The sequence below is a fragment of the Peromyscus californicus genome, unplaced genomic scaffold (genome assembly GCF_007827085.1).
Source record: "Peromyscus californicus insignis strain IS unplaced genomic scaffold, ASM782708v3 Scaffold_7__1_contigs__length_154581171, whole genome shotgun sequence".
NCBI lineage: Eukaryota > Metazoa > Chordata > Mammalia > Rodentia > Cricetidae > Peromyscus > Peromyscus californicus.
In genome coordinates, this window is record NW_026294595.1 from 50,192,555 (window position 1) to 50,264,643 (window position 72,089).

At 40.8% G+C, this 72,089-nt stretch overlaps 1 protein-coding gene across 3 annotated transcripts; it reads right to left on the reverse strand.

Moving 5' to 3' along the window:
- Positions 1-6,258: 6,258 nt before the first annotated feature.
- Sp3 (Sp3 transcription factor) lies at positions 6,259-53,602 on the reverse strand. Of its 3 annotated transcripts, none has more exons than XM_052722707.1 (7): positions 53,475-53,602; positions 52,673-52,848; positions 52,026-52,166; positions 43,179-44,538; positions 15,317-15,509; positions 9,897-10,093; positions 6,259-8,014 (listed from the first exon to the last, which is right to left on the reverse strand). In XM_052722707.1, the coding sequence occupies exons 1-7, from the start codon at positions 53,479-53,481 to the stop codon at positions 7,698-7,700; spliced, it is 2,391 nt and encodes a 796-aa protein (XP_052578667.1). In that variant the 5' UTR covers positions 53,482-53,602; the 3' UTR covers positions 6,259-7,697. The 3 variants fall into 3 exon arrangements, with proteins under 3 accessions (XP_052578667.1, XP_052578668.1, XP_052578669.1); XM_052722708.1 differs by lacking the exon at positions 53,475-53,602 and adding an exon at positions 53,169-53,266; XM_052722709.1 differs by lacking the exon at positions 52,026-52,166 and having other exon boundaries at positions 53,475-53,601.
- Positions 53,603-72,089: the final 18,487 nt, after the last annotated feature.

Here is a 72,089-nt window from a genome sequence, read left to right on the forward strand (position 1 = left end):
ACAACCATCTGTAATGAGATCTGGTGCCCTCTTCTGTATACATAATAAATAAATCTTTAAAAAAAAAAAAAGTTAGCAACCTGCTGCTGCTGCTCTTTAAGAGTTCAGTGACAAGTATGCCTCCAGCTCTTCTGCAGCCTGACTGGAAACCTTAGGGAAGTGACGATCCTGTTCATTTCTGCCTGCTCTTCGCAACAAATTGAGGAACTTTAACTTGCAGACTGCTTTGCTAGTAGCTCTCAGGGTTGTGGGGAAAGCTTCCAGAACAAAAGAGTGATCACAGTGGATCAGAAACCGCAAAGCCAGCTTTGAGTCACGGTGCATGTGAAGACTTCCTGACGGCAGCAGCAGGGTGCCTCCTGTGGTATTTCTTCACATCGGGGTTGTCAAGAGATCTAGCAGTGGCAGGACGAGGGTCAAGCTCAGCACCAGTCCCCAGCACATTCTATGCCACTGGCCTCCTCCATGCTGGCGTGGTTGACTCTTCCCACCCAGCCCCTGCCTACCCCAACCCTAAGCTTTAATTCTAGAACACACAGCATGTCTCAATAACCCTTCCCTTGGTCGTCTATCAGAAAAGGAGCCGCCCCACAGAGCCCAAGTGACACACAAGTCTTTGGTTTGGGTGGTATTTACACCTACCGACCTTTCTACTTTGCATCTGCAGTATCTTGAACGGTAGAGTCTCTTTTCCTCTTTACCAGCTGATTAAAAAGCAGGTTTGGGACTATGTTGCCGCTTCCTAGTTTCCATTTCAGGGCTGACTCAGACTTCATTCAGCGTAGTTTAGATTTTGGCCAGTAACATAAACCCCAGAAGCCATTTTTTGGCATTGTTTCTTCCTGAATTTGGCCTATCAAGTAACCCTCAAGTTCAACACCAGAGTGTAAACAAGGAAGGCCCTCTGTTCTTTCTGTGTGAATGTCATAAAAGGTTTACTAGGTGTCCCCATGAACTGTGCCAAGCAAACAGCCCCAGGGCTACACTTAGGCTCTCCCGTGCTTGGGGGTAGACATTCCAGATGCCACATCTGTGGACACTTAGCAGGGTTATGCTATAACTCTTAAAGGATCATGTTCAAGGAGAGAGGGAAACAAAAACTAGCCTTTTCCTAACTTTTTAAATAAAGGGACTGTACTGTTATAATGAAGCAAGCACATTGAAACAAGAGACACCACACAGAATTTTGTTAAAACAGAAAGGTAATTATAGCCATGTCGTTAGTCTCTACCCAGAACATTTAGAAATCATTATCATTTTATCCTAAGTGCTGAGTATATAATATGCTCTCACATGTCAGCGGAAGGGATGTCATAAGCCCTAAAAATTCTATGAAGGGGACTATGATACTGGGGCTACTTTCTAGGACTAAGTCGTAATTCCCTACCTATTCCCTGAGCCAAGTCCACTCATCCCAGTGGATCAGATAAAGTTACACATGGATGAACTAAGTAGATAGTAGCCAATGAATCTCTGCTTTAGGCCTGTATGTTACATGCTTACTTTTTAATGATGTAACAGTCCTGACTGTTACTCTTTCTATGGATGAGAATGTTTCAAGAAGGTAAAATGTCCATAGAGTAGTATGGACTTAGGAGACAGAAAGTGAAAGTTGACATACTTTTCCTTCAGCACCCATTTTTTTTTAAAAAGGTGTGTATGTGTGTGTGTGTGTGTGTGTGTGTGTGTGTGTGTGTGTGTGTAGTGTTTTGCCTATATTTACATAGGTGCACCACATTGTCAATGCAGCAAGGCCTTAACAGGGTGCCGAAATCCCTGAAACGGCAATTACAGATTCTTGTGTGTATATATGTGGATGTTGGGAATCAAACCAGGGTCCTCTGCAAGAACAGCCAGTGCTCTTAACATCTCTTTTCCCTACAACTTTAAAAAACAAACAAAAAACCCCACCAGAATTGCTACATAAAATATACAGTTAAAACATGTTATTTGAAAGCGGATGACCCAGCTTTAATGTTTTTAAGGGCTGGAGATGTAGCTCAGTGGTAAAATACTTATGCAGTACACTCAAGGTTCTAAATTTGATAAATTAAGTGCCATTGGAAAATCTTGTTTTAGACAGGGTCTCACTGTTCAGTCCTGGTTGTCCTTGAACTCAGGTCTGTCTGCCTCTGCCTCCTGGGTACTAGGTTTGATAAAAGGCATGTCACAATCAGCCTGAAATATAGCTTAAAAAATACATATACTGTGGAGATTTGCTTTATACTCAAAAATGTCCTTAAAACTCTCATGAATGTTAAGAGGAAATTACTTAGTGGGTGATAGCATAATTTCACTTTCATTTTTATACTATTTGCCCAGTACAAGTGTTTCCCCAATAGTAAAATTCACCAATCAGCTCCTAACCGTTAAGACTATTCTGTCCTTGTCTCCACTCTTCCCACACTCTTTCTCCCACTCAACTACTCAGTGAGTAGGCAGCTTTACTGCCTAAGAGCAGCATCCTTTCTTTTCCTCATGTTCATCACCATCTCGACACCTTCTACAGTGCCTCAGAATCTCCTTGGCCTCTTCTGCCCACCCACCCCACCCCACCGCCAGCTCCTAGACTGGCTTATTCCAGTCTCAGAGTCTCCTTGGCCTCTTCTGCCCACCCCCAACCCCATCTCCTAGACTGGCTTATTCCAGTGTCTCAGAGTCTCCTTGGCCTCTTCTGCTAAACCCCCCCCCACCCCCCCCCCCCCCCCCGCCCCCAGCTGCTGGAGTGGCTTATTTCCCAAGTTTTAGTCCTCAGTTTAAGATTATGTGTTCAAAAATTCTAGACTTGGATCAATTTATTTTTTTCTGGGGAGCAGGAATAATGGATTTTTCCCCACAGCACTTTATAAATGCAACAAACACATATATAAATGATTTTATATGTAAATAAGGGCAAGGCAAGGGGCCAATCAATCACTTTAAACTTAACAATAAAGGTGAGCCACTAACATCAAATTCTATTCCTAGGGTATCAACGTTTTCCCGCTGTCACACCAGACTTACTATTCATTCACAGCAGTAAGTTTTAAGCACACTAGTCTATTTACACTGAAAGTATTTACCAACCTCATAAAATTTAAACTGTAGTAGTATATAATGTCAGCTTTTAAAACCAAAATTTCAAAATTCTAATCCAAATCAAATATAATGAAACAAAAACTTAAGAAATTTGAGGCAACTCTAGGATCTAAAATACAATTAGAATCTGAAGGGAATTCCTATTGCTCTTATCTCCCCCACAAAATACCATTTATTATAATTAGTTTTTATAATATTTTTGCTTTTTTTAATTGGGTTTTTTGGGGGGAGGGAGGCTTATAAAATTATACAATTGTCAGGTGGTGGTGGTGCACGCCTTTAATCCAAGCACTCAGGAGGAAGAGCCAGGAGGATCTCTGTGAATTCTAGGCCAGCCTGGTCCACAGAGCAAGATCCAGGACAGGCACCCAAACTACAGAGAAACCCTGTCTCAAAAAACCAAAAAGCATACAATCTTTCCAGGCAAGTTTTAAATATGTAAAATACAAGGAAAAGCTGCTACTATTTTCTTCCTATATAAAAACCTCTATGTTTTTCCTGCTGAATTTTAAATGAGTATAACAAAGGTTATATAACAATCTAAGGAGCTGCCAAAAAAAGAAAAACAAAACAAACAAAAACCCACATCTAGTCAAGGATGAAGCTAGTCAAATGGACTTTTAAAAATAGTTTCCAGGTGGCTAGATAGCTCAGCAGTTAAGAGCACTGGCTGTTTTTCCAGAGGACCCAGGTTTGATCCCCAGCACCCACACGTTGGCGTCCCAGGGGATCCAACAACCTCTTCTGGCCTCTTTGAGCACCAGGCATACAGGTGGTACAGACATACATGCAGACAAAACACCCAGACATATAAAACAAAAACAGTATTAAAACCTATGAAGTGGCCCAGAGGGTAGAGTGCTTTCCACAAAAGTCTGCCAACCCGAGCTTGAACTCTGGTGCCCACGTAAAAATGGACAAGAACCAACTCCACAATACTGTCCCCTGACCACTACTGTAGCCATGTGTCTGCACTCAGATTTTCCTTAAAAGTTTTGTAGCACAAACCAAGTATGGTGGAACTGATGTGTGATCCCAGTATAGGGGAGGCAGAGGCAAGAAGAGCAGCTCATCTCCAGGTACAACTTCAAGGGCAGTCTGGGCTAAATGAGGCTGTCTCAAAAACTAAAAATGCTTTCTAGGATTTCCTGATGGACAACACTGGTTAAGAACAATTTTTTTTTCTTTTTACTTAGGACTGCATGCACACAATTGTGACAGCATGTATGTGAAGTCGGGGACAGCTGTGCATCTCCCTCAACCTCTACATGGCTTCCAGGCCTAGACCTGACTCCGGTTGCCCGGTTTGTGTAGCAAGCACCTTTATGCACCGAGTCATCTTACTGGTCCCAAGGATTTAAAATATATTAAAACATTTTTACTATTTTGAAGGCCAAAGTTCTTTGTAGTATGTATACCTCCTTTTAAAGCATTGAGTGGTGTCTTCTTAGAGGCACAGTAGACATCTAGCTCAGTAGATGTACAATAGTAATTACTTGTATATAAATACAATGTGCACTAACTCTAGCTATTAAAAAAACTGGACAAGCTGGGTAGTGGAGGTGCATGCCTTTAATCCCAGCACTTGGCAGGCAGAGGTCAAAGTGAGTTCAAGGCTAGTCTCCAAAGCTACACAGAGAAACTCTGTCTCGAAAAACCAAAAAACTGGCCAAAACTATTACAGGGTGTACAGTGAGAAATATTCCTGTCCACTAATACAAATTTTATAACTACAGAACTTGACTTCAGAGCAATTCCTCAAATCCTGTTTCTAAAACATCCAACATTCAAAAATATAAAAACAGAAATACTTAACAATACTACACTAGAGTCAAATATTTTCACCTGTTAAGCAAAGGATCTGAAGTCCACAAACCCCTTTCAAGGTCATTAGCACATTTTTTCAGTGCATTTAGTTTCTACAATATGCTTGGGAATTCTTGGATCAACATGTTTTGAAACTCACTGTGAATCTTCAATTATGTAAAAACATCTTGGTGCTGGGAATAATTCAGTCAGCAAAGTGCTTACCACGTAAAACACCAGGTGTGGTAGTCCTCACACAACGGAGGTAGAACGCCCCCACCACCACCACCACCACCACCACCACCACCACATGAGGTTAGCTGGCCAGTCAGCCTAAACTAATTGGGAAGCTCTGAGGTTAACCTCCCCATACCCTCACCCCCGCCACACACACACACACACACACACACACACACACACACACACACACACACACACACACAAAACCTACCTTCTGATTCAGTAGATGTTTGGTTCAAGCAAGCAACCTCAACTTACCATCTTAATAGAAAATTATTCTAAAAATTATTTCAAATTCTGATCCTTGCCAGGCAGTGGTGGCACACACCTTTAATCCCAGCACTCAGGAGGCAGAGGCAGGCGATCTGAATTTTGAGGCCAGCCTGGTCTACAGAGTTCTAGAGTGAGTTCCAGGATAGCCAGGGCTGTTACACAGAGAAACCCTGTCTCAAAAAAACAAAAACACTGATCCTCAACCTCAAAGTATTAATTTCCATTAAATCAGTAGCAGTTCCTTTTTCACATCCTAAGTTTGAACCTCACTTAGAAAAACTGCCCACGATTACAGTGTGTGCCTAGAGTTGTGACCTACATACTGAAAATGACAATTAGCAGCATCAAGTTGGGCTTGGATAACAGGTGATGGAAACCACTAACCATTGTACACACGGAAGAAATATTCCACTGTCTCCTCCCATCCCTACCACCCTTCCTCTAGAGCCATCTGAGGCCCACACATATTCAAAACCGTTTGAATAGCTCCTGCCTGCCATGATTACCTCAGCTTGTCTATGTTATCATTTTCAGGTGTACGCATGTAAATTCAGAACTCTCATGAATCAAAATAGTTTGCAGTGCTTTGAAAAGGAAAATAAAAAGTAGTTTACAAAATGGTGTTGACAAAACTGATACAAATCAATGTGAGCTAAGAAGTTACTTTTTTTTCAAATTATATTTAATAAATTCATTTTTAAGAAAAATTAAATTGCCAGCACCTCTATACACCTCTTTTTAAGTAAATATATTTGTTTACAATCCCAGCCTCTGAAATCAAGAATCTTAGGCTAAAGAAAAATAAGAGACTTTCTTGTCCATACCACTGCAGTATTTTAAATCCACTGGACTACAACAAACTCAAAAGAAACAAAAATAGTGTTTTATTAACTACCACACTGTATAATACACTTTAAACGTACAATAAGGTAGCCTTTCAATCTGAGGTGGTCTCAAAGGTAACAAAGGAACAGAGCCCAACTTCTGGCAAGAGGTCAACTGCTGCAGTTAATAGGTCCATTGAGGAAAACTGTAGAGCTCTTACAAGACCAGCAATGTCATTTGATTTTGTACATTTTTAATTGAAAATATAAACAATAATTAAAAAATAAAAAGAAAATACAGCATAATAAAAAACATACATTTCTCAATTAAATGTATTGGATACATATAAATTTTAAGAAGCAAAAAAAGGAAAATGGTTGATATTTAAGTGCAGACTGACTATCTAGACAAAAAAATTTTAAAAATATCATAAAGCTTCTAGTTTCTATGACTAATATCCGTACGGTTGGAGTATCGTCACTGTGGAAGTGATTCTGTTACGTTTGCATATGTTATACTTTATTGGTAATTTACACAATGGCTTTTAAGGCCCTGGCAGACATGTTTTTTTGGAAACAAGATTGGATTTAAAAAAAAAAAAAAAAGAAAAGAAAAAAGAAAAAAAAAATCACTGCTAAGACGCAATATACCTTATTATTATTATTTTTTTGGTCCTCCAAACTTCAGGAAAAGGGGTAATTCACTAGAACATTTTCTTACCACCCAAATGCCTCAACCTACACATTTTAAACTTTTTAAAAACATCGGTTATATTGCCCAACTTCATTATTGAAAGAATATTAACAAGACATTATTTTGGCAAATTAAATCTTAAACATGGCTTTTCAACAGGATTTAAAAGGTGACTATCCCTAAAGGTCCATGTTAAAATGTAGTTTTCAAAATCTTACAAGAGTAATGCTTAAAATATTGTACAGTTAACCTAATTAAAATAATTAGCTTCAAAATGACAAATTGATAAGCTAAGTAAAGCCTACACTATGTAACATTTGCTTGGAAACTTGATTTGTCAGTTATGCATAATAAAAATTCCAGTCATCAAGAAAATTACAAAAATTTATCATAACATGATTTCTTTCACCCACCAACTTTTTTTTTATCTTACAATAGATAAATACCAACAGCTTCTCATTTTTACACTAAACCACACAGGATTGATGCATTTGGTTAGACTACCATTCGCATTGTTAAATTCAATTTTCTCTTTATATAACTTGGTAAAATTTCATTTCTTCTAGATTCCAAAAGTACCTACAAAACCCATGCAATTTTACCATTTTTAATATACTATGGAATATCATACAAAGTAAGGCATTTCAGTGTCATGTATAACCAAGTTACTGTCAATCCAAAAATTTTTGCACATCAATAAAAAGATATCTAAGAACTTAGGAACAATATTCTTCTCACTACTGTATAAAAATAACCACAATGAATAAGTATTTGTGTAATATTTACTCCATTGTCTCATTTCCAGAAACGGTGACAAGCTGTAAAGGTATTTCAGTGTTGGTAAGGATGTCTTGATTGCTGGTGGCAGAGGTATTGACAGTTCCTATCCCTGAAACAGACCCCTGTTGAATATTTGCAAGGATAAGTGTTGTTCCTCCTGCAGTAATCAAGGTATCATCTCTCCCAGCTTCCACAGATGCCAGCACTGTACTGCTAGAGTGAATAACTTTTTTATTTTGATGTGTTTTAATATGTTTGGCAAGGTGGTCACTTCTCATAAAACGTTTTGAACATTCTGGACAAACAAACTTCTTCTCACCTGTGAAGAAAAATTAAACTGCTTAGTTTTAAAATTCCACTTTTACAGATTAATTGATGGTCTCTCCTGAAACAGAAGGTCTAATAGACCTGTAGTAGTCTCATGAGCTGCCCCTCTAAGATTTCCCTTATGGAAATAATTCTACCCAAATATTTGGCGTTCTTCCCCCCAACCCAGCCCCCCCAAGACAGGGTCTCTCTGTGTCCTGGAACTCACTATGTAGATCAGGCTGGTCTTGAACTCAGAGACCTGCCTACCTGTCTCCCGAATGCTGGAATTAAATGTGTGTGCCAAGAATGCCCAACTCTATATCAAAGCTAAAGACATTATCTTAAGAGTTCGAGTTCCCTCTTTAATCTATACCCATTGGGGTGATCAAATAACCTACACATATTTGATCAGATATTTTCTTCTCCACCTACATTATTCATTTTCATGATCTACTGAGGACATTCCACTGGGAAAAATCTATTGGGGGCCATTTTAGGGTCTACACTCAAATCGCTTAATGTTATTATGTCTAGAACTTTCTCTCTTAAGCGTATTCAACACAAATTGTAATAGAAAGTCCTGCTACTCATACACTCTGCTAGTCTCACAGAGGTTCATCTCATCTATCTTTATACTCACAAGAAACAGAACTAAAGCAAGCAGAGCATCAATGTGCACACACTGTCTCACACGCCAATGTCATCTTCTATGACATTCTAAGCCAAATTAAGAGTTGTGAAGCAGAGACAACTTTATTTGCTTAACCTAATAGAAAACTGCAAGGAGCCAGACGGCAGCGGCACAGCGGCGCACGCCTTTAATCCCAGCACTAGGGAGGAAGAGCCAGGCGGATCTCTGTGAGTTCGAGGCCAGCTCTACAGAGCGAGATCCAGAACAGGCACCAAAACTACATAGAGAAACCTTGTCTTGAACATCCCCACCCCCCAAAAAAAGAAAACAAAACTGCAAGTAGTCCTAATGTATCAGACTTCAAAATTCATGTTGTTCATCTGACCATGCTTCTTCCTTCTAGACACTTCCTATAATGTCAACTTTCAATTCTTCAACACTGCACACAGAATGGTGAACACTTTGATCATTTAATTTTAGCAGAAGAAAATTACATTATATTATGTTAGACTTCTGTTTGAGTCTGCCCTACACCCGTCTCATACAATCACCACACCACATTATGTAAAAAGGAAAAAAGCCGACAATACCTCAATGAAATGCCTTTCCCTCACCTCAGATACTCAAACAGAAAAGATATCAGAATTTACCAGAAGAAAAAGATTCTGTTTATTTGCTAGTATAATAAGAAACAGCAACTAATTTTAAATATGTGAACAGAACAAACAGTAAAAATGTGCTTTAAGACATTCAACGGTCAATGAAAGCTAGCCCAAGAAAACATAAAATAAAAACTATTTCTCAGCCGGGCGGCGGTGGTGGCGCACGCCTTTAATCCCAGCACTCGGGAGGCAGAGGCAGGCGGATCTCTGTGAGTTCGAGGCCAGCCTGGGCTACCAAGTGAGTTCCAGGAGAGGCGCAAAGCTACACAGAGAAACCCTGTCTCGAAAAACCAAAAAAAAAAAAAAAAACTATTTCTCAAGAAAATCTATACTGGCTTGTTCTTTGGACTTTCAATTAGTATTACTGAGGGTGGATTTTTTTGATCTAATTAATCCATTTTAAAGATGTGATCAAGTAAGGTATGCTGAAAAAATGTCTAGTATGGTAGATAGCCTACGATTCATTTTGTCTGTTAAAAGCAACTATAGAATAGGGTTGCAGCTCAATGTATTTTGGGTATACACGTGGGTTCAATCCCTAACAAAGAGAAGAAGGGAGGGAGGGAGGGAAGAGGGGAAACCATAAAAATATTAATAACCTGTATGTGTTCTTCTGTGCCTTTGTAATTCATCACTTCGTGTAAATCTTTTGCCACAGAACATCCAGTTACAAATAAAAGGGCGCTCCCCAGAATGCCAACGTAGATGCGCTCTCAAATGTGAGGTTTTTCCATAGACTTTACCACATCCTGGTATATGACAAATGTGTTGCTTCTTCTTCCCAAGATTGGTACCTCTACAAAACACAGAATAATATACACTTATATCACAGCATTCAAAACCATTTATATCATATAGTCTCTTGAGTTTCAAAGAGAAGATACTATCACCAAGAGAACAATTAGAAGCCAAAACCATTTAGTCTACTTAAGTGAAAATTTATGTACTTTAAACATACAAATTTAATGCATTAATTTTATTCAAGAACTGACTGTTGTCCAATATAACTATGTTCAATAATGATGTAACTAAAAGGACACTTCATACACAAAGAATGTACAACAAAGCTATTAACTATCCCATCAGAATCGCTCGCAAATAGTATGCACAGGACCAATTCAATTAACAGTACAGGAAACTAGTTTTATTCAGTCATGATGTCAGATAATTTCATAATTTATTGTCCAAAGAATACTGTACAGAAACTCATCACAGGTACAATTAGAAGGCAGGTAGACAGCTTAAGTAGGTTTTAAATGAACATGACTTAAGAACATTTAAGTACTCGAATGGTCACACCCTGACATACACTGACTTAACTGAGATTCACATTTTTTTAAAAATCTAGCTAAAGCTACGTTCTTTACCCTCCTGGTATCGTAACAAATACAAATCTAAATTATCTTTACTGTTAAAATTCTCCCCCCATAAACCATGCAGACACCCAAAATTATTTACAAGCGATATAACAAAATACCATTCTCCACAGTGCAAACTCTTACATTACACTTAAGTATTTGATACAAAGGCCAGTTTGGGAGACGTGCTTAGATGAGTGAACAGAGGCATCTTAGTCTAAGCAAGGAGAAACCTTTTTGAATCCAGAAACAGTATTTCAATAGCATTAAGCACTACAAAAACATTTCTTGAGGACAAAAATTAGGACTGTCACTGAATATTTTTTTAAAGCATGACTTTTTTGGACATAATTATCAAAACCACACTGTATAAACTTTCAATGTTTCTCTAAGATTTAAAAACAAGGCACCTTTAACCCCTCCCCAACTCCCCTCCTCCCTCAATCTCAATCTCAGAGTGGCCTGTAAACCTTCCACAACTATAAATCCTCCTGTAGACAATATCCTAGCGTTTCTCCAATTTCCCCCACATTTATATTGTAATGTACTCACACTCAGTAGCATGTGAAATTGCCATAGGACAAACAGTGCTAAACGGTGCAGTGCTGGCTGTTAGATGCCATAGGTGTTCTGAACAGGGAGACATCAATGTGGGCTCCAGTAGTTAGAGAAGGCTTCGTGGAGGAGGTGGGTAGGATTTAGATAGAAAGGAGGGAAGGCATTCCAGGCAGAGGAATAGCATAAGTAAAGACAAGGAGGAATCATGCTGTTGTCTCAAGGGCAAGGATGTCATAATCTAAACATTCTAGTTCCTGCTCCAGTCCACCCCCAATCTCTAAGTCTCTTTAAAGAGCTGAGTCGAGAAAAACAGGTTTTTCCTGGCTTATTCTCAATGCCCAAGTCTTGTTTCCATTTAATTTAGCTTTTTAAAATTTGCTTTATTCTTAAACAGATCTAAGAGAAAGAACAATGTCTTTATTGGTATCAATATTGCGTTCACCATAGCAATTTCACAGGAAACCCAACTCAGTCCACTCATGACTTCACATTCCTTTGTTAAGGCTACCGCTTCGGTGAACTAATGTGATTTTATGAACTCAACAGTGTCATTTGACAAACTTAAAAACTTTAGCTTGTGAGTCCCAACAAAATACAGGACTAACAAATGAATAGTGACAAACAGGTTCTCAGAGGACTGAGAAAAATGGTAGGGAAACATCTTTTTTTTTTCTGTTGAATTATAAGGCAAATGAGGAAATAGTCGTTAAAACTGGGATATGCATCTAATCAAGTTGCATCAACTGTATTATAATTTAAGGTAAATGTTTAGCTTGCTGAGGTTCAAGTTAGTACTTAAGTTAATCAGACCCAAGGTAAGATCTAGATAGACAACATGTACTCATGGTCTATCCTATGAAGGAAGAGAAAGAGCTCTTAGAGTGTTTCCAACTTGAATACACTAATGTCCACTATATAACCCCATGTTAACTACCAATTTTAAATTTCTGCTCCCTAGTGCCTAAACTTGTGCCCAATAATTCAATGACAAGACAGCAACACAGAATAAATCCAAATTCTGGACAAAGTTAAGGAAAAGTTAAATAACCACAGCCTCTTTTGCTTATGGTGGCAGAAACACAAGCTGAAATGCTGACAAAACAGACTTTGTAAAATAATGAATTGATGCTTAATTCATGCAAAACCCATGTAACAATAATGCCTTCAGATCATTTTGTATTATTACAATTGTTTCTCCAACTATTCTCTAAAGACTGGTTCTGTTATATAAAGACTGGCTAACTGAAGCGTTTTAATTTTTTTAATTTAAATCTATTATTTTATATGTGAGTGCTTTTCCAGTGTGTATGTGTATGTCTGTGCAAACATGCAGTGCTCATGGAGGCCAGAAGGCGCTGGATCCCATGGGACTCCAGTTTGTAAGCTGGGAACCAAACCTCCATCCTCTGAAGAACAGCCAATGCTCTTAACTACTGAGACATCTCTCCAGCCCCTGAAATATTTTCTTTTATAGGTTGTTCAAAAAGTAAACAAAACAATTTTCTAAGGATGAATGAAATTAGTTTCCTAAAAATGCTTTCTTGCCCATTTAGAAAATGGTTAAGAAAAAAAAAAAGACCAACATTCTACTCTTTAAAAAAGAAGAGATTAAGTTGCAGAATGTTCTTAGATTTACTATTTATGCTAATGCTTCTAATAACTAGTTATTTCTATGAGTAAGCCTACTGCATAGAAACCTGTTGAATTCTGTTCAAATCAAGTCTAAAAAACTACTACTATCCTAAGAACCTTGATTTGTATTGCTTAGAATAAGTAAGCTACTAAAAAGAATGAAATTTTAAAAATGTCTGAGAACACATTACTTGCTATAATTTCTGGACTAGGTAAAACTTTCAGCATCTAGAAGACTGACTTCACTTTTGTGTTTGTTAGTTGTAAGTGAACTCCTTTACTCATAGTGCAGTGTGCAGACAAGCAACAGTAAGGGTAATGGAGAGAGAAAGTTCACAGAAATTAACAGTTCCATGAGACAGACAATTCACAAAATGAATTTTATAAAACTAACTACTGAATATGTTCAACCTCATCAAGCAATAAAACAAACTAAAATCAATGAACTATTTCTTGCCTATCAAACTTTTAAAAAAAAAAGTAAAAAGTAAGAGGTGGTCAGCACATGAGAACACAGCCATCCTGAGACAGTGCTGGTTTAAGTAGAAACGATACAGCTTTTTAGCAGACAATTCCATTGACCCAGCAATTCTATTTCTGCCAACATACACTAATGAGACAATCAGACAGATGTGCAAGGACGTATGTGTGAGGATTATGACAAATCCCAAACAAAGAAGAAAGTTAAATCATATACCCACATACAATGCTATACATAGATCAAAAGACGACACAGATCAGACTTGGAAATACAGCTACAAAAACTTACAAAACAAGACATAAACAAGAATAAGATGCTTCTACTTTAAAATATATGTAGTAGTGCACAAAAAAACTTACAGTGGTTAGATCTTGAGGTAGAATATGATTTTGTAGGGCTTTTTTGTGTTCTGAAATATTCCTCTACTTCCTCTTAGTTTTTGGGACATGTTAGTTTAGTAAATTAATTAAAAAATGGTTTTTAACTTTAAAGAGTAAGTGAAAGCTAAACACTGACCCCCATATAGATTTGATGAGTAACTTATCTTGAAAGTGCCTCTAAAATAGAGTAAATTTCAGAAAAGTTACTGACTATCCAGAATTCCACATTTATTATAAGCATCTATAGGTCAAGTTCAGAAGCAGATCCACTGAGTTAGCAATACAATATAAGGGTTAAGACTCGTTAATATATAAATGGGTTTGAAACCCAGTTGGACAGTTTTGGTTTCTGTTTTTTGTTTGTTTTCCTGGGAGACACAGTCTCACATTATAGCTCAGATTGGCCTCAAACTCTCAGAGTACTGGCAATTCTATCTCACTGAGAGTATGTGTGCATTTAAGCAATTCACTTATGTGTGCCATGTATGTGCCACTCATAAGAACATAGTAAGTTTTTGCATGTTAGAAGTTATCAGTCCCCTCCCCTTTTGGTGGTTTTGGAGCCTCACTAAAAGATATCTTTGTTCTAGTCATTATTGTTGTAAATGAACTGATCAAAGTAGAAATCAATTAATAGGACCAATCAGAGAGCTGACAGATAATCAAGTTTATAACCATGTGCATTTACATATACGGTTATACTGTTCAGCACATTTTGCATACTTAAAAGTAGTACATAGGAGAAAGGTATTACAGCCTTTCACAATAATGACTGGAGATTTGGTTAGCACAACATTATCATTCTGTCTTTGCTTTATATATTTCAAAGCTGGGCAAATAGATACTGTGACTACTGAATCTGGACAGAAATGTCATTATGAAATATAATCCTGCCCATCTAGTATTTTCCAACTGAATTGCATCTTGCTTGATACCAACATTGCTATCCAAGTTTTCTTTTTTGCTAACATTGGATCTTTGTCATCCCATCTTCAATAATACTGTACCAATCATTTGAAATATTTCTTATAATAACATCAGGATGGATTTTGTTGGTTTATTTTATAATCTAAATCTCTCTTAATAAGCTTGCTCTAGCTACATTTAAAGTAATTACCAACCATTTTTGCCTTAGTTTATCTTAAAAAAAAAAAAGAATGAGGTAAAATACTAACCATGTCACTTTCAAAAAAATAAGTCCCTATCATTAAGACGTTTCTTCCTCATTTCTGTTGAAAATGGAAGTATTTACACTTACCAACTATTTCTGAACTTCTTACTTTTATATACAGCATTCTCAAGCTACATTTTCTCTGTACTAGGCCAAACTCATCACTGGTTTGCAAACAGGCTAATAAACTGGGACCTATAAAAATTCAATCTGTTATATTCTTTTAAAGACTAAGCAATTTTAGTTGAAAAGGCCTTTAGATATGAAAATTTGTATATATTTTGTTGTCTAACTTCTGCCACTCATACAGTCACACACCCCCAAATGATCATGTGATGGATAACTGACCGTAATTGAGTGATATGGCATGCAGTATTCTAAAACTTAGGGTGATAGTAGTACTCCTTCAAACGACAACACATGGCTGATGTATGCGTACCTCCCACCACCTTCTTTACAGTTGGGACAGGTGCATGCTACCCTCCGAAGTCTTTTTCCTTCTTGATGTTGTTGGTCCCCTTCTTCATCTACCACTTGGACTCTTAAGTGTGTTAGGTCATTGGTATTCAATGTAGAATCACCACTGAGCTGCCACTCTTCAGGATCAGGCTCTTCTTCCTTGATCCTAATATCTAAAGATAAAAGGGGAGCAGCACACATATACATGAGATGCAGCCTACTGGCTTAAAAAGACAAACGTTAGTTTCAAACTTTTCTAAGTTAAAGTGAGTATATATGAGGAAAAAATGCAACTGTTTATAAGCATATTCATTTCCTTTGTAGTTTTTTTACCTGCAAAACAATCTATTTTAACAGACTTCGCAGAAGAGGGAATAAGGCAAGCAGCAGACCTTACATTTTTAAGGATCCAGTAAGAAAGGTAAAACTTCAAATACGTTGTTCAATTAGTTAACTAGGTACTGCAGGGCCAAATCTAGGGCCTCACAGCCCCCTCCCCCTCTTTCTCTTATAATGTTTTATTTTGAGATAAGTTATGATTAAGTTTCCCAGGCTGGTCCTACTCTTGGAACTTCCTGTCTCAGTATGCCAAACAGTTGAAATTTGAGGCCTGCAACAGCAGGTCCAATCACTCAATAAATTTAATAATGATCAATTTAGTCTGGAACATATTGTCTTTAATATCTTACAACTTGTAGCCATTCTATTTATAGGTACCATATGAATGTAAAGGAGTAATTCATATTCACAAGGCCAGGGATACACACACCTTAGTATGGTCAGTATAGTGTCCTGCTCAAGAGCTCGAGGATCTAAGTTCAGATCACCAATACCCTCATAAACGTTGGGCACTGCAGTACACTGAGGGGAACACGACGATGATAGAGAGCATACACCTGCATTAATCTGTACAGTAACATGCAAACTCAAGCTTTAAAGTCAACAATTACTGAAGTACTTATAATGGCTATGCTATGCAAGGGATGCACAGAAGTATGAGGCAGTTTATAGTTTATTATAAACCAGACTGGGCAGGCAAAATGAGTGTGGCATGATAAAAAGTGAATATAGCAAGAAGTCGTGCTATTTTCTTGGCCAAGACAAAGATCTCTATACATCAATAACGCATCATTTTCTAAATGAACCTATGACAACTACAGTTTTCTCAATCTAGAAAACTCATTTTAAAAGATAATGATGATGAGCCGGGCGGTGGTGACGTATGCCTTTAATCCCAGCACTCGGGAGGCAGAGGCAGGCGGATCTCTGTGAGTTCGAGGCCAGCCTGGGCTACCAAGTGAGTTCCAGGAAAGCCGCAAAGCTACACAGAGAAACCCTGTCTCAAAAAACCAAAAAAAAAAAAAAGATAATGATGATGAAAGTATCATATACATAAAATCTTTTATGGCAACAAAACAAAAAACAAACAAAAAACCCCCAAATTCCTGACAAATATATATGTAAACCTAAAAACCCTATTTTAGATCTCTGTTAATCACTAATACTTTGGGCAGAAATAACCTTGAAAATGAAGTATGTAGGGCTTGGATGTAGCTTGGTGGTAGAGTGCCCAAAATTTGGTTCCCAGAATCAGGAAACATAAAAACAAAATGTATATAATTTTACAGTAATGCAAACTTAATACATAAAAAATCTAGGGGAAAAATAAGAGAAAAGAATTCAGGCCTGAGCAGTAGGGTGGATATTAGTGCCAATAAATGACATGAGAACGACTGCAGGGGCTGGAGAGCCGGCTCAGTGGCTAACAGATTGTGGTTGCTTCTCCAGAGGAACCAGGTTTGGTTCCCTGTACCCACATGGTGGCTCCAACAGCCTAGACTCCCAATTACAGAGGATCCAATAGCCCCTTCTAGCCTCCAAGGGTACCTGCACTCACATGCACATACCCATATACAAATAAATAAAGATTTATTTTTAAGTACGTGTGTCTGTGTATGTACATGTGAATGCAGGTGCCCGTGTATGTCAACAACATTAGAACCCTGTGGAGCAGGCAGTTATTGTAACCACCTGACATGGGGACTGAGAATCTTTGAGTCCTTTGCAGCACTGAGCCATCATCAACACATGCACATAATTAAAAATAAAACAGTGAGCAAGAAAGCACTACTAACAACAAGCATAACTGGGTACATATTGTTATACACTTATGTAGTCTCCGATCTCTGGGGTGACTAAGGCAGGAGGTTCATAATCTAAAGGCAACTTGTTCTACAGAGCAAGACTGTCAAAACAAAACAAAAGGCTGAGGGATGGCTAAGACCTCTTAGCACCCACACCAGGCAGCTTACAACTGCTTGTGGTTGGAAGCCTCTGGCCGTTGTGGGTACCTGCAGCCATGTCCCCATGCACACACAAATAAAATAATCTTGGTAAAATTTTTTTTTTTTTTTTTTTTTGGTTTTTCGAGGCAGGGTTTTTCTGTGTAGCTTTGCGCCTCTCCTGGAACTCACTTGGTAGTCCAGGCTGGCCTTGAACTCACAGAGATCCGCCTGCCTCTGCCTCCCGAGTGCTGGGATTAAAGGCGTGCGCCACCACCGCCCGGCTGGTAAAAAATATTTTTAAAAGAAAGCAACTTTTTAAATATGTTTGAGAGACATGGAGAAACATAGCAGAAGCTTGAAAATTAAAAAACAACAAGAAATGGCCAGGCAGCGGTGGCACACACCTTTAATCCCAGCACTTAGGAGGCAGAGCCAGGCAGGTCTCTGTGAGTTCGAGGCCAGCCTGGGCTACCAAGTGAGTTCCAGGAAAGGCGCATAGCTACACACAGAAACCTTGTCTCAAAAAACCAAAACCAAAACAAAACAAAACTCCACCAACAAGAAATGTTTTGTTCTGAGAAACAGAAAAGATGACTGTTTAGCTGCTTATAAGAAAGATTCACTATGTGTGTATCTGGAGGAGGTGATCAAATAAATGCCAGGAAGAGACGATGATCCAGAGAGTACTTAAAGATTTAGCTGACAGAGCCATCAACTCGTCTCGTCTGACAGAGGAAAAGAACACATTCACCCATCCAGGTATTTCCACAACTATGAGCCGATGTGCAGTGTGAGTTTCATCTGGTGGCTGAAAATTTTAAAGGGATGGATATTCAATCTGTTGTTTCTGTATTTTTAATAGAGAATCAGATATTATAGACTTCTCCATGTATTAAAGGTCACAGCCTCTCTGCCCTTTCACACTAGGTGTCCAACTGTACCATGACAGACACCACACAAATATTGCACAGTTGTACAGTATTAACTCTAACAACTGAATAAGGCTAGTTTATAGAGAGCATATACACAAAAATAAAACAGAGAATTTTATCAGGTGTTTTAAAAACTGATCGTGTCATTTACGTTCAATCTTCTATGTGTTTACTCAACATCATTTGTGATACCTGGATAGAGGAAAAAGCAGGGGCAAGGCATTATAAGAATATATCTTAAAAATACAGGCTCAGACAGGAGAATTGCTTTGGTTCGAGACCAGTATGGGCTACACAATGAATTCCAGACCAGCTTGAGCTTCACTGTGAGAATCTACCTTAAAAAGAAAAAAATTTTAAAAAGAAAGAAATAATAAACCAAGTGCTGTATTCTCAATACCCAGGAAGCAGAGGGAGAAGGACTGCTTCAAGTCTGAGGTCAGCCTGGCCTACATAGAAACTTCTAGGCAGCCAGGACTACATAAGACATCTTTCAAGAAGCAAAGAAACAAACAGAAGAATATCTATCTATCTGAATAGGAACTACTAAGACTTAAAGACCATCAAAAGAACAAGCACACAAAAACAACCAACAAGGGGCTGGAGAGAAGGCTCAGCAGTTAAAAACACTGGACCCAGATTCAATTCCCAACGCCCAAATGGCAGCTCACAACTGTAATCCAGTTCCAGGGGTTCTACCACCCTCAGACAGACATACACACAGGCAAAACACCAATACGCATAAATTGAGAGAGAGACAGAGAGAGACAGAGACAGAGACAGACAGAGAGAACGAACCAATAAACATGGGAAAGAATGAAAAACCACCTGAGGGTATGGAGATATTTTAAAACAGTGGTTCTCAACCTTTCTAATACTGTGACCCTTTAATACAGTTCCAGTTCCTCATGTTGTGACCTCCAACTATAAATTATTTTCATTGCTACTTCATAACTGTAATTTTGCTACTGTTATGAATCATAATGTAAATATCTGATATACAGGATACCTATCTGATATGCAACCCCTGTAAAAGTATCTGTCGTTCAACCCCCAGTTGAGAACCACTGTTTTAGAACATTCCTACACTCTCTATTGCTAATTCTCTTCCAGAACCTTCAAAATATGCTTAAAGAATGTGTCAGAAAAAGAGCTGCTAACAATTTAGTTTTCTTTCTTACTGTACAGACATAAACAACTTAGCCCGGTCCAAACTGAACACATCTTGTCCATCAAAACCACACCTTCTCCTTGTCTCCCCTGGCATCAGTGACCTAACTACTCAAGCTATCAACTTCAGCCAAGCCCTGCCAGTGCTGCTAGGCTCTCTCTTTCATCTCTTTCTCCAAGTCATCTTGTACTGAACCTGCCAAAATCTTGTTCCTAAATAAAAATATAACGACATCTCTTTATTGAGTCAATGTAATACACTAATTTTCTATTTCCTGGATTAAGTTTCAAAAAATCAGGAAAGAATAATTTTAGAGGAGTGAAAACACTCTATCATTATAAATTCATAGAATGTACACCACCAAAAGAGAAACCTAATGTAGGGTATGTGCAATGTTATAATGATTCCTCAGCGTGGGGTCACCAAATATAACCAATGTGCCACTCAAATGGGATACTTCTGATATGGATAATAACTAGATATGGAAAGATTTCTGTGTTGCTGGAAGAGCCAATTCCTTGATCTGTGTTTATCTTCTAAAATATATAGTTAATGTGCATGATTTATATATTTCCTGAAAATTACGCTTCAATTTCTCTTATTATGGTTTTATCTTTAGTTTCTAGTTCTTTCCCCCACGTACCCCAGAAACTTAGGGTATCTTCTAAAAATTAAGTTCATAATTTGAAGTTCAGATAGAATAGTTACTCTTCTAGTTTCCAAGGAGAAAATTGTTACCAAGAGTTAAATTCACGCCTTTATCAGGTTTACCTTTTTATCAGAGAGGACAAGCAGGCAGGCAACACTTGGTGGCAATGATGTATATGAAAGAAGGGACAGGCTAAGGAGGACAGGAAGTGACGAGAGGGGGTCATTACTGTTTAAACAGCGGGAACAGACCGTCTCTGCCAGTGTGGTGACACCTGGCCTGAAGGAGGCAACACAGCAGGCAGAGTCAACGCAGAAAGACAGACAAGCTGGATGGACAGCTGAGGAGTTCAAAGAAAGGAAGGCAGCCTGTATGGAAGGAGCATAACAAACGTGGAGAGCAGTATGAAGACCAGAGAGGCAAAATTGGGGTAGCCAAGGGGAGAGAACCTTACGACATACATTATTATGCAGGCTATTATAATAACTTCACGTGTTATTCTAAGGGAAGGATGGAAAGGAGTGGTAACATCTGAATTGGATTTTATTAAAGTAAACTCAGGATTACCCTGAATGCTGTATCTATAAAGTCTGCTAGAAGACAAGGCTAAACATATAGACACTAATTATTTTAAGAAACTATTATAAATTACTACAGTCAATTATCAAATGTGGCGACATAGACCTTTAATCCCAGTACTATGAAGCAGAAACAGGCAGATCTCTGTGAGTTCAAGGCCAGCCTGGTCTACACAGTGAGTTCTTGGCACCCAGAGCTACACACTGAGTCTTTAAAAACAAACTACAGCAAAAAGATGGTGTCTGCTAGCCTTAGTGCATACCTGTAATCCTAGCACTAGGGAGGCTGCCACAGACGGATCCAAGATCAAAGGCTGCCTGGGCTACACAGTGAGTTTCAAGCCAATCTGATCTGCACAATGAGAGAGTGGTGGTGCTTTACCCAAGACAGTCAAGGCTCTGGGCTCAATCTCCAGCACTGCTGGACAAGCAAAACAAAGCAAGAGTAGCCAATGAAGGAAGAAACAAGTCAAAAGAAGTCAATTATTTCAGAAATATAATCAACCATGTTAAATACGTAGTAAGTAAGCGAGGTGAGGAGGTAGGGTGGAGGGGAGGGGAGGGCAAGCCTTTAATCCTAGCACTGGGAGGCAGAGGTAGGCAGATCTTGAGTCTGAGGTCAGCCTGGTCTACAGAATTCCAGGACAGCCAGGGCTACCCAGAGAAATCCTATCTCGAAAACCATAAATAGATAGATAGATGATAGGTAAGTGTCAAATAAAATGACCCTTCAATATAAAGATGTAGTAAGCACTAGCTATCTTGACAAGAGCTGTTTCCATGAAATAAGAACAAAACTCAGCTTAGAACCAATTCAAAACAACAGACAACCCTTTCCAGAGTTCTGCTGTGAAAGTAATCACTATAGTTTAGATCTAAAATGTGCCTCAAAGGTCCATGTGATAAAATCGAGTGCTCCCTAAGGTGGAACTATTGGGAGATGGAGGTACCTTTAAGTAGCAGAAGGTCTACTTCTGCTAGGCATGGTCATCATAAACTCCTGTAATCCCAGCACTTGTGTAATAAAAGCAAGAGAAATGGGAGTTCAAGGCTAGCCTGGGCTCAAAAAAAAAAAAATACACAGCAACAACCACAAAATCTTTAGATCACCATGAGCATGCCCCTTGAAGACAACAGCAGAAGTGGAAGGATAAGGTGACCTACCAGACACTCTTTACAAGGATGCGCTCTCACCCAAGAAAACAAAGCCAACTGTTCACAGGACTGAAGCCACCCCAACTATAAGCCAAACAAACCTTTTCAAACTTGACCATGCTAGGTATTGTTACATGGGACTAATTGACTAACACAATGAGTTAGAAAATATCACGCTGGAGAAATGGCTCAGTGGTTAAGAATATATATTGTTTCTTGCAAAGGACCAGAGTTCAATTCCCAGCACCCACATCAGGCAGCTCACAACTACCTGGAGCTCCAGCTTCAAGCAGCCAACACCTCTTGCACGTCCTTGGGCACATACACAGACACGTATAAATTAAGTAATACAAAAAATTTAAAAAAGAAAAGGTCAGGACATTCCCTAGGATAACCTACAAGTAGATTTAACATGTTAAGACTATCTGAAATAAGCCAGGTGGTAGTGGCGCAGCCTTTAATCCCAGCACTTAGGAGGCAAAGGCAGGTGAATCTCTGTGAGTTTGAGGCTAGTCTGGTCTACAAATTGAGTTCCAAGACAGCCAGGAAGAAATCCTGGCTCAAACAAACAAACACAAAAAAGACTATCTGAAATACCACAAATTAGCTTTTACATCAAGTAGTACACTTGTACAATACATATCAGCAATATAAAAAGCAAATGTCCTTATTTAAATGACTTAGTATTTGAAGAACAAAGTTATATTTTAAAAAATGTGACAGAAATAGAAATTTGAGGTTATTTGCATAATGTATTTAAGAACTTTACAAAGTAACAGCACTGTTTTTAATTTTGTCTATTATCTTCCTCAAAATATTGAAGTTTCCCTCTGGCCTACTACTTGTTTGTTCTGTGACTTGGGTTGTTTTGTTTTGGTTTTGACTGCAGTTGTTTTTAAGACCTAACTGTAAAACATGAATGGTAGGAGAAAATATTGTTTGAAAACATTCCTGCACATGTAAAAGCTCAAATTTCAAAAGGGGAAATAGAAACTTAAATGATGAGACATACAAAAGACACACAGAGGCATGTAATATGATGACAAAGATAAAAGTCATTTTCAACATCAATTAAGCACTAACTTAGGACACAGATTTCTGTCCAAAGTATTACCAGAAAAAAGAAAAAAAAAACTTAACCAACTCTTCCTAAAATTGGTGTAACTATTTATCAATAGAGCAAACAATATTTAGTCAGTTCTTAACTGCTTTATCAAGTCTGGAATGTACATATTCAATATAAAGATAACACTGCATAAATATGAACTGTGGTAGTGCTGGTAAAATGAGACATCCTCCTTTACCAAAAGTGTATGGTTTTTATCCACGTCTTTCATTCTCTGCCTTTAGTTTTCAAGCACTAATGAAAAGACTTCATTGGATTTTTCAAGTTTTATGTCCATCTTTCCTTTAACCACTCTCACCTGCTATAAAAACCACAAACAGAATTACAGGATACAGCCTACAAAATTTCATACACTGTTTATTTAGGGTTTCCTAGACAGATTTTATGGATATTTCCTAGAACTATCAAAAAACTTTCCCCTAATTTTCCTTTTAAGGGAATAGTTTTATAGACATGGGTTCCTAGAAACTTAACTTCCTTAGTCTAATCAAAACAATACAAGATAGACTTCTTTATTTTTTGTTTTTAAGACAGGGTCTCACTCAGTAGCCCAGGCTAACCTGAAACTCACCATGTAGTCCATGCTGGCCTTGAACTTGTGGAACCCTCCTGTCTCAGCCTCCCAAGTGCTGGCTAAAGGCATGAGCCACCATGCCTGCCTCTAAGGAACAGACTTCAAAACTAAATTTTATTTTAATACTTCCAAATATTACAAAAGATATATATGTTGCAATTTTTAAGCAATCTTCCCCTAAACCCTCACTCCTTAAATTTGGATCACTACTCTTCCATAACTACTTCCTTTGTCCCAACTAAAATCAATCCCTTATTAAATATTGATTTTTTTTAAACTGCAGTTTTTCAGATTACTGTCAAAGCTTTTCTACCCACTTAAGAGACTATTCTGGACTAGATATTCTTCCTATTAAATTTAGACAATACAACCTATTTAAACACACACAAACAAGGCATATTACCTGTAAATAACAGGCTTCCTAAATACCTTACAAAAGATTCCACTTTGTTGCCTTACCACAAATGAGAAAAAGATCATGTGACCTACTATTAATACAGTATGAACAATAAAATACTAGCTTTACTTTTTTTAACCTGGTAAAGAATAGTGTTTTAATCTTTCAGACAATGCTAGCCAATACATTTTTTTAATACTCATTATGCACCATGGTAAACAATATAACCTCAACACTTGCCTCCAACTACCCTTAATATTTTTTTCTAGATGACACCATAAAGATGTTGCCTAGTTTACCTTAAGTTACAGTTAAGGTGGACAAAGGTGGTACACAGAACAAAAAATTAGGTATATTTATAAAACCTATTAGAGTTCTTACTGAGGATTAACTTTCTGGGGCTGAGATAGCTTAGTGGGTAAAGCGTTTGCCATGCAAGCAGGAAACACTGAATTCAGGTCCTCAGCCTCTGTGTAAAGAGCCAAGTTTAATGGTATATGCCTGTAACCCCAGTCCTGGGGATCCAAGTGGGGAGCTCTCTGGCCATGTATCTGATCAGTGAACTCCAGATAAAGAAATACTACCTTGTGGATAAGCCAGCCCCGAAGTTGTGAACATGGGAGAGCTATCCTCAATACTCATCTGTCACATGGAGGCATGGGCAGGGGAGAGCTGGCCTTGAGACCATAAGAGCAGGAGAGTTGCCCCTGTCCACCACCAGCTGCAACACTCAGGAAAGCAAGTCCTGCACCTCACATGGGCAGCACAACAGAGCCAACCCCACTGGTGGAGGTGTGTGTGAGCCAGACCCTAAATTTTGAGCACAGGAGAGCAGTCCCTATTACCCATCTGCTATGTGGCAGCATGTGTGGGGGAGACAGGCCCTCTCCGACTATCTATCAAGGCCCGAGGCAGGTGGGAGAGCTGGTCCCTACACCACTGTGTTGCCTGGGCAACAAAAGGTGTAAGTGTAGGAAATGAGACCATGGAGACATGAAAGCAGAACTGGCCCTACCCCTTGCTCATTGCTGTAAGGGGTGAACTTGCCAGGACAATGCAGGTGCTCAACCTAGTGGTCAGGACAAGGGAGAGCTGGTGGGCTGACCAACCATGCAACTATCCAGGCCCAGAATTAGCATTATGTGTTGGCCCACCTCAATGTCCATCCCATCTGTGACCTGCTGGAGTACATGAAGAGTCCTGCAGACCCAAAGCTGCAGGATCTCCACAACACAAGGCAACAGCAGGATAACCAAGAGGAGTTCCAGTGAGGGCCCCCCATCGTAGTACAGCAGAAATCAGAGGCCTCAAACCAGACCAATAACTCTTTGCAATGAACACTTGCAAGTAAAGTCACACACAGTGTGACTCACTGTGAAATACCACGGTTTCCATGACAAGACTGATTTTTTTCCTTCTCTCTGTTTCTTTTTCCTCTTAAATTTTATTTTACTTTGGGTGGGGAGGTTGCAAGGGCAGAAGATGGATCCAAAGGGACGGTGAAATGAATGGGATGGAGGTACATGATGTGAAAGACACAAAGAAAATAATAAAAAGAAAAAAATGTTTGAACTTAAAAAAAAGAAAAGAAAAAAAAAAGAGAAGAGAAAAGAAACACTACCTCAAAAATAAGGCAGAGGCCAGGTTTGGTGATCCACATCTTTAATCCCAGCACTTCAAAGGCAGAGACAGGCAGAGCTCTGTAAGTTTAAGGCCAGCCTATTCTACATAGCCAAGTAGGTCCAGGACAGCCAGCGTTACATAGTTAGACCCTATCTCCAAAAAAGGGGGGTGGGTAGGGTGGGCAACTGAGGAAGACAGTCAACACTGAACTCTGGCCTCAGTGACCTCCACAAGCACACAAGTATGTGTGAGTGCATATGTATAAATACACATTAGTTCTTTGCATCAGAGCCAGTTCACAGGAACAAGAGCATTATTAGCTTCCCATTTGTATACCATATATTAACTGCAGTTTGGTAAAATTAATGACTTGAAAACATGAGATGAATTTTAGTATATATCTACATACTCCAAACTACAAGGTAGTAGTAGTATGTACTCTTATGGAAATCTTACTATAAACTACAAAGTAGAAATAACTCAAGGACATTATGCTAATTGAAATAAGCAAATAACAAAACACAAATCCATAAACATCAAGTATCTAAAGAGTAGCCAGAATCACTGAAACAGAAAGTAGACAGAAAGCTGCACAGTCTAGAGACAAGAGTAAAGGGGAATCAGCACTGAACATATATAGAACTGTAGTTTGTAGTATCAGAAAGTTTAGGAGCTATGTTGAACATATTTAAAAAATTAAAAACAAATTGGTAAGGACTGAAGTGATGGTTCAATGGGTAAAGTACTTGCTGCCAAATCTTACAACCTGAATTCAATCTCTAAACACAATAGTAAAGATACAGTATAAACTCATTTTCTGAAACTAAAGTAACTTAGAATTCTTTTCAGTAAGTTCAATTATAAATTTTTAAAGTTGAACACGGGAAGAGCATTACTTACTTCTTCAAGATTAACTGTTATCTCAAGTACTTTTAAAATTCAAAACCCTCAGGGCATGAGTTACTTGGGAAAGTATGAGTAATACTTAACTTGAACAGAAATGTTTCCAAAAATCAATTAAACATTATCTATCTTCTATCAGAAAGCTCAGGATATTAAATTTGTGTAATAACTCTACTTTATTAATAAAAGTAACTTCCAGTTATTACACAGGGCTTAGATTCTAGGTTTTGCTATTGCTGGCCTTTTTTTTCCTTAGATTTATTTATTTTTAGTATATATTTTGTATATATTATGTGTGTATTTTGTCTACATATATGTTTGTGCACCCCAGAGGGCCAGAAGATGGTGTTACAGTTGTGAGTCACCATGTGGGTGGGTGCTGAGAACCCAAAGTTGGCCCTCTCCTCAAGAACAAAAGCTCCTCAAATTTACATTCTATCAAAATTACATTCTATCACATCAAGTCAGGACTAGTAAGGCTGTGCTATAATAAACAACCTTAACATCTTGATGGTTTTGACACAACAAAAGGTTATTTATCTCTCACTACTTTTATACACAATCAATTCAGGCTAACGAAGATCTGATCCTAATGGTCCTTAGGAACCAAGGCTCCTCATGAGAATTTTCCCAAGACTACCTTACCAAGAGAGGAGCATATGGCAAATTACACCCTAGTCTTCAACTTTCACTCACATTTTACTGTCATAAAAAGGAATGCTGCCACATCTAATGTCAATGACTACAGGGAAGGGCAATCCTATCATGTGCCTAGAAAAAAAAGAAGTAGACTATGAAGACTTTGTCTCTCAAGTCCCTCTGATGGCCAAACTCAATTTAATTTACTTCCTATATACAAACACACCTTCTCTCTCAATACAGAAGGGAACCAAAATATACTATATTTAGAGTTATCAAACTCAACGATGAGGTTCAGTGGGTGGCATGGAAATAACCTATTAGGCCCATATACAGTCTCTTTAGAGACCTACTCATTAAACAAGCTATCTACTTACTTAGACACATGGGGTAAGGTGTTAAAAATACATTCATGAAAATACCTTTATTCAAAAAAATGGGAAACAAAATAGTCCCTAACTCTTAAGTAATTTGTAAACCCAGTTAACAGTACAAGAGCTCTGGGGGGATGGAGAAATGCTGTAACTCTTGGAAGAAGTTTCTCACTCCACTGCTTTTCCAGCCTCTTCTGTAGGGTTTTTCTTTATTTGTAATCCTCACTCAATACAAATAAAATCAACATCAGAGTTTGTTCCCTGAGAGGAATCCTCAATACACAAGCAAGTAAGAGAGTGATACAAGCCAGGCTAGATCATCAAATCTTGAAGTTAAATCTTTTTCAGACTTTTGTTCAGGTCTGTGGTTTCTTTGGCTAGACAACTGAAAAAGTTAACCAGGTCTCATCTACTTGAGAGTTCCAAATGCCAGTGTCTAAACAACACCTTTCCCCAAAACATGGCTTTGCCTTAGGTCTACCAGTTTCTTCGCTCTCTCTACTTTAACTGTGGGTGCTTGAGCTTCCCCAAACTTAGCCATCAATCAACACCTTTAGTTTCCCTTTCCTCCTAACCCAAGGGAAAGGCACTAACCCCTTTAGCAAACCACTTAGTCACCTGAATCTTTTCCTAAGTTTTAACAACGGGAGTGAATGACAACCATAACCTGAGTGGATTCCTCTCCAAAGGACTGACATCCCTTTCTAGTTCATCTCTTTTTCCTAAGAGCTTGCTGGAGCCAATAACGGCAGCTAAAACTGTTTGCTTTCCAAGGTCATCCCCCAAACAAATACAAGTCCTTGCTGTCTAAGTTTTACCAGCTGTTTCTCCTTTGCACATTACCATCCTCTGACAGTGTTTGGCACTGCCTGATTGAGCCAATGCTACAGTTAAGGTTTTCTGTTAAGAACATACATTCTTTCTATCAATTTTTAATTAAAATAGGTTATTAACTGTATGATCCAACAGACGCAAAATGAAAGTCACACATATAATTTCCAGTTGTCAAATAGGTTAAAAAGCAGTAAATTTTAATACTACTTCACTTAACCCATGAGCAATATAAAAATTGCTATTTTGAGCCAGACAAGGTAGTTCATGCCTGTATCTCAGAAGGCAGAAACAAGAGGACCAGGATTTCAAGGTACCATTACCTAGAGCTGAAGGCTAGCCTAGACTACATAAGACTATCTAAAAACAAAAACAAACAAACAAACAAACAAAAACCCTGAGATTTGTATATTCTAATACTAAATCTTCAAATTTCAATTTTTATTTTGTGGTTTCATACCTCAATCAGTCTAGACATATTTCAAGCACTTAAAAGCAACAAAGAAATTATATAATCCCTAGAATTACAGTAGCTTTATTAAGGTGTATTTTGTATTCATATCCATCATATGACAGCTAATGCTGCACTTCCAGCTTTTCTCACAGGTCAATCAGATGGAACAGACAGTGGCACACTTCAATAACCAAAGCACATGACACAATCATACACAATTTGGGTACACTGTGGGAAGGGTGTGCAAAGTAGACGACAGTACTGACTACCAGAATTTTGTTGTTGTTGGTGGTGGTGGTTTGCTTTGGTTTGTTTTGAGACAGTGTTACTCTGTGGTGTAGCCCTGGCTGTCCTAGAACTCCTGTAGACCAGGCTGGCCTGGAACTCAGAGATCCACCTGTCTCTGCCTCCCAAGTGCTGGGGTAAAGGTGTGCACCACCACTCGGCTAGACTCATTTTTTTAAAATCACAATTTGAAACTTTCAAACTATGTTTTCAATAAATTGTATCCCAACTTTTCCTTCTTCCCCCTCAACACATACACGTGCATTCCAGTTAGAAGGTTTGCTTAGCAAGAGTTAACCCCAAGACAAGAGAGAAGGGAGGGAGGGAGAAAGGGAGGTACAGAAAGGGGTAAGAAAAAAAAGAAAAGAGTAGGACAGGAGGAAAAAAAAATAAAAGGTGAGATTATAATCTATACTGTATTAGATAGATTCTACAATCAAGTAAATAACACAGTAAAGTAACTCTGACAAGCAAAATTCTTTACCAAGCAACATATTTCTCATCTAACAAAGTTTCTGAAGATTTGGAAAAGTAACAAGCAAAGTGTCAACACTGCTCAAACACTATTCAACAAGACTTCAAATTCTCTTCACAACTTCTCTTACCAAGACTCTGAAAATTAGATGGAAAAGATACATTCATCCTCAAAAATGGGATAAAAGGAAAACAGAAAAAAAGAAAACATTGTGGCACACACCCGAGCATAGCACTTAAGAAAGAAAGCCGAAAATTCAAGGCCAGCCTGAACTACACAGCAAAACCTTGTCTCACAGGTAAGGGGATGGGGTAGTATTAACATACACTAAGGACAATTTTTGCCAATTTTTACAAAGGATCTTCTATTTCCTTTATAAATTAATTTCCTGACATTTAACACTAAAAATCAGTTGTCTACTCACTCACCCAAATATAAAGATCAGTATCAGATTTTCAAGGTTAAAAAGCTGACACTGTGGTCTCACAGGTGAGGGTGAACTAACTCCCCGCTTCCTTGGAGTAAATGCTTACTCTGTTCCATTTACAGTCGAGCATTCGCAAAAGCATTTTGGGATATTTGAAGATCCATGGTAATGGTTGAATTATAAGAAATATTTGGAATTAAAAACTTGTAGTAAGTGATAAGCAATAAAAAGCATCCTAAGGGAGAGAACATACATATATAGGGCAAACTGCACTGGTTCAGATGTGTTCGCTTCAAACAGCCATTAATTTTTCCTTATAAGCTTAAAGTTGAAAGATTTACTTTTATGAGTGTTTTGCTTACACGTATGTGTGTGGCTGGTACCTGCATAGGCCAGAAGACGGTGTTCCTGGATTCCCTGGTACTAGAGCTTCAGACAGTTGTTTAAGCTGCCATGTGGGTGCTAGGAACCATATCCAGGTCCTCTGGAAAAGTAGTAAATGTTCTTCACTGCTAAGCCATTTATCTTTCCAGATTTTGAGTGCTCTAACTTACTATTCTAAGAAAATAAGTTCTTAAAAAAGCAAAGATTATAGTATCTAAGCAGCCATGCAGTTTCTTTTCTGAGGAAAAAAAAATATTAAAAACCAAAACTCAATTGTGATGGTTTGAATAAGATGACCCCCATGATCTTGGGCATTTGAGTACTTGGTCCCCAATTGGTGACCCTGTTTGGAGACTTAGAGGTGTGGCCTTGCAAGTCACTGAGGGCGTTTTGAGGTTTTTAAAGAATGTCACCATTCCCAGTCCTCTGCTTTCTAGTTGAGCTCTCTCTGAGCTGTTCCAGTGGTCATGTCTGCCTGCCATCATCCTTCCCCCACCAGGATGGACCCTAATCCCTCTGGAACTCTAAGTTGAAAGAAACCCTTCCTTCTATAAGTTGCCTTGGTCATGGTGTTTTATCACAGCAACAGAAAATACACCAATCCAAGCCAAAATTATCCATCTATTCCAAACTAAACTTCCCAATGTCAGATATCAGGGAAAGAGAAATCTTATTACTCAACAAAATGTTACCCAGTAAAGCATCCTGAAAGAGCATCGGAGAAGTTACAGAAAATGTACATACTTACCTGCATATTTTACTGCTGGCAGCAGTAAACTTAAGATCCCCAATGTACTCTCCAAACTTTCCTTAAGAAGCCAGGCACGGTGGCACATGCCTTTAACCCCTGCATTTGAGAAGCAGAGGCAGGCGGATCTCTGTGAGTTTGAGGCCAGTCTGCTCTACAGAGTGAGTTCCAGGCAGACAGGACTATACGAGAGACAATGTCTCAAACAGAAACTTTCTTAAACACCTTTAATTCTTTTTAAATTTTTTAAAAACTGTGTGTATACATCTATGTCGAGTTTATGTATACTACATGTGTGCAGGTATATGCAGAGACCAGGGGGTGTTGGATCCACAGCAACTGGAGTTATAGGCAATTATAAGCCACATGATGTGAGTGCTGAGAACACTCTACAAAAGCAGTAAGCACTCTTAACCACTGGGTCATCTTACCAGCACACCTCCATTAGCTCCACTGTCAATTCTCTTCTCTTCTGACTTCAAATACTTGTAACTTCTACTTCATTTGGTTACATTCTGAGCTCAGACTCTACATTTCTACTGCAATAGTGTGTGTGTGGGGGGGGGGGTGTCAGCTCCCACCTTTTTAAGGGTTCTTATGAGGCGGAGAGAGGGATAAGAAAATATGAGAAGCATAGCAAGAGGAAAAAGACAGAAACACAAGATAGCATAGGGAGGACCTGGGTCAATTTTTCCTTTATTCAAAGGGGCTTTTGATAACAATGCCAAGGGGCGGGGCAAAAGACCCCCCCTTTGCTAGATCAAAGCACACTGCAGCTCATCTGGTGTTCACGCCCTGGTCAAATCATTCCCTTATACAGCCCTGCTGGGTAAAGCAAGCTCAGATTCTCTGACCCTAAGTAAGGTCTCACTAGGAAACCCCTGTGGGTCTCTACAACACAGTCATTTCAAGTCATCCAATACTTGTCACACCCAAATTAAGATTCTCCTTAAACTGTCAATGATCTAACCTTTCTTACACAATGGATCCATCCATCCTCTAAACAGTTTCAATAACTAACACTCTCACCTCCTGTCATCGCTTTATCCTGCCTAACTAAAATAGCCTTCTACCTTCTTTAGTATTAATTTATTCTAGTTCCAATTTATTCCTCAAGCGTTTTCCAGCATTCCTTTACTCATATTATTCTTCTTCAAAATATTGCAATCCTAAATTAAAAAATAATACATTTCTAGCTGGGCATGGTGGTGCACACCTTTAATCCCAGCAATGGAGAGGCAGAAGCAGAGAAGTAGGCAATCTGTGAGTTTGTGACCAGCCTAGTCTAAGGAGCAAGTTTCAGAACAGCCAAGGGTGTTATACAGAGAAACCTTATCTTGAAAGAAAAAAAAATTCATTTCATTACATTAATTGCATTAATTATTTTAAGTCAAGTGTAGTGGCGCACACCTCTAAGCCTAGCACTACAGAATGAGTTCTAGGACAGGGCTATTTAAAAAAAATCCAAAAGATAAATATGAAGTTTCCTACCACTAAAATTCACTGTTCCACTCCTATCCAATTTTACTGTGAGCTGACTCAGTGGATCTATGTTCATGCTGCCTTGCTTAACCACCTGAGTTCCATCCCTGTAACCCACATGATTCCCACATGAAGTCCATGCACACACAGAAAATATTTTTTTTAAAAAAAGTGCTCTATAAGCTACTAGTCAAACAGCACATACTCATTTCTACAGATATATAATCTGAAAGGAAAAATATGTTGCTTTCTTTCTTTGAACAGATGTTTTGCACCAGAAACCTTAATATAAATAAGTGGAGAACAGGGAGAAATTGAGTTATTAAAGTGTCTCCTGGGCTGGGCATACTTGTTCTATCAGCATTCAGAAGGCAGAGACAAGATTCGTCATAGTTCAAGGCCAACCTGGGCTACACAACGAGGCCACCTCTTTGCACTCACTAGTAAGCATCTTGTCCTCATGCCTTTACCTAAGCCAATCTAGATTTCCTCACTGAAGTTCTCCCTTCTCTGAAGGAGTTTTCCAACAACTAGAAACCTTCTTATTTATATCATCTAATTTAGTAACTTACACAGCTTTATACAGTCTAACTTTATACTATGTAACTGGCTCAACCAATCAGCAAACTAGACAATATGAAGGTGTACTTAGTCCCCTTACAGATCATCCAATATAAAAAAAAGGGACTATTTATTTGACCAAACAACACTCTTTAAAAACAAACCTATTGCAGGGTGGTGGTGGTGGCGGCGGCGCACGCCGCCTTTAACCCCAGCACTCAGTAGGCAAAGGGAGATGGATCTCTCTTAAGTTTGAGGTTAGCCTGGTCTACAGCCAGGGAAACCTTGTCTTGAGAAACCAAAAAACAAAACTAAAACATAAAAATAAGAACAAACCTATCTATCGTCCTCTCATGTTTTTGAGCCCTTTCTCTGTATTTATTCAAATAAAACAACCAAAAAATATTTTTAAAAGTGAGTTTTCTCATTGAGATGTAAGAACCTGTCACACACTATTTTACTATGAATGTCTACCTCTACCCAGAACTTATCAACCGTTTTCTTCATAATACAGGAAACAACCAGTAAGAGACTCTGGAAGCACAATCCATCTTCAACATTTTCACAGATCCTGAAACCCTTTCCCACTTTTAAGCCCAGTTCATACTCACACTGCCCAAGGTACTACTAGGAATAGGAGTCAGAAACCCAAGCATTATTCTACCAACGGAAGTCTCATCTTTTAACAACTTTTGAGTAGCCCAAAATTTCCACTTCTAATCAGGTGAGCAAATGAGGCTGAAGAAACAGGTCAGTAGTTGAGATCATTCTGCTTTTCTTAGAGGACTGAGGTTTAGTTCCCAGCACCCACATGGTGGCTCACAACCATCTGTCACTCCAGTTCCAGGGGACCTGAGGCCCCCTTTTGACCTCCGCAGGCACCAAGCATGCACATGGTGCCCATACACACATACATGAAAGTAAAACACTCATACATATAAAAATATCTTTAAAAAACAGCCGGGCGGTGGTGGCGCACGCCTTTAATCCCAGCACTCGGGAGGCAGAGGCAGGCGGATCTCTGTGAGTTCGAGGCCAGTCTGGGCTACCAAGTGAGTTCCAGGAAAGGCGCAAAGCTACACAGAGAAACCCTGTCTCAAAAAACCTAAAAAAAAAAAAAAAACAAAAAAGAATGGAACAGCCATAGCCAGGAATATCAAGAGACATGGCATAAAAATGTTTAATTCAGAAGAAAGGTATAGATGCCCAGAAATGCCAAGAGAACATACAGGCATGGTAGGTAATGTCTGTAGTTACCCTTCTACTAGGGGATCTATGGACATAAGACTGGTTACAATGTCAAACACCAGGAAGGAAGAGACTTTGCTTTATAAAGAAGACACTTTTCAAAGTTTTTGATCTTTTTATTGTTGCTGTTTTTTATTTTATAAGCTTTATTATTTAGAAAGTGCAAATAAAAACATCGCATACCAAAATTAACTAGACTCAAAGTCTATACAACTCAATGAATTTATATACAATTAGAACTGGCATTAGAAATGGAAGCTGTGAAGCTTCACATTAAATTTTACGCTTTCAATATGGAATATTTTTTATCCACTTATCCATCACCACCAAGAACAACAACAAAAATCCACAAGAGCATTAGAATCTGACATTTAGCTCCAGCACCTCTTTCATAACTTATGTTGATATCTGTATTCACTTGTTCCTCATCCTGATGATCTAGCTGCTCTTGACTTTTTGCATGTGATACTATACCCACAGGTACACTTGTTTACATATACATGTACAACACTGGTAGGTTCCACATGTGAGAGAACATGCAGTTTATTGCCGAGATTATATAACCTCACTTAAATATCCACCAACAAATGAATGAATAATGAAAATCTGGTGGATATATAAACAGAATACTACCCAATTCTAAAGAAAAATTATAGAAAGGTATTTTTAAACTATCCTTTTGTAGCTTGTAAACTTGTGTTTTATGTGAGCATTGTCTATTTAAAATTTGAAATGTCAGCCAGATGTAATGGCACATGCCTTTATTTAATCAGAAGGCAGAAGCAGGAGGATCTCTGTTAAGTTCAAGGTCAGCATAGTCTACATAGTGAATTCCAGGACATCCAGGCCGGCATAGTGAGATCCTGCCTCAAAAAACCAAAAAAAAAAAAAAACCCACCCACAAAAAACAACCCAAACAATGAATATGAGGTGTCGGAGACAGACTGTTTTTACCTTACTAACTGCACAGCTGCGGTGATATTTTATTTATGCTCTAATAAATAAAGCTTACTTGGAGATAAGAGGAAAAAGCCAGCCACTATATTTAATATAGAGGTCAGGCAATGAATGGTAGCACACACCTTTAATCCTAGCATTCTGGGAGGCAGAGATTCATCTGGATCTCTGTGAGTTCAAGGCCACACTGGGAACAGAGCCAGGCGTGGTGGCACATACCTTTAATCCCAGTGCTAGTTAACCATAGAGGTCTGGAGGTCTATACAGACAGACAGGAAGTGATAGAGTGAGGCAGAAAGAAGTGATGTAGCTGGGCAGAGAGCAGAAGTGAGATGGCAGGGCACGGAAAGAATACAGAAGTGAGTATACAGGAAGTGGCGCTCTCTCTCTCTCTCTCTCTCTCTTGGGCTGAGGATTTCCTAGGGTAAGAACATGTGGCTGTGACTTGTTCTGTTCCTCTGATCTCTTGGCTTTCACCCCAATATCTGGCTCAAGGTTTTTTATTAATAAGACCGTTTAGCAATTCATCTTACACACAGCAGACTCTAAGAGCCAGACTAACAAAGTGAGAACAGAGAGGAAGCATAAACTACTTGTTTCACATTCTAATTTCTAATTTTTTCAAGTGACCATTTCACATCGTCCTTCTCAAACTTGTGACATCTGCCTGCCTTCCTACCCAACTAGTTTCTATTATAAAACAAGAACACATTGTTTGTCATATTGCTTCTAGTCAACTTATCTGTAAGAGATCTCTCTCTATCCATACTCTTCCCAGTCACAACATGGCTATCTCACTACAACATCCAACCCCTATACCTGTATCCCACATTCCATCCTGCTTGTCTACTTAAACATCATTGCTCCACTATACCTTCTTTCTGCCATCTTTCTGTTTCAACTACGATCTTGTTTCAGTGATATTCCTAAGAGAAACTCCTAGGTCTGTAATTACTACCACTACTTCCTTAGTATGTAGTTAGTATTTAGGCTGCGCTAGGTTAGAATCCTTCATTTCTAAAACTGTTGTTGGAGTTATATTTTAAAAAAAGATTCAGGGCTGGAGAGATGGCTCAACAGTTAGCCCTTGCTGACGACCCAGGGTCAATTCCCAGCACCCACATGGTGCCTCACAACTGACTGTAAACACAGTTCTTCTGGCCTCCACAGGAACCTGGCCCACACCTGGTGCACAGGCAAACACGCAGACAAAACACTCATATACATGCAACTTAGTAAACTTTTTAAAATCATGATCTTTGTATTGAAATTACAACAGAATTTCCAACTAGACCTAAAATGTTTCATCTCATCATATCTATATTTATTAAAGACACTCAACATTTCTAGTCCAGCCTGAACAGCAGATTCTGATATTCAACTAACAGTTTACTGAAGTCATTCACTTGAACATCGAAATAAAATTCCAAATTAACCAAAGTTCCAACAGTTATGGATTTCCTCTCACCCCACTCTTCCTCAGTTTCCTTCTCTCAGTCCCTCTCCTCTTTCCTTATGCTTACTCTACAACAAAAGTCAGTTCCTAAAAGAGGAGAGGCAATGAAAGGATCTTAGAAACAGGAAGTTTAGTCAAATTCACTGCTTTAAAAAGCCTGGAATAGGGGCTGGAGGGATGGCTCAGCAGTTAAGAGCACTGGCTGCTCTTCTAGAGGACAACCTGGGTTCAATTCCCAGCACCCACGTGGCAGCTCACAACTGTCTGTAACTCCAGTTCCAGATTATCTGGCACCTTCACACAGACATACATGCAGGCAAAACATCAATGTACACCAAATAAATCATAAGGAAAAAAAAGGCGCCGGGTAGTGGTGGTGCACACCTTTAATCCCAGCACGCAGGGGGCAGAGGCAGATGGATCTCTGTGAGTTCGAGGCCAGTCTGGGCTACGGAGTGAGTTCCAGAAAAGGAGCCAAAGCTACACAGAGAAACCTTGTCTTGAAAAACAAAAAAGGCTGGAATAAAGGCCTTTTTTTGTTGTTAAAAGAATGCTTTTTTTAAAAGGACACATTATAGAGTACTGGTTTGGGGGTTTTCTCCAATAGTTTGGAAAACTGATATCTAGCAAAACTAAAATATGTCAAACAAGGACATACTTTCAAGCATTTTCATCTAGGCATCTATGCCTATGTACAGATAAAAAACGTTTTGTTCTGAAGATATCTTTTTCTCCCTCCCCCTTTTGAATGCTGTGGATCAGGCTAGATTTATATACCACTAAGTCCTGCTTTCATTTCCCCATCTTGTCAATTAAAAAGACTACACAAAGTTTCATAATAACCGAATATTCACTGGGGCTTGGGAAATGGCTCAGCCAGTAAAAGGTCTGCAGCACAAGCGTTGAGCCCCGAGTTCAGTTCCCCCCTGAAAAAAGAGAAAAAAGGGGGGTAACAACAGGAAGGTCGCTGGGGCTTGCTGACCAGCCATTCTAACCAATCAATGGGCACCAGACCCACAGAAAGACAGACTGTCTCCAAAGGAAAATGGGTAAGTGAGTTTTGTCATAACATCAACCTCCACACGCACACCTACAACACAATCAACTATACACACAAAGAAAAGACTTACATTCCCAAAATGAAAGTGTCCTTATTACTAGTGCTGGAGTACCCATCAAAAAACAAATCACTGCCCTAAAAACCCTAACTTGAATTTAAGCCAGCATTTCTATTTGGTAACATCTGAAGGCAACCTCCTGGAAGTACTTAATGTATCCCAACCTAGTTTCATAATCAACACGAATCCAAAGTATGTGTCCTGCATGGTGGATGTCTGCAGCCCAGCACCTGAGAGGCTGAGGAAGAAAGATTGATGCAAGTCTGGAGCCTGTCTACCTGTAGAGTGAGATCTGTCTCAAAACAAAATCATAAAATTTCCAGTAATGCTTTCCTAACATTTTTAGCACTGTACAACACTAACCTTATAAAATCTTCAAAAACAAGTTTCTAAAAAAAATTTCTAAATGTTTTTAGAACATTTCAGAATTTTCAAATGTTTCAGCTTGCATCTTCAAATGTCAAGTAATTCTCACACATAATGGGATTAAATCCAAAACCTGTTGTGTGCTAAGCGCTGAGCCACGCCCCTAGCCCAAGACTCTCTATGTAACATCTTTAAATATGACTACAGTTCACAAAAGTATTTTATTCATATTAGGATATCCATGATCTCGTTCTCGATCTCTCTCTCTCTCTCTCATAAACACATACATATACACACACAGAGGAAGAGAGAAATGAATACATAAACTTAAAAATAAATCTTAAGAGTACCTGACTAAGCAATGTGTCAGGCTCCCAGGCTTAATCCCCAGCATCAAGTAAATAAATAGCTAAACAAACAAACGTATCACATTAACACAAATGAACATTTTATGAAAAGCTACTTGCCAAACAAAAGTCTTTTAAAGAGAAAACAAGGCAGACATGGTGGTGCATGTCTGTAATGCCACCACCTAAGAGGTAGAGGCAGACGGATCAATGCTGCAAATTAAAGCCCTGCCTGTTCTACACAGCAAAATCCATTAACAGCCAGGACTACACAACACGAAGAGGGAAAGCATGTTTTATATTTCTGCAAATCCTTGAATGCTCGAGGAATAACTCAAGAGCCTTTTGGCTAACTGTAGGCATTCTCTGATGCTACTCCAAACCTGACAAGCAGCAGTCTCTTCTTTTCTTTTTTTTTTTTTTTTGGTTTTGCGAGACAGTTTCTCTGTGTAGCGCTGGCTAGCCTGTAACTCACTCTGTAGACCAGGCTGACCTCAAACTCAGATCTGTCTGCCTCTGCTTCCCCAGTGCTGGGCTTAAAGGCGTTCACAACCACCAGTCTCTTAAAGGTCAGTTCTAATGTAGAATCTTACCCCCATTGGTAAACTTTCCACACTCTATTGATCTATCTTACAGTTTAAATGGTTTGTAACACTGTAAACTGCTTATTTAAAAACCATTGGTTCACTCAGCTTTCCTAGAGACTTCCAAGTGTCAAACACTCAATTATATTTTTAAAAATCTTTATCATTACCACCCATAGCATCAGGAGAAATATAAACTTACACAGGAAATCTAAGCTATAGAAAAAAAAAATTCCATTTTCTCCTAGAAATCCTCGATTTTACCACTGACAAGAAATATTTGCCTGTCAAATATGACAAGCTCACTTCTATTCTTGCAAAAAGGTATCACTTCACATATGAAGTCTCAAAAACTAGTTTTGAGGATGAAGAAATGGCTCAGTGGTTAAGAGCACTGGCTGTTTTTCCAGAGGACCCAAGTTCAATTCCAGCATTTACCTAGTGGCTTACAACCATCTGTAACTCTAGTTCCAGAGAATCCAATATCCTTTTCTGGCCTCTGTAGGCACCAGACATGCACATAGTGCAGTTTTAGGAAAAACACCTAAACACATTGAGTTATCCTTTTCACCCAACTAAGATGTCAAAATAAAAAAAAGTGGTCAATAGTAAATACTGATGGAGATGCAAAGAAACTGGAACCCTCATGCATAAAACAAAAACAGTATGCTTGTACACATTCTCTCTCTCTCTCTCTCTCTCTCTCTCTCTCTCTCTCTCTCTCTCTCACACACACACACACACACACACACACACACACACACACACAAATGTTCATATAACAGCATGATTCATAGTAACCAAAGAAAGCAGAAACCCAGTGACTACCAATAGACAAGTTTTAATATATCCCTCCATGAAATATTATTTAGTTATAAAATGAAATAAGGTACTCATAAATCTACAGCATGGATGAACCTTGAAAATACTGTTACATGAAAGAAAGGCAAAATAGGTCACTAATATGAAATGAAAAGCAAATTAGAAGAGATAGAAAGTAGGTAAGGTAAGTACAAGAAGTAACTGACAGAGACAAGGTATGGATTGTTCGGGGTGATGAAAATACTCTAAAAATAGGCAGATTATAGTTGCAAACTGTAACTGAAAACTACTGAATTGTATGCTTTACAAGACAAATTTTTCGGATTGTACTTCAATAAAGGTATTATTCTTAAGCACTTGAGAATATTTCTAAGCACCTGAGTTTGATCCCAGTTCCCACAAGTAGAAAGAGCATCACCTCCTTCCAAACCAATGTGCACAATGGCATACACATAAATGACCTGCATTCATACACATAGAGTAATTTCTTTTAAAAGCTACTACTTTTTAAAGTTATATAACATGTAAAAGTCAAAATTTTGTAAACATTTTTACTGACTTATCAAGTAGATTTTCAGTGAAACTATAATTTTACTTTAACTTGAAGTATATAATCATGAAGAATACAAATACTTGTACCGTTTAAAGGTTTTTTCTTTTTTTAATGTATATGCGTGCGTGTGTGTGTGTGTGTGTGTGTGTGTGTGTGTGTGTGTGTGTGTGTGTGTATACACGCATACACGCACAGGAGTATGCAGGTGCTTGCAGACCAGGTTTAGGAACTGGAGTTACAGGTGTATGTGTGCCACCCAAACATTAGCTGGGTAAGAACTGGTCCTCATATTGAGCTGCAAATGCTCTTAACCACTGAGTCATCTCTCCAACCTTGAGTTTAAAATCTGATCAGTCAGTGTGAACATAGTAAAAAAGGCAAATAATGTCTTCGTATCATTAGAAAAAGGATTTCTGAAAGGATCCTCAGGCTCTCTAGAGGCTACAGATCAAACTTTGAAAAACTCTATTCTAAGTTGGGTGGTGGTACACACCTTTAGTCCCACTGAGGAGGCAGAGGCAGGCAGATCTCTGAGGTCAAGGTCAGCCTGGTCTACAGTGGGAATTCCAGGACAGCCAGGGCTTCAAAGAGAAACCCTGTCTTGAAAAACCAAAAAGAAAAAAGAAAAAGACAATTCTAAATCAGTTTCAGAAACCCAGATATAATAAAGAACTTCCAGATACAAATGTGAGACTCAAGGACAAGCCCACCTTTCTAGACATATATCTCAAATTTCTAAGAACAGGAAGAAGAGAAAACGGGGGGAAGGAATCATTCAAAGTGATGATGGGAGCAGGGCAGTCTTTAATCCCAGCACTCGGGAGGCAGAGGCAGGCAGGTCTCTTTTGAGTTTCAGGCCACCTGGTCTACAGAGCTAGTTCTAGAACAGCCAGGCTACACTGAGAAACCATCCCGAAAAACAAAACAAACGAACAGTAAAAATTGATGTTAAAAAAAAGAAAAAAAAAGGGATGATGGAAGTCACTTCAATCGATTCAATTCTGTAACCCAATTTAAGACTTTAGAATCAGAAAGACTGGAAAGGGTTTTTTTGTTTTGGTGTTGTTGTTTTCAAGACAGGGCTTCCCTGTCCTGTGTAGACCAGGCTGGCCTCAAACTCAGAGATCCACCTGCCTCTGCCTCCCGAGTGCTGGGATTAAATGCATGTGCCACCACCACCCCCCAGCCAGACTGGAAAGTTTTAACAGTATGATCTCCTCAGAAATCTAAATGTGAAGTAGAAGAATTAAAGTTGTAAAAGTCAGCCGGGCGGTGGTGGCGCACGCCTTTAATCCCAGTACTCGGGAGGCAGAGCCAGGCGGATCTCTGTGAGTTCAAGGCCAGCCTGGACTACCAAGTGAGTTCCAGGAAAGGCGCAAAGCTACACAGAGAAACCCTGTCTCAAAAAAAACAAAAAAAAAAAGTTGTAAAAGTCAGGAATTAGTGTAAAATGAAAATATTCAATGTTATCTAGACAAATAATAACATTAATATGGTAACATTGATGCTACATTTTAAGCTTCATTATTTAATCATGCTTGCGAAACATTCAATGAGTAGACTTGAACATCTACAATATATACTTATCAACAGTTATTTCTAACTCAGCCAAATTTCATGTCCACTATCACAAAAACCAGAGTGTTAGGTCTGGCCAGTATCTACTTAGTTTCCTAGTCTAACATGCCCACTTTATACAATGAAGAAATTCCATTTGCCAGAGAAAAACAGCCAGAATCACCTATCTAGTGGCCAAGACAGTTACGTACTCTTAACTTCCAGCATCATGTTTTGTTATGCCGACCTAACATTCCACCCAAATACCACTTATGCAGTGTTTAACCCAGCCAGGCACGGTAGCACACATCTTCAATCCCAGCACTGGGGAGACAGGAGGCAGATCTCTCTGAGTTCAAAGCCAGCTTGGTCTACATAGCAAGTTCCAGGCCAGCCTTGGGCTACACTATCTCGTCCCCCCCACCCCGCCCCGCTGCCCCAAAAAAAGAAGTCAAACTCATCCCACACCAAGAACAATGAAGATACTCTCCTGCTCCACCCCACCCCAAAAAAACCTATGATGCCTGATAATACCAATCAAATGCCAAAACAAACATGTACCTGTTGTAGGGAAAAAAAATGTTACAATAGAAAATCTTTCACTTCAAATATTATAAAGTTTCAAAAAGAACAATTTGGAAAATACTATGATGCCTCCTTACATATAAATGCAAGGATGTAGCTAGCACCTTTAATGAATGCCAGATGCTGATAAACAGCTAAAGCAAAGTTGTCCTGTTTATTATCATTGCACTTTTTAAGACATATCATTGGGACTCACCTGCAGGACTGTCAGCATTCTCTCCTGGATGGAGCTGTATACCAGTAGAATCTATAGAATTTACTGTAACTGTCTGTAGATTTGGCAACTGACCAGTGCTTAGACTAACTGGAGTTGAAGTCAACGCTCCACCTGCTGCAACTTGACCAAGTGTGAGTGTCTGAACAGGCGTCAAAGTTATTTGTTGGGCAGCGGTATTCTGTATTTGCAAATTCTGCAAGTTCTGGACCCCTTGTACTTGAAATGTTTGCCAGGTTATCTGTCCAGAAGGGGTCACTGTCTGTGCCTGAATTAAAAAGGTTCCAGGATTCAGTTGCAACTGAAGGTTTTGCAAAGCCTGTTGAGATATATTTTGACCACTGGCTTGCACACCATGGATTGTCTGTGGTGTAATACCTTGCACAATCTGGGCTTGACTGGTTGGCTGCTGAGAATCTTGAAGTTGTAGATGTTGTACAACAGGCTGTGCTGTAGAAACCTGAATATTCTGAGCCTGTGTCTCTTCAGAAACAGGCGACTGGATATAATTTCCCTGAAGATCTGAAGAATGGACTTGCCCACTAGAAGTAGTCAAGCTATTTGTGTTTTGTTGTAATATACCTGTACTATCTATCGTAACAGGCAACTGTGATGAAGAGGATGTTGGCACAAACAAATCTGTATCTGTATTAGTTTCATTAACATCAGGAGAAACCCGCTCACCAGTCCTTTCTGAATTGTCTGAACTATCCATAGCTTGTCCTGTGTTTATCAAATGTCCATCGGCATTAATGCCTGCAGTCATTGTCTGAGAACTTCCCGAGAGTCCCAAAGAATCTAGATCGACACTATTGATTGGAACAAAGGTAATATTTCCTGGCAGACCAAGAGGCACATTAGCAACTACTTGAGTTTGGCCAGGAAATGATGAACCACCAATTGCAACTCCCTGAACCTGGACTTGACCAGTTTGTGGTATGAGATTCTGGATATTAGCAGGAGGTGTTCCAGAGGCAAGTAAGGTCTGATTAGAGCCAGGAATGATCTGAATTTGACTGCTTTCTTGATTTATACCCCCATTATCTGAGGAGCCTGTGAAGCCAATCTGAACCTGCTGGGCATCTGTTGACTGAATCTGTGGTATTACTTGATACTGAACATTGGACACTGTACCATTTGATGAATCTGATCCTGGTGCAACTGAAAATATCTGTTGATTCTGCAAATTCTGGAGGGGAAGGACATACTGCCCACTTGAAGTAGCAGCCCCTGGAATCTGTACTAGATGACCAGCTTCATCTTTTATAGTTGTAGGAGTGGCTGACAAAACCTCCCATCGGTTTGGCGCTCCTCCTAACTGTGCAGAAGCCAAATCACCTGTCTGGATGAAGAAAACAGAAATGTTGTGATGTGTGATAGCTTAACTCAATTACCATAAATCCTCACCTAGTACAAATCCTACTATGTAAAAATGAAAACCATCTTAATAAAACAAGAGCTCAAATACAGAAGCAGTGCTATACATACCACAGTAATTTTCACTTCGAGCTGTAAGTTACTGTAACCATAGTACATCCTATTTAAATGGGGAAGTATCTTAATCAAAATATTCTAGATTATTTTACAACCACATTTTTTTTTTTAAGGTGGAGATGGGCAAGGTCTCACTATGTTGGCCAGACTTGTCTTGGAACTCATATATCCATGTGATTTTTCAGTCTCAACCAAAGCAGCTGAGTAACTGGGGGGGGGGGGGGGGGGGAGGATATATATAAATATTTAAATATATATAGCCTAGCAACACAAATTGATCTGTTAATCACTGATCTATAATCTTTAAACTGTACAAAACAGGGATGTAGGCAAGATTATGAACAGGACAGAGTTCAAAAAGTATTCAACCCACTAAAAATAATTAAATATGCCAGGTAATGGTGACACACACCTTTAATCCTGGCATGCGGGAGGAAGAGGCAAGTGGATCTCTGCGTTCAAGACCAGCCTGATCTACAGATAAGAGTTTCAGGACACTCAGGAGGCTGAAGCAGATAACTGCCTCAAGTTTAAGACCAGCCTGGGCACTGGATGGTGGTAGCGCACACCTTCAATCCCAGCACTCGGGAGGTAGAGGCAGGAAAACCTCTGTGAGTTCGAGGCACCTGGTCTACAAAGTGAGTTCCAGCACAACCAGGGCTGTTACACAGAGAAACTGTGACTTGGGGGTGGGGGGAAGACCCACCTTGGTGCTATTGAAGCAAGCCTGGGCTATATAGCAAGATTTTTAAAAGAAAAACAAGCAAACAAAAACTGACATCAAGTACCATTGAGGGAAGGAGTAGATATACACAAGCATCATGGTGTTTGTTACCAAGCTATCTGAATTAGAAGAGTAAATCTGTGTATTACTGCTATGTCACAAATCTAAAAACAGCTACAATTTAATGATGTATAAATCACCAAACTATATATACAAATATAAATATGTACATACATAGATGTGCGCGTGTGTGTGTGTGTGTGTGTGTGTGTGTGTGTGTGTGTGTTTTAGTTAACTACTGGGGGGTACAGGGGAGATGAAACCTTACAAAACACACACACACACACACACACACACACACACACACACACACACACACACGTAGCAGCTGGGTAATGTTAAGGCTCCTACCTATGTTCCCAGCACAGGGGAAGCGGAGATGGAGGGTCATCTGGGATCCAAGGCCAGACTAAGCTATGAGTAAAGCCTCGTCTCAAACAAACAAAAACAACACTTAATGAGGAAAATTGTCCTGCGACTACACAGCAGAAGTCAAGTCTGCAAAGTTTTACTACTAGCTAAATGCTGGAGAACAAAGAATGTGGCTGTGCCTATTACTCTAAAATTGCAATAGAATATGAAGCATATATGTTTTACATTCTATAACAGCAAAGAATCATCCCCATGGTTTACAGATTCAACATTTAGAATGCCAATGTATGCAAGCAATACAAAAAATCCTACATGACAAGGTCAAAGGATAGATTTTTTTTTTTTTAAGGGAAAAAAATAGCAGTATCTGACATTTGGGCTTTTCTTTTATGTTCCAGGTACCATAGTTACATACTCTTAAAGCAATCCTGTGGTACTGTTATTAACAGCTATACTTCACAGGTAAGAAATATGAGAGATAAGTTATCAAAGAGCAGAGTATTTAATACTAAGGGTAAGTGCCTACCTCTAGACCCCAAGCTCCTCTCAAATACTATTATACTTGCCCCTCACTAAATGACCAGGAGTAAAGTCTACTAAGTGTACTAAGACCAGTCATAAAGACACTGGAAAAAAGACCCTTTTATAACTTACTTACCATCAAAATAAAGCCATTATTACCTCACTAATTCTAGATCGATTTGTGATTTTCAATAACTCTATGTCACTAAACTATGAAAATATACAAATGTAGCTCACCCAGCATGTCGAAGTAAATATATGACTGAGCATCAAGGAATCTTTACATGATCCAAAACAGCATATCCATTTCTTATGAAAGTACTATTTGAGGAGAAGTCAGCCTAGTTTATAACTTACACTAACTTTCACAGTAACTTTTTTAGAACACTACTTGTTTTAACTTTTTTATAGTCACCAGTTCTCTTTGAGAATATAGTGAGACACTAAGAAATCCAATACTCAATTTTTATGTTTGAAAAGTATATTTCAAAGAATGAACTACAGTTCATCTTTGATTTAATGCAAACATTTGAGCATATTTGTGAAAATATGTACAAGCAAAACAATAAAATTTTTGTCCACAAATGGTCAACTCTATTCAAACAAACATAGATACACATGCTAGTATAATGTAAAAAGTGGAATATACTAGCCACATAATCAAAACACAATGTGGGAACACAGAAGTTGGGGGTGGGGGAGTGGGGTGGGGAGGGGACTGTCCACACTAAAGATAATTAAGTCATTAAAACATAAAATTTCACTTTGGTCAGTTAGAGGTATTAATAAGAGTATAGTGACAATAAACTCCACAAGACAAAAAGAAACCTTAACGTTCAAGAGATGGTCCAAAAAAGGCTTATATTCACGGCCAAAGCAATGGGGAACACAACTAGACACTTCTATCAAGACTTGTAAATGGCTTTGTAGATCCTGCTAAAGTGTTTGGACTTTCTCCTGTAGATAGTAACTAAGAACTAGAAAAGGGTTATAAGCAAGTGATTGGTGCAATCACATCTGTATTTTATAGAGATTAACTAAAGGCCCAGTGAAGGAGTCTGAAATAAATGCAGAAGAAAATAAAGGTGAAGAAACTGGACCCACTATAAATCTTCAGGCCTGAATTAAATTACACTTAAAACTAATCCTCAATGTTTGTATCAAGGATCAGGCACTGAAGTCACTTTTGGTTCAATTTTGATTTGGAACTGAATCTATAACCATAAATAATCTTTCCTAACATTACAAAACACTGTTTTATTTTAAGTCTTTAGACATTTTAAGAAAACTGAAATTTCTTTAGTCTATTTTATATTAAAATCTGCACAAAAATAAATAAAATCCATTCATCATCTTGTTATTGTTCAACTGAGAATCAACTGTCAAACTTTTGGCTTCACAAATATTCTTGAATTTTATAGCGGAATATAGTACTTTATACTATCATAAGCTTGTTTTCCAAAACTGGTATTTTTGTCCATTTGCTTTTAAAAATAAAATGACAAATGTATGACATACAGATTGGTAAATAATTTTTACAAGAGTAACAAAATCGATAATTAACTGAGTGAACAGCTTTCTAGTCAACAAGTTCCCTGAAAATAAACACAGCTCCTCACGTATCAAGTCCTCAGAGCTAAGTAAACTACCGTATCAACTTCCCACAGTATCCGCAGTTAACTTAAGGGAGAGACTCTGCTCGTCTAACATCAAATGATAGATTAAAACTTCGGTGAATAATCCTAAAGTAAAAAGCATGTTTAAGAAGAAAAAAAGTATTTAAGGCTAGGTACCGTGGCTTATACCTATAAACCAAACACTTGGCAGGAAAATCTCAAGTTTGAGGCCTACCTGGGCTATATATATAAAGACTGTCTGAAAAAAAGGAAAACAAACTATATATATATGTGCATGCACGTGCGCGAGCACAAAGCATTATGCAATTCCAAGTTATTAATTATTAAATGAACTATGATATCAGACTTAAAAACATCCATTAGATACCTGGAACAAAGTAAGATCAATATATACTTTCTGAATAAATGTATTAGTTTCAAATCACTCAAGAAAATTATAGAAAGTATATATAGAATGAAAGAAATCATCAGTAAAACTGACTTTGAGATATTAGTGCCTAAGAAACTATAAACCAATTTTAAACCCATATATGTAATTCCACAACAAGCAAGTTCTAGATAGCTCAGAAACTACAAAGCCTGAAGTCTGAAGCCCTTTCCTTCACACAAGGTCCATCAACATACCAATGAAGAAGATCAAGTACACTAAATAGAAATGGAAAAGTGATAATTAGAAAGTCAGCTAACACAAAAGACACTGAGTGGAAACACAGGGAAGCAGTAATACAACAATGCAGTGAAGAGCTTGGGTGGGTGTGGGGTTAGGTGTCAGATAACCCTCTGTAAGTTTCTGAATGAAATTAAGTCAGAATTTTCTCAGTCACTCTAATATTCTAACTAGAAAATGAACAAAGAAAACATCATCTAATATCAAAGCAGGCACTGTAAAAAGTGTGTGTTTCCACACATAACAAGGTGAAAAGGACCATAACCTCCAGAAGCACTGGGTGGTTGTGGCACTCACTCCCAGTGATGGTGCTCCAGCAATTCCCAACAAGGGCATTCTGCAAAGCAACTGGGCGTAGAAACGACAGGGTGAAGAGTGAAGGAAAAGGAAAACCAGGATCTGTCTTCTTAGATCGTACCAGTGGAAAAGGAAAAGGAACTCTCAATGCACTGTGGAAGGACGATTGACTTCTCAGACCCATAAATGGCTTTATAAAAGCCAGAAGGAAAGCGGTAACTGAAAACCAGAACAAGTGTGAAACTAAGGTGGAGTAAAACACAACATTCTTGGGCAGATACAAGTAAAATTTCAATTAGAACTCAGACTTCAGTGACACTGTAGGGTCTTCCCCACCCCACTTGTGGGGTGGGAGAAAAGGAAGGCAAGGCTTTGCAAACACTAGGCAACAAGTGTCCCTAAGCTAAATCCTAGCCCTTCATGGCAAAATAGCCTTCTCTCGAGTTAGTATTCACCTTTTAAATGTGCCAGTATTTACCTGCAAAAATAATGAGCACTAAATTTATAACTTAAACCAGTGATTTTCATAAAATTTGTTTGTATAGCTTATTTCACTAAAGTACAAATGCAATACTCAAGTTCATGCATGTAACTTGGACAAGTTAGTTAACCTATGCAGAGATCACATGTTTCCTAAAGGAAGATTGCTTTACCATCTTTGGAAGTCCATGTCACAAGACATTAGAGGTGGAGCTACTGTGACTGACTTTAGCCTTTCACAAACACCCTTGGCCAGGATCCTGTTTAAAACAAGTCTTTAGTGAACACTGGCTTTTCAGGTACTTCTCATCTTGAAATATCAAGCTAAGCTGGCATTAAGTTGAACATCTGCACTTGACTTTAGACACAACATTGGTTAGATATCTTGGATTAGAATCTAGATAAGAAAATGGACATTAATGGGAAAACTGGCAAAACTCAAATGAAATCTGCAGCTGCCTCATTTCACAGATCTGACAAATGTGCCATAATAAGGGAAGCACTGGGGAAAGCTGGGTGAAGGGTTTAAGTTAACTAGGATTTGGTATTTCCAGTTTTGTTATAAACCTAAAAATATTTCACAACTTTTTAACACAACTTTCAAGACACTACAGTCCTCCAGTGATCTCCAGTAATCTGAGATTACTTAAGATATATTTATCTCAGGATAGTTTTAAATGTTGAAAATATCCCAATGAATTCATTTGAATTAGTTTATTTTCTGAAATGTTCCGAAAAAATTCTGAATCACTTTTAAACTGGAAATTAACTTTGGTTTTCCATTAATGTTTAGACAAAAACACACAGACAGCTCATGTTTTTCACCTCATTCAACTTTCAGTTCAGTTAATTTCAACTTTGCTCAAAGTGAGAAATTGAAAGAACTCTGAGATTTATCAAATACCAAACACACACACACCAAAGAAATGCCAAGTTTGGGGATCCTCTAGCCAAACTGCATTTTCATATTGTAACTGTTAATGAGCTCAGATTGTTCATGTCATCTGGCAGGAAGTGTGTACCTGGTAATGAATGATCTGAGAGGTCAGAGAAGCATGGAAGCATCACACACACATTGATGGAGTCAGTATACTAATCCTGAATGAGACTAAAGTATGTTTTTATCCCTAACCTTGTCACCATACCCCTCCCCCACCTGTAAGGGCATTTCTAAACTTTGGTAGAGTTACAAGATAAATCTTGCTGTATTTAAAATATTAAAGTTTGTTTTTCAATTTTACTTCTAAAGTAGCTTACTAAAATAACTAATAAATTTATTCTGGCGTTTTGGGACTGGGGGAATATAACTTATTTTAAAAGTTTACTAATCCACCTATATTTATTTAAAAATAACTTCTGAAACAGCTTTTTACATTTTAATCTGCTTAAAAAAACACGACATTAAGAAATTTAAGAAATAAATTATCTATTTACTAATGATATAGTGTCACAATTAACTGAATGCCTAAACATACTTCCTATGAAATAGCAAACTTTCTAACAGTGACAATTCAAACTGCCATTACATAAATCGATTCCTATAACCCACTTCTAAAAGATTAGTCTTGGGAAGTGTTTGAACTACCTTAATAGGTGAACACATTTTTTCACAGTAGGCTAAAAGAGCAGCAATGTGAGATCCACACAAATGTAAAGTTCACATTGACTACAGCACCTAATTGTATACCGAGTCTTCACATAAGACTTCCAGCTCCAAGTCTCCATGCCCTAGGCATTCTAAAACTTCCAAAAAGACTCCCAACACATCCTTATCAGACTAGTCATAAAATTAAATTTTCCAAATTCAACTCTAAGTATGGCGTGCACTAACATGCATGCAAACAAAACGACTTTCATCTACTTTTTGTCCGAAGACCTATATTCTAGCCAATTTCACAGGCTGAAGTATTACTATCTAACTTCTAACTTTCCATCGCCTCTAACTGTTTCACTTAACCCTACTCAGGAAAAACTAGTGCTAAGTTATAGCAGTCTGAAAGAGCCAACAACTGTGAATGGGCAGGTTAAAAAAAAACTGCAATAAAGGTGTTCGTTCCTGCGTATAAAAGAACAAGCTCTTTAAATGATCTATGGCCTACATTAACCAAGATCTGGGAACTTCAGCAAAACAGCCCACGATTCAAAAACTCCCCAAATGAGAGCCACTGCCTCTCTCTGTAGGTGATACTATCATCGATGGCCGACAGGCTGTGCCTGCAAATGCAGTGCTGGGAGCGAACGAGTTTAAGCCCTGAGCCGAATTACTCCAACATCCATTTTGGAGTCCTGTGCCCACCCCCCACCTCCTCCCTCTCAGACTTCATTTTGTGAAGAATTTTGCGCGCGATGCCTCAGTGACAATCCCCGGAGAGCGCGGGCCGGCCTGGACTCCCAGCCGGGAAGCGAGCGGGCCGGAAAGCGCGGCGCGGCCGGACAGCCCGCGCGTGGCGGCCGCGCGGCGGCGGGAGGCCTGCGGGCGGGCGGGCGGACGGACGGACGGACGGACGGGCACGCCGCAGGCCCGGGATGGCGGGCGCGGGGCCTCGGCGGGGGCGGGCCGCGCGCGCGGGACTTACCGCTCCGGCGGCGGCGGCGGCGGCGGGGGCCCCGGCGGCGGCGGCGGCGGAGGCCGCCTCCTCGTCGTCGTCGCCCGGCGATGGCGGCCCTATCTTGCTGCAGGTAGCGGCCAGCAGAGCGAGCGGTGACGGCTGAGTGTCCTACCCGCGATGGGCGGGTTCAGAGAGGGAGACAGGGAGGGGGTGGCGGTTAGGGCCGGGCCCGCTCGCACAGGAAGTGCGGCTCGTTCCGCGCCGCGCCGCGCCGGCCGGGCCCGCGCTCTCCTCCTCCTCCTCCTCCTCCTCCTCCTCCGGGTCGACGGCGCCTCTCCCCCCCTCCCCCCCGCGCTCGCCCCGCTCGGCGGCCCGCGGCGGACGGCTGCGCGCCGGGCCTCCCCTCCGCCCGGATCCCACCCGGCGGGGCGCGCACACTTGCACACTTACACACGCACCAAAAAAAAAAAAAAAAAGGCGGCGGGCGGGCAGGCGGGCAAGCGGGCGGGGGCGCGCGGGCGGGGTCGGAGCGTTGGCGCCTCGGGCGGGCAGCTCCCGGGGCGGGGGAGGGGCGGGCGGGCGGGCGCGCGCGGGAGGGAGGGAGGGAGGGAAGGAGGGCGAGGGGAGGAGAAAGCGGCGCGCGGGGAGCCGGGCCGCGCTCAGCCGCTCCTCACCTGGGCCGCTGCCGCCGCGCCGTTTCCGTGCTGCTGCTGCTGCTGCTGCTGCTGCTGCTGCTGCTGCTGCTGCTGCTGCTGCAGATACTCTCCATGGCCGCCGCCGCCGCCGCCGCCGCCGCCGCTGTCCACGTCCAAGGCAGCCATTTCCTCTTGTTTCACGGGCTTTTCGGGAGCTGCAGGCACAGCGCGGGGGGGAGGGTGGGGCGGGGAGGAGGAAGGCGGGTGCGGGGAGGGAGGGGGCCCGCGGGCCGCGGCCACATTAGCGCCAGCCGGCCCCGGCCCCTTCGCCTCCTCCCCGCCCCCCCGGGCGGCCGCGGCGGCGGCGGCGGCGGCGCGCTCCCTCCCTCCTCCCCTCCTGCTGCCCCCGCCCGCCGCGGCTGTAACCCTCCTCCTCCTCCTCGTTCCCTCCTCCTCCTCCCCGCGCTGCCCCTGCCCCCTCTCCTCTCCTCTCCTCTCCTCCCCTTTCCCTTCGCGGCGCTCGCTCCTCTCGCACCGTCAGTCACTCACACACGCCCGCCCGCACACGGGGGGATGCGCTCCCGGCGGACCGGGCCGCCCGCCCCGAGCCCCGGCGGGCGCTCGGCGCGGCTGGAGGGCTGGACGCTGGCGGGCGGGCGGGCGGGCGGGCGGGCGGGGAGGGGAGGGAGGCGGAGGGGGGGGGGGAGTGCGGCTTTCTGCCTCCACAGACACTCGCTCGCACACTCGGGGCCGGGAGCCGGCGGTGGCGGGCCCCGGGCTGGCTGTGGGCGGCAGCGGCGGAGGCAGCGAGGGTTGCTCTCTCTCTCTCGGCTTTACGTACCGGTCATAGTGTGTTTAGGACACCTCAGGCGGGGCTCCCCGCCGCCTTACACATGGTGAGAAGCGAAGGCGGCGGCGGCGGGAGAGGATGCGGGAAGCGGCGGCGGACACGGCCGGAGCGGTCCGGGGATTTTTTTTTTCCTATTTTGATTGACTGTGCGGGAAACACAAAAGGTGGAGCCTCCAGCCCAAAAGGGGGGAAGAGGGTGACAGCCCGCCCGGAAGTTCCGCCCCTCTTCCCGGCGCTCATTTGCCGCCGCGCTCTCCGTCCGCCGTGCTCATTGGTCCGGGCGCCCGTCCGTCGCTCGGCCAGGCAGCGGGCTTCCTGTTTGCCCCCGGGTGGAAGGGGAGAGACAATGAGCGGCCGTGGCGCTGTAGGTTCCTGAGAACGGCCCCGGCTCGCGCGTTTACCCCGCTGTGCCTGCCTCGTTCCTCGGCTGCCGCTGCCCGGCCCGAGGCACAAGCCTCTTCTACTCGTCGGCCCTGGGAGCAGGCCTCGCCAAGCTGTCGGGGAGCCGAGCTGGGGAGGAAGTCCGTCCCCGGTGGCTCGGGCTCCGCTCGACGTTTCCTCCATCCTGGCAGCCGCCTGAGCTGGAGCTCCCCAGGGCCTGGGCTCTCTCTCGGAGCTGCCTCTTGCCAGCGCTGCCAGGAGGCCATCGCCGCTCAGCCCCAAGGCTGCTGCTGCGGTCGCTGCTGCTGCTGAGCAAACCGGACCCGCCCCATGAGCCCTGGGGGAGGGAGCTGGTATTGGGGGAGGCACCCCCTCCGAGGCTGGAGGAGGACTTTTTCCACACACGTTCAATCCACAGTCGGATCCATCGCCTTCCCATCCCCCCTTTAACCTCTGGTTTCCAACCATCTTTTATGGACCCTAGAGGCAGGCACTTAATAGCAAAGAGGTATCTCAAGTCGCTTCATAAGGGAAAAGAGTTTTCATTCTGGGCAGTGGTACCAAAACAAGCTTAGCTATATTTTACTTAATGAAGCACAGTCAGCTTTTTAAAATTATTTTGCTGGACACACATAGTCCCTGCTTCTAAATCCTCCTGAAAAAGCAAGTCAACAATTGCCAACATTTGTTAAAATAGTAAATCTCCCTGAAGTACCCTCCCCCTTGGGAGCATTTAGGTACACTTTTTCACTGAGTGATTTAGGTTACCACTCCTTCCTTTGACATCCTTAATGCCTTGCTGTTATTCAGGAGAATGTTCAGGTTCTCTGTGTTCTGCCAATAAGAGACATAACTGCCTATTACCTTTAGATACATTTGCTAAAAGGTTAAATTCAAGAAACACTGTCCACAATACTTCTTTTACTAGAAATCTGACTCAAGCAAGAATCTATGTTCCAATTATTGTAGTTATTATATTTTGTATAATGTGAAGTCAAAACATTTAAACTAATTTTATGTGCACTAACTTGAAAGAATCTTGTTTTATTTGAAAAAAAAAGAAAAAACTCAGTTCCAGAAGACATACTTGTTATCTATGCTCGTAGAATAGGAAACCTGTGCTTATTGTGCAAAAGATTACCAAAGACTTGTCCTTACAGCACACATGCGCAGGCATGCAAAAACGAATTTGAAATTCTAAGTCCAAGAATAGGGTTCATTTCTTTTAACAGTAGTTTCCTGTATTCCTATATTTCACTAGAAATACTGCTTTTAACTTGAATAGTATAAATGGTACACTTTTACACCTAGTTTTTTTAAAGAAAATTTGTCAAGATGGTCTGATTGGGGGGGATAGAAAAAGAGGGATGGATGAATGAGCAAGATAGAGGTGACACCCAAGTAGAGTTCAAGAGGGTGTCACAGAATTATCACTGTGTCCCTATCTGGATAGCTCTAAAAAGAGTATTTCAGACATTTTCTGGTATTTTTAATGCTGACAATGACACACTCTGTTGTGTTATGAATGAACAATCTTTAGATCACAAGGAAGATAACCCAAGCTAGCCATTTTCATGCATAGCTCTTAAAGAATGCACATTAGCAAAAGCATCACTATGGTAAGATTCAGTAAACTTCTCCAACCACATATAGTTACTATTATAGACTTGTCTTTTTTTTGGGGGGGGGGGGGAGTTCGAGACAAGGTTTATCTGTATAGCCCTGGCTGTCCTGGAACTCACTCTGTAGACCAGGCTGACCTCGAACTCAGAGATCCAGCCTGCTTCTGCCTCCCAAGTGCTGGGATTAAAGGTGTGCACCACCAACACCCCACTATTATAGACCATGGTCTCTTGAAAGAATACTTTTTTCTTAACTAGTGTAGACATATTCAAACCATATGCAAAACATGATGGCTATATTTATATAATACATTTAGTGACTAATGTAATTCACAATGGAGTAATATGTTTTGGTATAGTCATTAAATGAAATTTTAAAAGTATAAATATGAATAAATCTCAAAACAGTAGTAAGATCTGTTTTCCCATCCTCATGCCTTGGCCCAGTTTCTTGTCATGTTTTCTCTCAAGATTTTCATGAGCTATTCCTGGCCAAGAAACAAAACCAGATCACCCTATTCCTCAGTAGACTGGGACAAAAATCGGTAATAACATTAGCTACAACTCCAAGGAAACCAAGCTGGAACTATAAGGTACCTCACTGAACAGCTTGAACATTTCTATGGATTCGTGGTCAGCAATTAGTCTTACCATATCTAGCTGAAAATGTCCGTGCTGTCTGGACAGTTGGGCATGTTTAACCAGCTCTGGTTTTTCTTTTCTTTTTTTTTTTTTTTGTTTTTTTTTTGTTTATCTACACCAATGAGTTGGTTCAGAATATGTAGAACTTTGAACTGTTTTAGAAACAGTGAACAAAAGCCAGTCAGTGGTGGCGCATGCCTTTAATCCCAGCACTCGGGAGGCAGAGCCAGGTGAATCTCTGTGAGTTCTAGGCCAGCCTGGGCTACAGAGTGAGTTCCAGGAAGGGCGCAAAGCTACACAGAGAAACCCTGTCTCGAAAACAGTGAACGAAAAGCTAGTTACAGAAGGATATGTTTTAAAACATACCAAGTTGTGACTATACATGGATATAAATAATACCATAATGGTTGGTTTTAATTGTCACGTTGACACAGTCTGGAATCACCTGAGAAGAGAGTCTCAATGAGGGATTGTCTAGATCAGCTCGGCCTGTGTCTGTATGGGGCTGTCTTCATTAAGTTAGTTGATGTGGGAAGGCAGCCCTCTGTGGGTGGCACCATTCCCTAGGTCTGAGTCCCGGACTGTATGAGAGTGGAGACACTAGGCTGAGCTGTAAACATGCAAGCATTCGTTTCTCTTTGTCTGTGTATGTGCTGTGACAGGCTGCATTCCTGCTTCCTTCCCTTCCCTGCTAGAAAGGACTGTAACAGGATTCTACACTGAAAGAAACTTTTCTCCCTTAAGTTGTTTTGGTCAGGGGGGTGTTTTATCACAGCAACAGGAAGTGACACTAATACAGAAATGCACTGTAATATTCTTCAAGAGGATGATGGATGCTAAGTTTTAAATGGCTAAAGAGGAAAATGAGGACCAGCCAGATGACTTAGCAGATCAGAAGGGCTTCTGGCCAATCCCAACAACGTAAGGTTAGTCACAGGAACTCACATGATGGAAGAACCCTCTCCCACAAATTGTCCCCTTACTGTGACACACGTGGTGTAGCACACAAGCCTCCCCCTCACCCCCACCAAACACCATAAATAAATAAAATGTAAAGAAAATGAAATTTGAGTGGATTTCCTAGGTGCTGTGCTTATAAGTCAAGTTTTACCTGTTAGGCCCAGTGTATCACCATCATTCTTCAGACTGTGTAATCTGAAATTTGTATTTTTTTTGTTTTGTTTTGTTTTTCGAGACAGGGTTTCTCTGTGTAGCTTTGCGCCCTTCCTGGGACTCACTTGGTAACCCAGGCTGGCCTCGAACTCACAGAGATCCGCCTGGCTCTGCCTCTCGAGTGCTGGGATTAAAGGCGTGCGCCATCACCACCTGGATTTGTATAATCATTTTTAACTTTAAAAAAATAAACCCTTTAAATGATGTGAAGGCAGTGAAACAAGCGTGGCTTGACTGACCAGTACAAGTCAGTGCCTCAGTGTGACTAAGGGTTCCAGCCTTAGTCACTGGAGAACTGGACTGAAATAAGGACCATAAAGACAGTTAATACAGGCCTCAGATGTGTGGCTACCAGAGGACAGCCTTGGCCCATGGGTGGAAGGATTTGGATACAGAACTAAAAGGAGAAAAGGGGCCTGTGCACAGACTCAGGAGACTTTGCCAAGCTCACAGACCTGTTCCAGACATGAACAAGTTTCTTGCCTTTAAGAAAACTCTCCGTGTCGGTCAGACTTGGTAGTACAAGTCTGTAATTCCTGTAATCCCAGCACTTGGCCTGCTGAAGCAGGAGACTCTCTAATTGAAGGCTTGCTGGATTACACAGTAAAACTCTGAAAATAAGCAGTGAAGAGAGCTGGCTGGTTATCTCAGTGGCCACGTGCTTGTCTAATACGTCAGAGAGCCTGTGTTCAGCCCCCAACCCCAGGATGTAAACCCTCCTGGGATGGGGCAGTTGTCTGTTCTGGTTTATCCTGACGCAAGGTCTCAAGAACTTGCCTTCCTGACACCAGTTGCAACATCCAATACTGTAAACACTTCCTCCTGAGAACACTCTCCTCCTTAAACTTCATCTGCTTTCTGGTTTTCTCTCAAATGAGTATTTCTCCATTTTAGCCGCACTGTCCAATTTAAACACACACACACACACACACACACACACACACACACACACACACACACACACACCCCAAAAAAAAAAAGTCTAGGGCAGTGAAATGCTTTTTATCTGTTCCTGGCAACATCCACTAACCACATGCAACCATTAGTACTTGAAATATGACCAGTGTGGCTGGGCAATTGAGTTGTTTTATTTTAATGAACGGAAACTTAAATGGCTGCCCATGGCCAAGGGCTAACTATTGGACAGTACTGCCATGAGTCTGTGCCTTCTTCCAGCCCCTACATATGAATACCACTCCAGACTCAGTTCTTGGATCCTTGCCTTTCCTGGGGAGGCTCAGCACTCCCGAAACCCCAGCCATCATCTCTCAACTCAGGCCTACTTTAGGTGTCTGCTGTCACCTGGGTTCCTGTTCCATGTCCTTAGGCTCCATAAATTCCTCTTGAATGTCTCACTTAGCCTCAAACTGCAGATGTTCCAAACTGAACTCCTAGGCTGTCTACAGACACAGCTCTACCTCCCCTTTGGACACTCTGTCTCCAACAATGATATCATTTTTTCAGAAGTCCAGGCAGGAGTCAGGTTTGACACATGTCCCCCAAGCTTCCCACTAGCAGAACCATGTGGTACTGGCAAGTTTTTCCTGCATAATCTCTCTTAATGACTTGTTTGTGAAAACCACAAAATGTATTGACCCCTGTTCTACAAGACGCTGCAAGGCTCTTACCCTTAGGAAATGTAATCCACAAAAGACACAAAATGTAAACTACACAATACGGCTTGCCTAACATTCACAGGGTCCTGCATTCAGTCTCCTGCACCACAAAAATAAATAAATAAATAAATAAATAAATAAATAAATAAATAAATAAATAAATAAATAAATAAAACTAACCAAATCCCAGCTCCCTTGTGGAGCCTACTCAAGGACATCCCTCATAAGCCCTCACTATTCCACACTTAACTGCTCTTACCCCTTCCCGTCAGCATCCCCGAGTTCCGGCAACACGGACAAGACTTTAAGCTCAATGCGAGCCTTCCTGTAAAGCCAGTGCTTCCAGCTGTCAGTAATTCCCTCCTCTAACTGTCCTTCACTCCTCTATGTACCCCTCCAGAACGCTTGCAACTCGTGACCTAGCATTGTCAGCTACAACCTAACCATGAGCAGTGGGCTCACAAGCAGATCTTGCCTTCTGTGTTTTGGGTTTGTTTTTCTTTTCAAGACAGAGTCTCTCTGTGTAGCCGTGGCTGTCCTGGAACTTGCTCTGTAGACCAGGCCGGCCTCATACTCAGAGATCTGCCTGCCTTTGCCTCCCAAATGCTGGGATTAAAGGCATATGCCAACATTTTTGGACAAGGCATTAATTTCAATAAGCTATAAATTTGGTAATTTAGTATTAATGGTTCAAACTTCTTATTTTAATGAAAAGAACTATTTAGTGATATGACCTATTGATTGGAAAGGTGCTAAAAAAATTACTCACCAGTTACACAAACAATCCTAAATTGTAAAGAAGATGGGTGATGGCCCTATCTATATCCAATCTGAGCCCTCGGAGACTGGGGAAGACAGCCTGCAAGTCCCAGGCCAGCCTGGGCCTTATGTCTCACTGACTTGTGACAGCTTCTTGAGATGTGGAGTCATTCCCTCCAGATGTGTACCCCCTAGTGAGCCACCAGGCTTTACTGCATAGTTTCATACCTTTGCTCACAAAGACGGCCCTTGTTAAACTAAGTGGGTCACAAAACAAGAAGATGTGAACAAAGGAAAGAGACCTGTAGGGAGGGGAAGGGACCTGTAGGGAGGGGAAGGGGACCTGTAGGGAAGAGGAAGGGAACCTGTAGGGAGGAGGAAGGGGACCTGTAGGGAGGGGAAGGGGCCTGTAGGGAGGGGAAGGGACCTGTAGGGAGGGGAAGGGACCTGTAGGGAGGGGAAGGGGACCTGTAGGGAGGGGGAAGGGGACCTGTAGGGAGGGGAAGGGGACCTGGTAGGGGACCTGTAGGGAGGGGAAGGGGACCTGTAGGGAGGGGAAGGGGACCTGGTAGGGGACCTGTAGAGAGGGGACGGGGACCTGTAGGGAGGGGAAGGGACCAGCCGGAGTGAGAAGACAAGGGAGCCTGTGGGATGAAATAAACTATAGATACATTTATGAAATTGTCAAAGAACAAATTTAATTGATAAGACAAAAATTTTACGATACATAAAGGATTTTCCATCTTGGGGTATGGAAATAATTGTTAATATTATACAAAAAATATAATCATAACACTAACAAAACCAAATAAGAAAATTGAATAAAATAACTTACAAAGCAATGTTTATGTTATTATGTCATCTAATATGTAAAATATGCAAGTGTCCTTCATTATGTATTTCATGAGTTGTTTTCTTTTTTTTTTTTTTTTTTTTTTTTTTTTTTTTTTTTAAAGATTTTATTTATTTATTATGTATACAATGTTCTGCCTGCATGTATGTCTGCAGGCCAGAAGAGGGCACCAGATCTCATTACAGATGGCTGTGAGCCACCATGTGGTTGCTGGGAATTGAACTCAGGACCTCTGGAAGAACAGCCAGTGCTCTTAACCTCTGAGCCATCTCTCCAGCCCATGAGTTGTTTTCTTAATCCGATCTATTAAAAGTCTTTTTATTTAGTTTCCCTGGTCACTATTTGTGCCTTAGGGCATTTGAATGATCTTACTTCTTTCTTTGTGATGGCTGGCATGCCTTTTCTTCTCCACTCTATTTGGAATGTTCTGACTTCACACTCCTTTGAGATAATCTTTCTACTTCCTAGTTCCTCTACCCTGACCTGAATAAGCCCCTTATCTGCTTATGTTCCTAGGCTACAGCAGTTGCTTCATCCCCTCTGGATTGACTGGCCCTCCCTCCCGTTTTGTGTAACAAGCTTACTGCATGCTCCTTCTTCCAAACCATCGACATAATGAATAAAATTGGTCCTAACATTGATCGTTGGAGCTTCGTGGCCCATCTATTCCACCCCGTTCCACACTTTGATATCAAAATCAATGTTTAATCGACTTAAGTAGTTCATCCGTACTTAGCTGGCATCTAGATTCCTTGTTTGTATAGTATCATTTCAGGGTACTTGGTCCCGAAGTCTAAGGAATGGGGTCTTGACTTCCTCGGCTGCTATTCATCATTAGACTCAGCAATTATTTCATAACAATGAGGCAGATCAGAGGGATTCATTCGGACTCTTTAAATTCAATCATAACTCTCTGATGTTTTCAATTGTTGATTTCCTACAAAATCCACCAATGCTTTCTCTATAGACATTAATCTTAGTAATTCAAGATCCTGTTCTTGGGGCGGGGGAGAGGGTGTTTAGACAATGAACAATATTTTAATGAGAGTTTTGTCTGTTACAACTGTCAAAGACCCTTTTGTCTTTATGGAAGAATTTGAACTTCTGTTAAGAATGAAGAAGAAAATATTTGAATCACAATAGTGAAAACTCAGGAGTCGTCATCCACAGAACTATACCTTGAAAAAATGTTTTACTCTATGTAAATTATACTTTGATTTTTCACTTTTATTTTAATCTTGTGTGTATGGGTGTTTTGTCTGCATGTATGCCTGGTGCTTGTGGAAGCAGTAAGAGGGCAGTGAACCCCGTGGAACTAGAGTTACAGATGGTTGAGAGTTGCCACATGCATCCTGGGGATTGAACTAGGGTTGTCTGGAAGAGCAGCCAGTGCTCCTAACTGCTGCCTTCTCTCCAGCCCCTACTTTTGTTTTGTTTTGTTTTGGGGTTTTTTGTTTTTGTTTTTGTCTTTTTGAGACAGGGTTTCTCTGTGTAACAGCCCTCGCTGTCCTGAAACTTACTTTGTAGTCCAGGCTAGCCTCAAACTCAGAGATCCTCCTGCCTCTGCCTCCTGAGTGCTGGAATTAAAGGCGTGTACCATCCCCTACCCCTCACCCCCAGCCAGCCCCTGCTTTTTTTTTATGATGAGAGAAATAAGTCAGTAGATTCCTCACCAGTTGAAGGGCTGGAGATGCTGCTCAGTAGTAGAACATCTGCCTATCATATGTAAGGCCCTGGGCACAGTCCCTAGCACTAAAAAAAAATGTAAATTGGGATAAACTACTTCAACCAATTAAACATTGATTTTGATAGCAAAGTGTGATACAGTTTGGAATGGATGAACCAAAAAATACCAGCCATCATATAAATTAAAAAGTTTAAGCCGGGCGGTGGTGGCGCACGCCTTTAATACCAGCACTCAGGAGGCAGAGGCAGGCGGATTTTTGTTGAGTTCGAGGCCAGCCTGGTCTATAGAGCGAGATCCAGGAAAGGCGCAAAGCTACACAGAGAAACCCTGTCTCAAAAAACCAAAAAAAAAAAAAAAAGTTTAGTTGTGTAGCGAAAGGAAGAGACCCCATGAGACTGTCACGAGGGACCTGTGACACACACACACACACACACACACACACACACACACACACATATGCACACAGGCACACAAGTAGTGGCAAAGGGCATGGAACAGGTCCCTGGAGAATATAACATTGACTATTCATTGGGGAAACCTTTTTTTAATTACATTTACTTTTTGTTTATTTTAGCACATGCCCACATGGAACCAGAGGACAATTTGGAGTGGTTAGTTCTCTCCTTCCACAGTGAGTCCCGGAGGTCACACTCAGGTGGTCAGGCGTGGCAACAAGCACTTCTAGCCACTCAGCCATCTCACTGGCCCTGTGGAAACTTTTTTTAAAGATAAACACATATAAACACAAGCTCAGAAATGAATAATTTGAAAGTAAATTTTTTTTAAAAAAAGCATAAATAAGGCAATGGAATGGAAAGAAGCAAAATCTCCTTTAAGCGTATTTAATATACGCTAAAAGCAAATGCATTAGAAGGCTGACCGAATAACCAGAGTTCCCTGTAAACACACAGGTATGTACCTGCGTCTCCGGGAATATGACAGCAAGAGAGTAGAAGAGACGTGTGCAGGCATCTGCCTTGCCCTCCTGAAAGCAGAAAACCTTGCACATAGTAGGACCTCAGAAAATGCATTGGATAGATTGATGTTTAACTCCTGCAGCTCAATTGTTCCTGGTTTGTTTAGGTTTTGTTTTTATTTGACCTTTCTTTCTTTCCTCCTTCCTTCCTTCTTTTCCTTCTTTCTATTGAGATTTTTATTTCATTTTATAAGTGCCTGGTGCCCATGGAAGTCAGAAGGAGGGCATCGGATCCCATGGAACTGGAATTACTTATGGTTTCAAACCACCATGTGGGTGCTGGGAGCCAAACCTGAGTCCTCTGCACCAAATGCTCTGAACTACTGTGCCGTCTCTCCAGACCTCTAGAGCTCATTATTTATTTATGTATTTGTTTGTTTGTGTATTTTTGTTTTTTCCAAACTAGGTTTCTCTGTAGCCCTGGCTGTCTTGGAACTTGCTTTATAGACCCAAACTCAAACTCAGAGATCTGAATGCTTCTGCCTCCCAAATGCTGGGATTAAAGGCATGTACCACCAGGGCAAGCTAGAATTTTATTTTTCATTATTTATACAGGTGCATGTGAGCACAGGTGCCTTTGGAGGCTAAAAGAGGGCATTAGATTCCCTGGAGCTGGAGCTGCAGGTGGTTGTGTGTAAATGGATGTTTCCTGTCCTGACTGCCTAGCCCCAAATAACCACCTCATAGGCTGAATATGAATTATAAATGCTTGGCCAATAGCTCAGGCTTATTACTAACTAGCTCTTACATTTTAAGGTAACCAATATTTCTATTTATGCTTTGCCACCTAGCAGTACCTTTATTAGCATGGCACATTTATCTCCTGCTCCCTCTGCATCTGGCTCAAGACTCCTGACTCTGCCCTTCTCCTTCCCAGCATTCTCAATTTGGCTTCCCCGCCTAACTTTATCCTGTTCAGCTATTGGCCAGTCAGCTTCTTTATTAAGCCAATCACAGCCACAAATCTTCACAATGTACAAAGAGATTATTCCACAGCAGTTGTGAGTTGCCTGATGTGGGTGCTGAGAACTGAACCCAGGTCCTCTGCAAGAGCAGTAGGTACTCTTAACCACTGAGCCATCTTTCCAGCCCTAGTAAAGCATTTTTTTCAGATGTCCCTAAATTTGAGTCATCTGATATTTTCATCATGCAGACTGTGTCATCGGTTTTGGGTCCTGACTTATTTTTATACTCAGCAAATGTCAGTGCTTATTTTCATGGTTACATTAACCATTATGGACTTTAAGTCCACAGAACATCATTTAAGTAAAAGGGATTAAATTAAATCAGTTGAGCAAGATCATATAATTAGAGTGAATTTTCTGATTCGAGATACAGTTCTCACATTACTGTCTCAAAAAGGGCAACATCAAAATTGCTTCATGTTTTTAAAAAAAATTATTTAAACTTAGAAAATGACAGCGCTCATTGCCCAAGTTGCTCTTGAAGCTTTGAGACATTAGTCTTCTTTCTATGCATATACAGTTTCTTTTGTAAAAAGTAGATTATAGACAGGTGCTAATTTTAATTAGCTGTCAAATTTGACTGTATCATTTATACCTCTTATATAACAAACATGCCTGGCATCATTTTTAATGCTTGTGTAAAATTTCATGGCATTAAGTATGTTATTTAATATACTTGTAGCTAAACATCTGTACAGACGTATGCAAACTTCCAAAGGTCTAAGATTAAATGCCTTTACGTACACTGCTAGGTTTCCTTCTTGCATTCTTTTTTCTGCCTATTGTCTTGTTCTGTTTTTTGAAATGAGGTCTCCATGTGTATGCCAGGCTCACCTTGAACTCACTGTATAGCTCTCGCCAACCTCTACTCACAACCCGCCTGCCTCAGCCTCCTACCCCACCTGGCTACCAACTCTGTTTTTACGTTTCTTTCTGGCCAATCTGATATCATCACGAAGTCCACGTACCCCTCCCTCTTGTTTTCTTAACTTTCTTTGACTGCTGAGTGACAGAGGGCATTTTGTCAAGGTTAGGATCTTTTGTGTGAAACCCTTTATTAAATTTTATTTATTTTTAATGTGTCTGGGTGTTTTGGCTACACGTGTGTATGGTCACCACGCATGTGCCTGGTGCCCGTAGAAATGAGAAGAGCGCGTCAGATCTCCTAGAGTTGGAGTTACAGACAGTTGTGAGCTATCACGTAGCTTGTGCCCTTACCTCTGCAGGCCCCATCATTTTCTTTTTGAAGTGACATGAAGTTTTCTCTCTCAATGATGTCTTCATATTTGAAGGTGTGGAGCGAGGGTCATTTGTTTTTGGTCTGTGGAAGAGTTTTAGGGGGTTGGTTGTTTGGATTTGGGGTTACTCTGGTTTTTGAAAGTTTTTTTTTTTTACATTTTTTATTTGTTTTGTTGGGGGGGGCACATGCAGACTCTGAAGGACAATTTGTGGGAGTTGATTCTCTCCTCCATGTGAGTCTAGGCATCAAACTCAGGTCACTGTACTCAGCTACAAGCACCACTACCTCCTGAGCCTTCCCAACAGTGCCTTGCTTTGGTTTTAATGTAGAGCTCAGTACTGAATCTCAGTCCCCTGAGGACAACCACTGAGGCCTCAGGTCCTGCAGCGCTGCCTTCTCGCCATGGAGTGTGGGTGCTTTCCTCTCTAAGGAGGCAATGTCCTGGTCACCACAACTCCAAGCTTTAGCAGAGAGAGAGGAAAAAAATGACAAATTCAAAAGCACACTGCCCTGGAAACTGACAAACCCAGGCTGCATTTGACCTCCAAAGAAATACATGCCGAAGATGGTAATAACGCTTGGTTTTAAAAAGCCCGTCTTTTCTACAGTTAGCTCCAAATCTTTGTGAGAGCCTTGGTCTTGGTGCTGTGGTGCATGAGGATCCCCAGCCCCCTGGCTGTGAGCTTCCCTACCATGCAGACCAGCTTCCCGATCAAGGAACTGGTTCCATAGCGCTCAAGCCCAGCTCAGGGAAATCAAGATTTCTCTTCCGGTTTCCTCTTCACTTCCGTTTTAGGACATTTAAAATAATAACAACTTGAGGACAGATGTCAAGACTGAAAGTTAACAGATTCAAAAGAAAGATTCCATTTATTTATTTATTTATTTATTTATGGTTTTTTGAGACAGGTTTCTCTATTTATTTATTTATTTATTTATTTATGGTTTTTTGAGACAGGTTTCTCTATTTATTTATTTATTTATTTATTTATTTATTTATTTATTTATGGTTTTTTGAGACAGGTTTCTCTGTGTAACAGCCCTGGCTGTTCTGGAACTCTCTCTGTAGACCAGGCTGGCCTCTAACTCACAGAGATCCACCTGCCTCTGCCTCCTGAGTACTGGGATCAAAGGGCATGCGCCACCAACATCCAGCTTGATTCCTCTTAAAAAAATAAAATAAAAATGCTTAACATCAAAAGCTTTACATTAATATAAGTAAAGAAAAAAAAAAGCAAATGAAAAAGGAAAACTGAAGGCCAAAGCAAGCCTGGGTTAGAGACGGCGTTAGTCAGGTTCCTGTTGCCATGATAAACACCATTACCAAAAGCAACGTGGGGAGGAACGGGTTTGTTTCCTCCAGCAGCTCACGTGTGAAGGGAAGTCAGGGCAGGAACTCAAGCAGGAACTTGGAGGCAGAACGGAAACAGAAGCCATGAAGGAACACTGCTTATTAGCTTGCTCATTAGCACCCACAGAAAAGCTGGTAGTTTGCTTTCTTACACGCCCCACGACCTCCTGACCAGAGATGGCACCGCCCACAATGGGCAGAGATCTTCCCCATAATCAAGCAAAGGCCCCACAGGTTTGCCTATAGGCCAATCCCATGGATTTTCTCAATTGACGTATCCTTCTCCCAGATGATCCTAACTTGTGTTAAGATGACCAAAAACAGAGGTAGTAAATGTAGTTTGCTTTTTTATATAATTTGATCAAAACTGGGGGCTGGGGAGACAGCTCTGTGGGTTCAGTGCTTACTGTGTGAGCCTGGAGGCCTGAGTTCAGATCCCCAGCACCCACAGAAAAGGGGGTGTGGTAGCGTGCATGTAACCCCAGCACTGCAGAAACACCTGACTTCCAGGACTGGCTGGCCAGCCAGTGTAGCCAAAACAGCAAGCTCCACGTTCCGTGAGAAGTTCTGTCTCAAAAAAAGGAGGTGGAAAGTGATCTAGGAAGACACTCAGCCTCTGACATCCTCATGCAAGGTCACACACACACACACACACACACACACACACACACACACACACACACATTGGCCGAAACTGTATACATTTATGGTGTACAACATGTTGTTTTGAAATATGTACATATCATGAAAGGATTAATTGAGCAAATTAACATATGCATTACTTTACATACTCATCTTTTTCCTTTTTTAATTAATTAAGGACACTTGAAATATTAGGACTTAGGCCTGGCAAGATGGCTCAGTGGGCAAAGGCACTTGTGGGTAAGACTAATGAGCTAAGTACCCACATAGTGGAAGGAGTGAACTGACACTCCCCTACACACACAATTAGTTTTTTAAATGTAATAAAAATGTTTAAATTTACTGTCTTAGCAATTTTCAAGTATTCAGTTCATTATTATTAATTACAGTCACCATGATGTACAGTGAACCTGAACTTACCCCATCTAATCAAAACTTGGCATCCTCTGGCCAGCATCTCCCCACTTCTTGCTGCCTCAGCCCCTAGTAACCACCATTCTCCCCTTTCTGTCTGACCAGCTTCCTTAATTACACATATGTGAGATCACATAGTAGTTATCTTTCTATACCTGGCTTCTTTCACTTAGCATAATGTCCTAGAAGTGGGTCTAATTCTAAAGCTGCAAATTAGAAACAATGTAACATTCGTCCAGAAACCCCAGGTCACACCACTGACAACAGAAGGGTCCAGCCCAGATCTGGCTCCATGAAACTGTGTTTTAGAAATATTTTCTTGCGCACTTATGAACTGCCCGCATTTTAGAGTTCCCTTGTTGGCGACCTTACTTTGCCATCCAGTTTCAATATTAATGCAGCCTGGGGAGTAGGAGGGATGCTCTAGCCCGAGCTGAAGCTGGGCTCCAGGCCAGGATACAGAATGCGTCTGGGCATGTCTGAAGGGCTTGCCAGGAGTCTCTCTGCAGGAGGGATGGAGGAGGCTCACAGAAAATAACATCCTAAGGCAGTGGGTGTGGGGATACATCACAGTTTTCAGAGTCACCAGGGAAACTTTGAAAAACAACAGCTTCCTGCACAAGTGTATCCTCCTTCCGGAAAACTCTCTTGTTCTCCGACTCTCATTCCCACCCATCCCACCCCAGTAGGTGCACAACAGCAAACAGCACCACTTTAGCATCAGACTCAGGCCCCCCATTTGTACACATCGGGCCTCACGGGCGTGTTAAAAGCTGAGGGGGGGGTTGGGGGGGGGGCTTCTCTCCCTCAAAGCTCTCCAGGCTCTAATAGAACGAGCCTGCTGAGTGAAGGAACATCTCTCAACTCTTGAGAGGCTGCCTCCATCAGGTCGTCATAGTGGCCACAGACCCTGGGCAGTTCCAGACCAGGCACAGGAATCCATGAACCCCCAAAACAGCACACTGCTTACTGGGGGTGTGTGTTTCCTTTTCTGTGAGTTTCGTCAGGTTAAAGAGGGTGTGACCCTCCACTAACAACTACTGCCCTGACAACTGCCAAAAAACATTAGTGAATGGATTTTTGTGAGATCATGAAAATGTTGCTGTGACAATTATTAGCCAGGCAATGCTGCTGTTTCAATTAATGTGGCTTGTTTTTTTTGCCTTGACCTCAGTTACATGACAAATATGAAATTCAAATATGAAATTCCCCCACTGAGCTTTAAGCTTGGTTCAAAGGCTTCTACCTCGCCAGACTGCTGCTTCCTCTCCGAGGTCTCCGTATTCCTTGGAACACCCAACCTTTACCTAATGTTGTAGATGTGGATGCACACGTCATAGCTCTCTCAATTGTAACCTCTGAAAGTAGGAAGTGTGTCTTATCCATCTTCTTCCTACCTCACAGTTTCCAGAGGAATACATTTACCTCATTATCAGATGAGGGAGCGAATACATCGTAACTCTATTGGAGTTGCCAGGCCTTTATACTCTTCTCTATGAAAAGAAATAACCCTGTTTCCTCGCTCATCCTGCTCTTAAAATGCTTTCCTTATCATTGATAGTGTCTTGCTCTATTCATTTACCTCATTATCACCCACTATTTGCCTGTCTTTTCTGTTTACTTGGGTGTGAACCTCTTGGAGGTCCAGACTACATAAACCGTCACGCCTTTTGTGAGGGACACATGGAGCCAACCATGCTGTGTCCTGGTGTATATGTGTCTTACAACATGGACACACCTCGGGGACATGTTTCATAAAGCACAGGCTTAGATGGAACAGAGACTGGGAGAGATGGGAGAGAGATTGCAATACAGCTATTAAGATAGGAATTAAGCAAAAGAGTCCAGTCATCAGATTATGGAGTTCTATTCAGAAAGGGAGATAAGCCAGAGGGAGAGAGGCCTGAACCTGTCTGTAGGAGAAAGGCGGGCCGGCCTGGGAGGTGGGTGTGGCTTGGCAGCAGTACTGGCCCTCTGGAATTGGCTCCGGTGCAGGCAAGAGGTGCCAGGTAGTTTGAGATTTGTTGTTCTTGTTTGGTTTTAACCCTCTCACCTTATTTGGTCTATTCCAGATTTGTGTCAGAAATTTCTAGCTGCAGTCATTCTATGTTAAAAAAAAAAAAAAAAAAAAAAAAAAAAAAAAAAAAAACACACTAGTGAAATTGATTTTGGTCGATTGTTTTCAAAATCCACCAGGACCAGCTAGCTGAGGGTGCATTCCTATTTTCCGGGAGGCACTCAGGGAGACCTGGAAACTTTCTCCTTTTTCTCCTTTTCTTTATAGTTGAATTCTGTGTTGACTCGGTTTTTCACCCCCCCCCCCCATGTTAATGCACACTCAGCATCATACAGTGTCTGAGCACTTCAGCTTAGTGAGTGACGCGTGTTACAGAATGACCTTGCTGGAGATGTTAATTAACTGACCATGGACAGAGTCCCCAGTGTCAGACCAACTATTCCATAGTCAAGGCTCAAACTAGGGAGAGCAAAGGTACAAAAGTTAAAGTCAAAAGGTACAAAAGTTAAAGTTTGGTAGCTACCTGTATAGTAGATTCTATATAAGCCCACCCAGACAGCAGCTTTTGGACCCAGGTGTAAATTAAGGGTTAATGTAGTTAGAAAAATGAATATCACATTACTCATTTATCTTATCTCAAGTTTAAAGTATTCATTTGTCATTTAAAAAGCTTACATTGAGTTCCTATGTGTGGGGTCCATCACTAAACCAAAGGAAGAGTCTCATCCCGGGAAGTTTGCATACTAGCAGGAAGGAGTCCTGGATGTCAACTGTCGGTCCTTGGGACGGTTTCATATCTTCTCTAAGGCTGAATCCTCAGAGGTTAATGTTGTTCTATCCTTGGATTTTCATCTCTGGACCCCAAATAACTTTTGTCCCATCCCTTGAATGTTGGGAAAATCTCGGTGTCTCTGGGCTTCATGTCCATCCAACCCTTCCCCATGTAAGCATGTGCATGTGCTAACAGTATGTTTCGCCCAGCGCTCAGGAGGTAGAGGCTGGTGGCTCTCTATGAGTTCAAGGCCAGCCTGGTCTACAGAGCGAGTTCCAGGACAGCCAGGGCTACACAGAGAAACCTTGTGTCAAAAAACCAAAATAAAGAAGAGAAAAAGAAAAGAAAATTTTCTTAATTAAGTTCAGTCTTAAGCAACAATATGAAGTTAAAACTCCACTTCTTTGTTATACATTACTAGTATATGGTTGCATGTGTGTGTGTTGCCTGCATGTGTGTATATATATATATATGTACCATGTCTGTGCCAAGTGTCCTTGGAGGTCAGAAGAGGGCATAGGATTCCCCCAGACCTGAGTTACAGATGGTTGTCAATCAAACACAGGTCCTCTGCAGAAGTAGCAAGTGCTCTTAACCACTGAGTCATCTCTCCAGCCCTACTAACATCAATATTTTAAAGTTCAAGGAAGCAAAACAAATTCCTGTAGTTATAATCATGTGAATGAAAATAGTCTTGCCTGCCTCTGCTTCCTGATTAAAGGCATGAGCCACCACCACCCGGGTGAAATTATTTTTTTTTAAATATACAATTTATTTTCCTTACCACCGATAAAATATATAAAGAAAAAGAAATGTGATCCAGTGGTGTGTCTTTTTACATACTTCATGAAAGAGGTAAGATGTTATTGCTCTGCTGTTGAGTCCTGGAGCAGAACTCCAATCTAAATTCTTCTTGGTATCCCCGCCCCCATCCCGCAAAGGGCCCACTCATGCTGCTGCTGCTGAAGAGCAAATTCTTTCAGACCTTGTACTTTTATTTTCCTCTGTGGAAATTTGTATCACTTGTATGAAAACCTTCTCTGCTGAGATAAGCAAAGCCTGGCTTTCACTCACTTTGATCCACAATCAGTTCAACAGATGTGGCTGCCTGGACAAGTTGACTGATGGGTAGATATTTATTAGCGTGCACAGGACCCAAAGATAGATACCCTGACAGTCCACTACACTAATTCTTAACCCACATCTACCAAACCCCAGGGCATAATAAACATTATTTTGCTTTTATTTACAAAATTGCACCCTGTACTCTGCTGCCCTTGGATGTTAGTAGAAACAATGTATCATAACAAATATTAGGGGACAGCAACTACTAGCTTACACTAATTAAAAACGAAAACTCATAAAACAGCCTTGTTGCTAGGCCACCGGGAAGGGGCAAAGTCCTCGGAGCAGATCACTAAGACTAGGATGAAATATATAAAGATCTTGTATCTTTTTCTTTCTCTTTTTTGATTTTGTTTTTGTTTTTTTGAGAT

What these genes read in the sequence shown, in the direction of transcription:
- Sp3 (XM_052722707.1), bottom strand. An exon ending in GCGCGGCGGCAGCGGCCCAG is followed by an intron (nt 52,167 to 52,672) that starts GTGAGGAGCGGC and finishes CATCGCGGGTAG; the next exon opens with GACACTCAGCCGTCACCGCT. An exon ending in GAATGCTGACAGTCCTGCAG is followed by an intron (nt 15,510 to 43,178) that starts GTGAGTCCCAAT and finishes TTTTATCTTTAG; the next exon opens with ATATTAGGATCAAGGAAGAA.